The sequence below is a fragment of the Sinohyriopsis cumingii genome, unplaced genomic scaffold (assembly GCF_028554795.1).
Source record: "Sinohyriopsis cumingii isolate HCF-2022 unplaced genomic scaffold, ASM2855479v2 utg002080l, whole genome shotgun sequence".
Lineage (NCBI taxonomy): Eukaryota > Metazoa > Mollusca > Bivalvia > Unionida > Unionidae > Sinohyriopsis > Sinohyriopsis cumingii.
The window spans coordinates 174317-246405 of record NW_028316126.1 but is presented as its reverse complement, the minus strand read 5'-3'; the positions used below and the strand labels follow the sequence as shown (position 1 = coordinate 246405).

Below are 72089 nucleotides of genomic sequence, written 5' to 3'. Positions count from 1 at the left end.
CATCGTTGGCCACCTGAAAAAGAATCTGATAGTTTGTGACATGTCTCGTAAACGCGGTTACATGACCATCATGCTCAGGCTGCAATGTAGTTAATCTATCACTCGTTGTAGTTAACGAATTCCTTACAGAACCATTACCTTCGTCCACGTACTTCTTCGTTGTAGCGTCATCGGTTAATTTAGGTTCTCCCAGACCAGCAATTATATTTCCCGCTAACCGGTCATTGAGCCACCCGATTTCGGTACATATTTACGAAACTCTACAAATGATATATTCGAGTTTTTTTCATCACCGGTAAATACCACTATAACATCGTTGGTTGCACCCAAAGCTCGCAGGATGATATCGCACCATTTAATATTGCTCGTCTTTAGCCGAGTCAACCCCTATATATAGATAGATAGATTCATAGATACATACATACATACATACGTGTATGTATGTATATATATATATATATATATATATATATATATATATATATATATATATATATATATATATATATATACACATACACAGGGACAGACAGACAGACAGAGGAAAATGCATGCATATTTATCATTTTCGTCTGTAGTTACGAGCGCAGGTACAAAAAATGCATCCATCCATCGATTCATCCCCACGCACGCACTCATGAACACACACATACATAGATGCTTACATACATACATACATACATACGTACGTATTTGCCTAATTTATACTTACACACAGGTGAAACAGTGGTAAGGATTGTATTAAGAAGATTTTTATCGTTCATATTTATAAACTAGTCTGTAGCATTAATACATGTGTCTACAAAATATAAATGGACTAGAGACAAAATACGTGTGATGCACGCAAAATGACATATAAAATGCTCTTTACGTACACACACTAATATTTTATTGAGCTCTTGTCGGTTACTTATATTTCGAACAATCTTGCTGGTACTAAATTATTTCCTTTTGTATCGTCCTGTAATATCAACGGTTTTATAACCGTCTCTCTCTCTCTCTCTCAGTTGAAAAGTATTTTCATCTAACGTAATCACGAGTCTAATCTTCCATAAATTACTACAAATTAGGTATAACATGTTTGAAGAGAAAAATTAATTGTGTGTAGATTATAGGTATGTGACAAAAGAGAAATAACTCAAAGAAAACAAATTCTCGAGTGGATTAGAATGTCAAGATTCCTTTTGTATTTTCTTCTTTAAACTCGTATAAATTAGTGCGTAAAACAGCGTAGAGCAGGGGAGAATCGCAGCATTTACTATTCCTCGTAGGCCACGATGCCGGATTCGGTCCACAACCTGGTTTAATCTGCGTAATTTTATCATACGGTCTGGCTTTAATATCACTTATTCGGCCCGTGCCCTTGGGAAGTTGCGCATGCCTGATGTAGACACCCGTATCCTTGTATGCAGGACTGAAGGCAGTATAATTCAATTATATATAATAGCAGGAATGAATAGTCAATTTACCTTTCTTCTCATATACTGCCTGTTTTATCGTCAACTCGATTCAGTTTAAAAACTCAAAAGTATAATGGTTGGTGAAAATAATATGACGCATTTTAAATCAACTTATCTTAATATACATGACAAAGTTTAATTTTCCCATGCATTTCTTTCTTCCTTTAACCTAATTTTATTTTAAAATGACGTGACCAATATGTATTCATCACGATTGTTTTTATTTCTGGTTAAGGGTTTTTGATCCATTTATTGATAAAAACATAAGATCTGCTTCGATAGTCTGAATGGACAGGTTTGCTGGATTTGTCTCCCTTTCCCATAATATCGGCCGTAGAGATGCGTGGATGTTTGTGTGACATAGAGACTGGAATGGAATGAATAAAGATTTTGTATTAAAAATGCAACCTTTGTAAAGGGTTCGTAATGACACAGAATTCAAACAGATCTGAGGGAAATATAATGTTGGTGATGATGGTAACAAGAGATTGTGTAGCGTTAATAATAGTTGTTACAGCAGCAGCAGCAGTAATAGTAGTGGATACACTTTACAAAATCTCACTTTTTCAAGAAGCAATGATTATATGCTCGCATCATACCAGCAGCATAGCAGTTTATCGTTGTGACTTACTATATACAAGAAAGCATAAGTAATATCTAAGAAAAATTAGAGATTCTTCAACACTATATTGCGCCAACTGATATCTTATCACAATGGGCACGTATATGCAATTTTTCTCATCAAATTGTCATCCAAGTGAATACACTGTTTAAAGCAACAAACGAAGTTAATGACATATTAGGGATCGTACCATTTCTGCTATCTTCAAACTTTTCCGGTACATGGAGACTTTTTTCCGGTAGTTAAGCATGGAATTTCCGTGGGTCTCACCCGAATAACCACATACATATCTAGCAGAATCATTTCCATTCGTCTGAAAGCATCTCCCTTTAACATCAGAATTATCCAAGTCTATGCTCCAACTACCGATCATGATGATGAAGAAATAGAGGAGTTTTACAACAAACTACAGGGTATTCTAAACATGGTTAGTAAGAAAGATATCCTCATTGTCCAAGGAGAGTGGAATGCCAAAGCTGGCAAAAATGCTCTTAAAGACTGGGAAGTACATTGTGGACCTTCTTGCAATGAGCTTACCAATGAAAGAGGGAGACGGCTGCTCGAGTTCTTCTCGCATGTCCCAATTTATTAGGTCTATCATTGTTATATAAGCTGATTGCTTTGAATTTGATATCATAAAGCACAGCAAATGTCTGAAAACAAAGAGTTAAAATCAATCATTTCAAAATGCAAAGGTTTATTTTCCAAATGTTTTGCTTCTTGGACCGGGCTTGTTCCCACCTTCGTGTTAATTAATGCACCCTTAGCATAGTTGTGGCTTTATATAATTAGCTTACACACATTTGATAGCCGCTGCGTTCCATGAATACAAAGGATATTATGCTATGCTGACTGACTTCCAATATCGGCTGAGGTCAGTTCTCTTTACACATTTACAACTGTAAATGTTGTTGTTGTTATTGTTGTAGGGTGTAACCCCATTTTTCAGAACAAGATAGACTATACATGGCGGCCAGTATAAATGGTGTTAGAAGAACCCATGAAACCACGGAAAGAACCACCGACCCACAAGAAGCTACTTAAGTATCTACACTTGGGCGAGCATGAGACTCGAATCCACGCAGACAGAAGTACGATGGCAGTTATTCATACCGATGAACGCTTTAGACCACTCGACCACTCGACCACTCTGGGCCCCCAAATGTAACTGTCTTTTTTTGTGCCCAGACAAATGGAACGTGTTGCATCAGCTGATTGAGAGCGACCGCAATTCCCGAAATGTAATACTAAATTAAATGCACAGAATACGCACCCTCATTCAAGAAACATTTGATTTCATCTTTACATCTTCACAATTTCGAAATCTTTTGCCTTATCTTTAATTTAAGATCAACGATCGGGCCATATTTACTGAACACCCTCTGGAATCAGTGAACTTATATTATGAAAAAAAACAGTGATGCTTAATTTCATTGATTATGCAATAGTATGACACTGTAGTTTGATGCTATTGCAGTTATATTTTTTTGGTGGGAGCTTAGATATTGAAGATTTGCAAAATTATCATGGTATCGCATATTTTATTTGATGCTAACAGACATATATATCATACTTTGGAGCCAAATCAAAATCTACATATCAAATAATTTGCATTCTTATGAGACCTTTGGTGAAGAATATTAAAAGGAATTGATACTCTATTACCATCACATAAATTTGATTGTTACCCCTTATTATTATTATTATTATTATTATTATTATTATTATTATTATTATTTTTGTTGTCATTTATGTAACTGTGTGATTTGATGTAAATAATAGGGTTAGTGAAAAATAATTTGTAAAATAATTGGTTTGGTAGAATAACACGAATACAAATTATATTCACTTCAGTAATTTTAAACACATGTGTACATAGTAGATTATTTTCTCGTAAAGTTATATTTACTGTTTATATTAAGTAAAGGGTTTCTCTTGCCGATCGATCTTATAACCAATTAAACGATCTTTATCAAAATGTGCTTATTGAAATCAGCCGATTCTAGAACTTCATCGTAAGATATGCAACAACTATAACGTGTATTATGTTAATGGCTTTACTAAAGACATTTATATGTATTCAGATTGTGTTACGAATTAATAGATCTAGGCCTATTGCAAATTAGTGTCGATATTCTGAAGACTTATTTAACCTGGAATGATCAACTGTATTGTTACAATTATGCTGTACCAAGGACGAAACACGATGTTTTTGAAACACGTTTTCTAATCGTGCAGTACAACACACTCATCATTTAAGTCATGTATTATTTCACACTCTAGCGCTACTTTATTAGGTATTTTACGGACTGGACTGAATCAACTAATTATTGTCCACGATTTGTATATTGGATCTTTTCCGATCAATCCAGGAAGTGAGATCATTACATATTCTAGATGACTTTCTTAACTGTCACTCACGCATCATTGATCTCCTCATTTAATACCAATTTTCAAGGATCACGAGGTTTGCGGGCTTGATTATGTTTACAAAGCGGGAAAAAATCTAGCAGATATTACAGGATATGGATAGATTCAGTAGTAATTGAAGCTATCTTGGCAAATGAAGCCGACATTGTCAGTGTTTGTTTAAGAGGGATATAATCAACTTGTCTGAATGTATCACTATGTCAGATACACATATAGAGATGTACACCGTGCCTTGCTAAGGAAAGAGAGCTACACAGGGTCTCAAATATTCTTCTCTAAAGGCAAAGAAAAACAATAAGTGGCAAACTAGCAAGAAACTGCATGCTGTTAAATCTTATGTACATTGAGAAACATCCTTGTTTTTTCTATTGAACAAAAACATATGCACACATATTATTATTCTATTTTTACATGTTACCATGCATTATCAAAACTTTGTCTCTCTCTCTTGTATCAGAAATCAATAATTGATATAGATAAAATGAGTTTGTAACAATAATCGTGAAACACAACCGATATACGAAGATAGCAACGAGCTTACATTTTAATACATATTAATCCACATGTTATGGCTTTAAAAAACCTGTCATAATAATGTTATATGAAATATGCAACGATAAAATATGTACAGTGTGATCTATCGCCCCTTTATTTTATGTTACAGCGCAATTACACAACAGTTTCTCAACATCTTACTCAAATGAAGCTCCTTAAAACAATGCATTTCAAAGAAATACCACAAACCAAAACGTGTAAAGATAAATGAGACTGTTCCATGTTTAAAAGACAGAATAATCTAAAAATATATGTTCTAACAATTGGTGTGCAAAAGGTCTTAAAGCGAGGACATTTAACGGAAATATTGTTGTCGCTGTCAGACTGTTTTAGTTTTATAACACCAGTAGGATGTGATGTAGAGAGCGATCTGGGTCTAATCTACTTCCAATCTAAGATAGAGACAGTGATGTCGGGCATTTCTGCGCACCTAAGGTTTCCGTCATAATACTGAAGCAACATATATATTAGGACAGAAGTTTTTAAATAAAAGTATTAGGATTGAAATTGTTTCAGAATCGTACTAAAAGTAATTGTTCATTGAATTTTATTGAACTTGTCTCTCCGCATAGATTCTTCTTTCCCATACGCTCGTATCGGTGATCAGGATAATTTTCTATTATGATCTGACATAGATGGTAAGTCAATACGGAACATCATAGACGATACGAGAGTAGTTGATTCTAAGTTTGTTCACATCCTATGACGAAAAGAGGTAAAGGGAATGAACTGAACGGGCTTATGTAAAGTGGAAGAGCGGATCGAAACGGATTGAGTTTAATCGCCAATCCAAACACGCGTTACAAAATTCAGTAACAACACTGAATCTGTTTTGCAATCCGAAGAGAGCGGTCTTTGAAGTCACGTTTCTTATATAGATGCGCTGGCGTCTGTGCGCAGTGAAGCCATGCGACATAGTTTTCAAACATGACGCAACCTAAGAAGACGATGAATTGGGGTGCACCGGCCGTGGAGACAAGGAGCGATGGTATACCAGTAGCAACCAAAGTCAACACAGTCTTACCTCCAGAAGAGGTCGATTTTAATTGGGAATTAGTTGATTTTCTTTCTTCTTCGCATAAAATTGTTCCGGTACCGGTACCTTCGCCACCTTCTCCTTCTTCACCAAACTTCGATGACTTTAAACAGAGACAGAACGAAGAATTGGAGAAAGTTTTACAACAGCAGAATGAAGCAAAACAAGCTCTTCTCTTTCAACGGCAACAGCGAGAATAAGATGAGTGAAGAAGGTGTAAGAGAGAAAGAATAATAGTTAAGTCAAAAGGTGTTGGTACACTTAGACATTTTAGCAGAGTCAAGGAGTCTGAAACAAATGTATCAGACTCCGTTATTACGACCCAAGTGAAAACGACCTTCCTGAGCCAAACGGCCCATTCCTGTGTACTACGCATTAGATACCAACCAGAGTAATTTCTACCAAATCATTGACAGAAGTAAGTCCAGAAGTAGACCATAGTCGTGGCAAATACTAAGGCAATTAAAGCGGATTACTTACCGTTCCTGAGTTTTTTTCTTCTTCAAAAAGCAAATACCCAAAGGTCCGTCTCAGGGCCATCCACTTCTTTCAAAAAGAGATAGCATTCATTTTTCCAAGATCAATTAAACTCAAAATCCCATTTTTTCTCCATGATGTACTTGTGTGAATTGTTGAGTGTAGGTTCTTATTCTAAAACATTAAAACCACGAGACACTTACGTTTTCTATCTGGTATATTCTTTTATAACTTTTGCAATCAAATTCACAACACAACAGTCTAACGTGTTCATAGATTTATCCTGTGTCTTTGTTCACTCACTCTGTTGTTTTAAACAGTTTTCACTTTCTCAGGTTTATCCTCCTCTTCTTCCCCACTTTGTTCTCGTCTTCTTTATTTCTCTTTTTTCTCTTTCTGGACGTGTCTCTGTTCTTACTTTGGGGAGGATACCTCGTCTTCTTCCTGCTCTAATATCAACTCTTCCTCTTGATCCTGTTGCTTTTAGGACATTCTGACAATGATATTAGGTATCTTGGACTTTGTCTCTTCTGACTCATGTCTTGATTGTTTCACGGTCTGGACACTCTGAAGACTCATGTCCTTTCTTCTTACATATATAGCAAGTACCTTGTATTTTATCTTTAAAAGAGTGGGAGTAGTCTATCGGCTTGTCTGAAGAAAAAAAATTTCGTATGACTCATTACAACTATCTGATAAAACATTCGATCTGTGTGGGCTCTTCCATCGTTCTGGTCAGCTTGAGAGTAACATTAATAATGGAAGGGAAGACACTAACCTTTTACATATACATTGGTCTGACATGGATATGAAGGGACCCATGGGACTTACAATGTAGTCATTTCACTTCTTTCAGCCAAGATTAAACGATTTCATTACGTGACGGTGAAAGGACAAGAAAGAAAGAGGCAGAAATGTGATTTATCGTCTCGCACAGCAGCTGCAATCTTGGCACAAATTCATGCCAGCGATTTTGAAGATGACATGAGTGAGCCAGATTCCAGACCCAGAGATTCTACACCAACAAAAGTTTACCACATTAGTAAACCCTGAAAAGTACTACCACATTCGAGAGACGGATAAGTGCTACTCTTAAAATTTAGAACTATGGCTTGACGGTAATGTCAAAAGATTTCAAGTCCGAAGTAGAGTTGGAGAAAGCAGAGGGCTTCATCACCGAAGTGTGGGGTTCTTTGTTAAGCACACTGAAACGGCAGTGTCAAGCCAAAGAAGAGTTCAGCAGAGGGGCAAAATTAACACCAGCCAAAGTCATCGATAAGATTCAATACGTGGAACAATCCAACGACAAGTTTCACATCACCGACGGAAAATCGACACAGTTTATGACCGACGTGTCTATTCCCCAAGGGACAGGACGCAAAAAATGTGCAATTGGTATATCACTTTCGTAGCACCAAAACCAGCCTCGTCCGAATTAACAATCCTCAAGACCAGATGTGCTTAGTCCGTGCCATCGTGGTGGGACGAACGTAAGCCGACAAGAATGACACTGTCGAAAGGAAAAGGGTCAGGAACACTATTCAAGGTTCGAGCACAACAACGAAGAGAAGCAGAACTCCTGTTACAACACTCATGGCTATCCAAAGACGCAACTTGTGGCATGCATGAAATGAGAAACCGTCGAAGATGTCTTGGCTCCACGCTACACCTTGAAGGTACACCCTTAAGAAGTGAGCGGTCTCTGTTGTTTCTAGGCAAATATTTCAAAATCGGAAAATACATTCACGTCTATCATCACGATGAACATTTTGATGTCATTACCAGTATCGCCACATTCTTATGATATGGGAATTACTGTGCTAACTGTATATATGGCTATACACATCGAGAGTAATACAAGCATTGTGGATCGAAATGTGAGGAATGTTTCGCCTTTATGCCCTGTCTGAACGAAGGACAACAACGAGTGCCTTGTCCTGCTTTTGAGCGCACTTTCATCAGCCCTGCCTGTTACCGAAAACATATAAAGACGCAAGCTTCACAGTAGAAAGGTGCTTGTCAACTGCTTAGATTGTGACAAGGCATACGTATCAACAGTGCAAAGTTACACGTATATTGAGGGAAGAACCGATGCCAAATCGTGGACATGTAACACGAATATTACATTCAAAAATAACATTTCAAACAAGAGGAGGAGGACGATGACCAGACGAATGGAAATTTCATCTGTTTCGATTTCGAATTCATGCAAGAGACCAGCATTCACAGTCTTAATCTCAGCGAGGCACGTCGTGCTTGCGAGACATGCATCAAAGAGCCTATCTTTAGTCATTGCCCTAACTGCAGCAAGATTCCTGGAGGAAGTGAAAACATATTTCGGGGACCGAACACGCTAGCTGATTTCGCCAAATGGATCTTAAACCCAATCGACGATACGTGGAGCCAAGATGACATCGAAGGTTACGGAGATTGTCACCGCCATGCTACAGTGATGGCTCAAAATGTTTCGGGATACGATGGGCAATATCTTTTGAGATAATATACGAAACAAAGTACTAAACATTGTAAGTGAATTTTAACGGAGCAGATATCATTACCATGCAAGTGGGACAAGTACAGTTTAAAGATTCGATGAGCTACTTGGCCATTCATTCGGGTCAGGTGCCTAAAACGTTTTGAATGACATAAATGACCAAAGGTTATTTGCCGCACCTGTTCAATACCGAAGCCAATCGACGATCCGTTATACTCCTTTTGCCTAAGGCTTAAGACTACGAACCCGACAACATACGTACCGAACAATGAGAATATTCATACACTTGGTGGAAAATTTCGACAACTGTTCATGGAACACAGAGGTATTTATCCTTTGATAGAAGCCTGCTCCATTTCCAAACTGTGTTCCTTAGTGTACCGCAAACGATTCATGCCCCAAAACACCCTGGCTGTCAACAGCCTTCAAACAACCAAGGAAGACAAATGCATTAAACATGCCCGAAACGGAGGAGGTGGAAAGACCATAGGAATATATTCAGTGGATGGATGGGACTTAGAAAACCCTAAGATCTTGTAACAGGTTAACGGATGTTTATTTTACTGATGTCCCCTCTGCTACCCAAAGCTAAACTACTGTAATGCTTACCATTCAAAAAGAGGCAATTGCCACCAGAATATTCTGTTCAAAATAATATTAATGTTGGACACACTGATACCACCTCTGTGTTTTCATGACTCGCGATATGTCGGCCTATTATGCGCATAGCTTTGAGAATATGTCATATTTATCAGTCGGGCTATAAAAATGAAATACATCATTTTGGACTGTTTCTGTCAGCAGTAATTTGGTCATGTTTATAACTACATTTACAAAATTCAAAGTAACAATGCAAATAAATGGCAAGCGATATTATTCCAGCTAAACTGAATTTGTAAAATAATTATTAACATTTAACGTTTTATAAAAAATAAGCTCTAATGTGGAAGAGAAACACACAATGAATATGGTGTAATGTGTTTACAACGTCTTGTTTATCGGGGGAAATTATAAAAGAATTTAGAAACAGACTATAAGCCAAGGAATGTTTTGAATCCTGTTCTAGCGGCAAGATGACACTTGAGATAGCAGACGATTTTGTACGTGTGGGACAAGTGCTTGAGAAATAGGAAACTTGGATAAAAATGCATAATCGTTTTAAGGTATACATTTCTATATTTTAAAAAATGTATTAATTAGTACGATTCTAAAATATACATATCAAAACATATTTCTTGGTTACAGTTTCTTGGCTACAGGTTCAAGGCAGTCATGGAGTGGGCCTTTGTGGGTCTCCGTGTTGACATTTAGAAATCACATTTTCATATGCATTACGAGTCGAAATTTGGGATATGTTTGTATGGTGTATGAATATCACTGTTCTTTGTTAAAGTACTACCGTTTTTTCTTGATGCAAAATGGGTTTTGACCCAAAATAACACATGATCCAATGTTTACAGAAATGACGTATCGTTGCGCAGAATTACCCAACGCGCAGAACTGGCCGACATGGTGAGTATATAACGATTGAAGTACTATTATCGGAGACCAAACAACCTCAAAGACATCGTGGTCAGGGCGAAGCTAACGCCAATCACTAACCAAGACCACACTAGTCAATCTGGCCCCTGTGGCGATAAAAGGTGCAAAACCTACCAACATATGATAAAATCCAAGACATGTTCTAGCACATTGACTAGAGAAAAACTTAACATACATGGATCAACAAATCGTGCAAAACAGAGGAAGTAGTTTATCTCATCACATGTAAGGTTTGTAGCATCGAGTATGTCGGAGAAACTGAAAAACTACACAAAAGGACCAACCTTCATATATCTGATTAGATGACAAAGAAGCTGTACAGAAGCCCAGTCGCAGAACACTTCTCTTCCCATGGCCACACTTTCAGTGATATAACACTTATAGCAATTGCTCACAACCCCAAATGAAGTTCCGAAACTAGGGAAGAAAAGGAACCTTACTGGATACGCCGTCTTAGAATATTGAATCCAAGCGGTTTAAACCATGAAGACAAGAAAAAGACAGCCATTCACAAATAAAATTACCTCTTTGCAGCCAACATGTTCTCTTTTCAATAATTCTCTAAATTTTCTTATTAGTCATCCAATAACCTATAATGACAAATGCAACAATGAATTATCCGGGATATTATTTGCGCGTCATTACATTTAAATAAAATAACAGATGACGCTATGGCTCATCAATTTATATGTCAATATAAAATATCTTTCAGCATCCGCAACAAGAATTGGTCATGCATAGTTTTACAAAGACAATGATTCGTCTGTTTTATTTGCTTGTCTTGAATATGTAATGTATTTGCCTTTCAATAAAGACTCTTTAAGAGTCGAAAACACTTAAGCTTGCTAGATACCAGTTTTGCACTGTTCGTAGTCAGATTATTATATATATATATATATATATATATATATATATATATATATATATATATATATATATATATATATATATATATATATATATATGGACTGAGCACATAGTAGTTAAGAGCTAATGTTTTAATCCTATAAAATATAAAATCATCTGAATTCAATGAAACCAGAATAAAAAATAAATTCATAGCGTTTCTGCGATTGCAAAAGAGGCGCATTATTTAACTCCTATTTCTTTCTAGGTATTAGAGGGAAAGATTATTAAATTTGGAGAATAAAACTGGAATTTATAATAGATATATATTTAGGAGTTTTGTGACTAAATGATTATATTTTGATCCATGAGATAATTTTCTTTACACGTTAATTTTCTGTCGTTGCAAAATCGGCACAAGGGTAATACATCTAATATAACTGCCTAATATAACACATTTACCTTCTTCTTCAGTATCATCAAAATGTTATAATCGCATGTAGCATAAATATCTACTTTATGGTTTAGTCATAAAAAGTATTAACCCGTTTACATTTATTCATAATACTTTTTAAGTGCCTATGCAAATTGGATTGGTTGCTATGAGCCATATTCTTTAACCGAATCAGTACGAGATATTATATGAAATTATGTTGAAATATTCTTATGCATTACACTATAATTCCATTTTTTATAAATTTTATCAATGTTATGGGATGTAAAAGGTCAACTGATCTGATCTGGAATAGTTCAACATGAGATAATAAGTCAAACAATTCCAATTGTAAACTAGCTTTTGTGAACTTTATTCGACATACAATAATAATAATAATAATAATAATAACTCTGGAATGACGTTGGTAAGTATATTTTCGCATAGAAAGTGGGTTAATGTCTTATTTTGTTTTAACAATGTTGTTAATAATGTATTTTTAAACATGTTGCCTCGAAAAGAATACCTTTCTTCCAATGCATCACGACATATATCATGACTGCTAAAGAAAGCTTAGACGAAAAGGTTTCAAACGCTTCTCGACTGCATGTGACGTTTTGGTCTTCACATTGCATCAGACATTTGCATGATAACGTTATGGTGGACTGGTGCAGACATCCTCCACTATTTATTATTGTGTTCTGTTTTAAATATTTGTAACCTTTTTATCTTATATATTACCCTAAGAGCCAAGGAATCGAAATAAACAGTAAACTAAATTTACAATCATCTCTGGAAAAATATAACACTTTAAGCACGAATGTCACGTGGTACGAATATGACCACTTCCTTTAAAACTGAGATCTATTCTGATGAAAGGATCAATAATCACGTGATCGTACTGGTCGACAAGAGCGCCTGTATTATGCCACAGGGACAGATCTTGTCCACACTATTTGACGTTTCTTAGAAAGGCCTATTCGTCCATTATAAACCGTTGTAAAGCAAAGCACCTGCAATGAATAATTCGATGCTCGCTGTTACGTCAAATCATAGGTCAATAACGGGTTTGCTGCGCTATCGCTGTATCTAACAAATAACGTTTTAGTTGAGGCACCTTATGTTATCACACTTGAATCAGTCATTCAGACAAACTAGCATTTAATGCACATTTTGTCACATATATTGCAATCCAGATATAATGTTATATTGACTGCATTTCAAAAGCACGTATGTGGTTGAATGAAATCATTATCAATAAGAATATCTTGGGATTTGTTAATTTTGCTTTTTGCATTTGATCGTGTGATTTATAATATTGTCATCCTTAGATTAATTTTAGTGATGATACTTTTCATGTATAAATTAATGTAAATTAAACCAAACGACTAAATAGATATTAAAATAAAATCACATACGTGGACACTGAATTTATTGTATTCTTAAAGAATGAAGAATTGATGTGCTCGCCAGGTTGTGGTTGCACATTCAAATTTAGAATTGACTGTTTTCATTTGAGCATGTAAATCAGATGATGATATCGTCCCATGAAATCCACACATGTCTGCATTGATTGCATTCAATGTTGTGATTTTAACTCATATATGAATATGACATTATTTACAACTATTTTATCTCATTGCAATCGACTGTAAACGAATCGCCTATTATTACTAAACTATAATATTAAAAGTATTACGCTGCCGGCGTGATTACTGCGCATGCATATAATTTCTGAACGCGGAATCGTTATGTGAACAACGCTAGTTATCACTTTCAATGTGTTGGCATCACTCTTCAGGTTGGACGGCATATTTTATCACATGAGTTGCTACATTTGACAAAATCCCAGTAAGACAACATACAATTGTATATATTTCATCGTGTCTTCATAATCGTGTCATGCTAGAGACATATTTCATAATAAAAACCCCTGAATGTATTAATGCAGAATATGTTCTGCGTAATTCAGTCTTAGTCATAATAAGGCTATATGTATCAGCAAATATAAAACATATTTAATCAGGTGATGATTCTTTTACGGAATAGATTTAGCAGTTTCTTTGGTATCAATTTTTATTTTGAAAGAAAGGTGTAATTTTCCTCACTGGGTCGCATTAAAAATTATAATTATTGTGGTACCCTAATTGTTCCTAACTTTAAGGATGTTAATTTAAAAATACATTTGACATAAATCACAAAGCAAATCGGGTGGTGCGTTAATACGTACAGTCTTGGATGTGAGTTTTAGCTTTCATAATTTTGGGGGAAGTAGGTCAGATGAGGTGATGTTACCTAAAACTTCTTTTGCAATATCTAAGCTTAAAGGCAGGCTATAATATTGCTACTTTTGCATTCAGTTTATAGCTAGCAAAGCATTGAAATGAAGATGATGAATTAGACCATGAAGATATTTATATGCCAAAGAGGCAGTACATGGAGTGTAGATTTGTATTAAAAGTAGATAATAAAGTACCCTAACATATTTGACATAGCAATAACGAAGAAATATGTAAACAATATTATCTCGTCAATGAAGAGTCATCAAGAACAATTTACAAACTTTGAGTTGTCATTTTCCTGTTCAACGACGATGACAGCCAGTAACCTGTTCTTAAATGTGGTAATCCCCACCCTTGACATGTTTTTAATTTGAAACCTATATATTTCATCTTGCTAGGCTTTGTTTGCAGGAGACGTCACGACTATGAGTGCATGAGTACAGTTATCAGAGGTGTGCTTTATATATGTAGGTGGAGTGTGTGATAATAATTACATCACAAGGTGTTGCTAATATTAATTTTGATGTATGGTTTGACACCCTTGGAGGTAATCACTTTTTGGCGTCGCAGATCAAAGTGCAACGTCCCAATTGTTGGAAAGATATCATATATAAGGTAGATTTGGAAATTGCTTAACTATAGCTTAAAACTAGTACCAAATCTATAACAAAACAAATGAGCGAACATTGGTAGTTCAGTTTCTTCCAAGGTCATTTGGAACAGTTATTATAATTGAATTTTAAGGCCTTTTACATTTGTGTATTCATTATTGTTGGAAGATTAGGTACATTCCTCTTTGACGTTCTGTCAAGGTTGTCTCCCTGCTTCGTTATTTTATTATTAAGAATTGTTTGAGTGCATGTTCTTTATATGTTTCTATCCTGAAGAAGAACTCGATTAGTTCCAGATTTGGGTTTTCTCTCTCTGAATTATATATACGACAATCCTGTCCGTATTCAGCCAACATATATAGAGAGAAGAAGTTATATAATTATGCATATTTATTATTCTCCTACGTTAGATGTGTTATGTTATGAATATAATCCCTTTTCTCCAACTTCGGACTCAACTTCTCAGCTTCCAAGATCTTCTTGACTTTAAAGGATCATCAGACCAAGTTTTATTTTGCAATTATGACTCGTGTTATTTTCATACTTAAATGGCCCATCTTATGAAAAACGGATACGGCTCTCATAATATTTATAAAGACTGTATTACTTTTTTTACAATTTTGCAAAAAAAATCGTTGATGCCTGGTGCTTGATATGTATCAGTTGCCCATGACTTGTAGACAAGTTTGTAACAGAACGTACAGAGAGAGAGAGAGAGTTAGAGAGTGAGAGAGAGAGAGGGAGAGAGAGAGAGAGAGAGAGAGATGATCCAATTTTGATGCATTCTAACAAATGTGAGAAACAACTTTGAAAATGAGATTTTATATAGGGCAAGGCTAATGATTATTGTAAATGCGATTATCGTTTTATTTCGCCATTTCTCCTTGACAACGAACATGCTGAGTAGTAATGATATGGTTTAACTGCGTTGGACCTCCTGACTATCTCACTTGTTGAGGAGTAATATCATGGTTTACATCCGTTGGAACTCTTGATCTCACATGCGGAGTAGTAAAATCACGGTTTACATGCGTTGGAGCTTATGTTGATCTCATGTGTTGAGTATTAATGTCGTGGTGTGCATGTGGTTGATCTCTTGATGAACTCACTTGCTGAGTATTAATGTCGTGGCGTACATGCATTTGAGCTTAAGATGAACTCGCGTACTGAGTATTAATTTCGTGGTATACATGAGTTGGTCCTCTTCATGATCTCACTTGCTGAGTACTTCTGTCCTGGCGTACATGCGCTGGACAGCCTGATGATCACATTTACTGAGTATTACTTTCATGCTGATCATGCGTTGGACCGCTCCATGATCTCACTTGATGAGTGTTATTTTCGTGGTGTATCTGCGTTGGAACTACTGATGATTTCACTTGTGTATTATTAATATCGCCGGGTACATGCTTTGGATCTCTGTTACTAGAGTAATAATATAATTGCGTGGTTGCTTTGGAGAAAACAGATCTTTAGTAGTAAATGTGCCTGTTCTCGAGATGCGACCTTTGCTCATATCTAATCACACAAAATTCTTGTTTCAATAATTAATACCGATGAACCGGAAAGGTGATATAAACGCAATATATCACTTGTTCGAATCGATGCAGTAATATTCTATCTAGTTATGTGATCTGATAAACATTACTTGTGAATGCGATTCTAGGTATAGTTAAACTATTTTGCTGAAAATATGTCACAACGGAATGTCAGATACTTACATACATACATATATACATATATACATACATACATACATACACACATACATATATATATTGTAACATTGCTAGATAGATATTTATGTAACATAGATAATAAATAAATAAATATATATATATATACACATTCGCTCTAGTATTACATATATAACATTTTCAAATGATGAGGCGTGATGTCATGTTGCACATGATTCTTATTTGTAATATGGTTTATTCCTATCCTAAAGTAAAACTTTAAAATATAAGAAATGTTTTATCTGATCTCTGCAAAAAACTTATGATCTCATCCATCGATCTTTCCAAATGAGATCATGAGCTCCTAAATTAAGGTGATATGCCGAAACGTTAATATAATACAATTTATAACAGTAAAATGGGTTCTTTTCTTTGTTAGAAGTATATATGTATGCTTTACGTTGCATAGGAATGTAATCTCTATTTCTCCCGCCTACCTAGGAAACCACAAATGTTTGCTTCGGATACTGATTTGATGATCTTGAGCAGCATCGTAACGTAACTCTTTAGTAATTAAAATGTATGTTCTGCAGACTGACAATTTATATAAAGTCTCCTTTCTTTCTTATTTTTCAAATAATAATTAATTTAAGATCGGTGCTTTTCTAATGCACGGTTTCTCTATCATGTCAATATTTTCTGGCAATGATGTTTTATGGCACATGTAATCAAATTAGGCGAACTTAAGATTGGAACGACATTCAACATAATAAATAGCTTTTAAAAATCCTTTAAATTTGACAGATTGCATACTCATGTACAACCTTTCTGCTCTTGTATCAAGTAAGAAAATATATCTCCATAAAACAATATATTTTTGTCCTGCTGCCGTGTGTTTTAACGTTTTGGATTATTTACAAATTTGAGCAAGTCAACAAAATTCGACAGTAATAATTCTTGATATGTGGTGCTGTTGTCAAGGAATTATGGATCTCTTAACATCAAATAATCAACAATCTACCCTTATAACAAATACAAAGAAGCAAATGCGAAAATCAAAGACACAACATTAATATGAACATAAATAAAAGGATAAGTCATAAATACGGTGTAGTGTAATTGTTATAATAAAATTAAACACAAGAATCCTGGTATCTGTATTTTTTACTTTATCTTGTGTTCCGCAATATACAACTAATTGTCACACAGTATATTTAAACTCCTTTGACATAATTCATAAGTTTGTAAAAGAAACATTTAAAAAAAGCAATCTTCTGGAATCCATGTTTGCCCGTATAATGGAAAACCACGGTCTACAATTCGCTACGCTCCTAGATCTCATGTGACCGACTGCAACAAAAAAGTACGTGAGTAAACATCAAACAAAAAGATAACTTATCAGATTCACTATATATCAGTCAAATGTAGACCAAAAGAAATTGCTTGTTTATCCATAGAGAAGTTACGATGTTTGCAAACGAAACTTATTGCCTCAAAGGAACATCGTGGAAGGGCATGCAGTATCATGACTGCGAGACGAATGTAGTGGCGCTTGCAGTAATTGTAGCATGTGGCATGCGACAATACAGCGTTCCTTAGTATTATAAGTGTCTTTCTATTACAGGATCTTCAAAGGCTGTGCCAGAGTGCATCAAAAACACATATGATTGGAAGAAAAATATTGGAATTATTTGTCTGCCTTGATTAACAATCATTTGTAGAAGCAGTATCATTTGACATCATATGATATTGAATAAATTTGTTTGTAAACGTTACTTCTGTTTCTCTAAAAGATTCAGTTTGAAGTAAGAGTTCATTGACAGGTATTAGGTAAAATATAGTCGATTATAGCAGCTATCATGAAAACAAAATACAAATATCATATAATTACTTCCATTTTGTTTCTTTTATCAGTATTATTGACCTTTAAGTCTGCCATTGTTTTATTTCATTTAAGTATATTGTATCCATTAAACGCTTTTTCAAATGAGGCATTTCTTTCAATGAACTTATTATGTTTGTTTACTATGGAAGGTTAAGTTCAAATTTAACGATCAGGCACCCCCACCACACTAAACACCTTGCAATTTGGTGCCGCACATGTAATACGCGTTTGCTCAACAACTGGGAATGAGGCCAAAGTCATGACTGATTACAGAGAGAGAGAGAGAACAAATTCGAGAAATATCAAGGATTCATTATAAAAAAACCAATGTCATATGCAAATTTAGCAAACCCAGTTAGGTTTAGAAAGCACTAGATTTTATACCGAATTCGTGCAACGATTCCTACCAAGCTTGCCATTGATTACATTAGTCATCCAGTGGAATATGTATTATACATAGTTTGATTAATATTTCAGTATTTTACCGCTTAAACAAGTCCAAAGTTATATCAGTCACACTACATTCGAGAGTAAAGACTATTCCCAATAAAACGGACAACATGAAAAGGATGACATACGCAAGTTTCATAGGTTGCCATGATCATCATATAGTGCAGATAACACTGGTCAACAGTGAAATCATTACTGACTTGAAAAGGCCCTAATCTGTAGTATTTTGGTGTGCCGAACACGAATATAACCGTGAAAAATTTGTATTGGCTCTCGTTTTGAAGATATTCATATACCTCATTTTCTATGTTTCACTGTGTAAATTTCTCCAGTAGGACTGCAGCAACATCCGGAATAATGATGTAACATTGCATAATACCATCATGCTCACATCATCCACAGTTGATTGCATCATTTTCGGATGCAATGCAATACTAATGCCATGCGGCTGCTGAAGTAAGTTGACGTCAGCAGTGTACTATACATGTGTAGGCCTATTATACTAATGCCAGGCGGCTGCTGAAGCTGACGTAAGCAGTGTACTATATAAAGCCCAATCAGATAGGTTCAGCATTTAAAATATTTTAGACGTTGTGCGAGACAGTTCAAGCTACTGTTACATAAAACTTATTATTTTATCCATTTACGTACAATAAAGAACAGTAATGCCTCGAAAGTGTGTTAATACCGCGGACAATTTTTGCTATATTTGTGGGGAAGTGGCATTTGCCAACCAGAAGAAAAGTATCAATTCTCAAGTGAAGAAGGCATATCATCTTTACTTCGGATGCAAGGTTGGTGACCAAGACAAGCCTTGGGCTCCGCATATATGCTGTGCTACATGTACAACACAGCTTTCACAGTGGTTGAATTGCAAAAGGTCATCAATGCCGTTTGCAGTCCCAATGGTGTGGAGAGAGCCAAGCAACCACCTAAATGACTGTTACTTCTGCTTGGTTCCTCCTCTTTCCGGCGGAATAACGAAGCGAAAGAAGTCGAGAATAGTCTACCCAAACATTCCGTCTGCATTGAGACCAGTTCCACATGGTGAGGGACTTCCTATTCCAGAACCTCCAGCAGAATATTCTCTTGATTCATCTGACGAAGACAAAGGTGAGTCGACCTGTTCTTCTCCTGGTCCATCAGCATGCAGTGATCCAGATTTTCACTGTGGTGCATCATCAACCCCACACAGAATAACACAGGAAGAACTAAATGACCTGATTCGTGATTTGGACTTATCAAAGAACAAGGCAGAATTGCTAGGATCAAGACTCCAACAATGGAATCTTCTAGAAGAAGATGTCACAATTACTGCATATCGAAAGCGCCACCAGCAATTGGAGCCTTTCTTCAGAAAGGAAAGTAATCTGATATTCTGTTCCGATATTGAGGGCCTCATGAATGCTTTAAAAATCACTCATGACCCACAAGAATGGAGACTATTTGTGGACTCTTCGAAACTGAGTCTCAAGGCTGTGCTTTTGCACAATGGAAACATTCTTCCATCTATTCCAGTAGCGTATGCTGTCCACATGAAAGAGACATACGATAACTTAAGGCAGCTACTGAATTCCATTGAGTATAACAAGTACAGCTGGCACCTCTGTGGTGATTTGAAGGTAGTTGCCCTTTTAATGGGACTGCAGCAAGGATATACAAAATACATGTGTTTCTTATGCGAGTGGGATAGCCGAGCAAGGGAAATGCACTACATGAGGAAGGAATGGACTCACAGGCAGAATGTAGCCATTGGAGAGAAGAATATCCAACACCCAGCTCTGGTTGAGGCTCAGAAAATCTTGCTACCACCCCTTCACATCAAACTAGGTTTGATGAAGAACTTCGTGAAAGCCATTGACCGGACTTTGCCAGCATTCCGATACCTGCATGAAAAATTCCCTCGACTCAGCGAAGCAAAGATTAAAGAGGGAGTTTTTGTGGGTCCTCAGATTCGAGAGCTTTTCAAAGATGACCGGTTCAACAACTTGCTGGAAGGTGACGCGAAACAAGCATGGAATGCTTTTCGCCTAGTTTCTACAAACTTCCTCGGAAATGTTAGGGCAGAAAACTATAAGGAACTAGTAGAAGACATGTTGATGAAGTATAAGAAACTTGGCTGCAATATGTCTCTAAAGATTCACTTCCTTCATTCCCATTTGGATTTCTTTCCTAGCAACTGTGGTATTGTTAGTGATGAACACGGCGAACGTTTTCATCAAGATATCGCAACAATGGAACAAAGATACCAGGGAAAATGGTCCACTACAATGCTGGCTGACTATTGCTGGACACTCCTCAGAGATGCTCCCGAACAGCTGTACAAGAGACAGGCGAAGAAATCTAAGATGTAGTCAATGACTTGATTTTTTATAGGTAGGCTATTACAGTTGACCTTTTACTATTGGAATGCATTTCGTTATGTAAACATTAATTTCTTGCAGATTACAAAAAAACTAGAGCCAATTTTGCAATTTGCCTGCCATATTCGTGTTCAGCACATAAAAATTGATAAGAATTGACTAATTTTATTTCAGTAACATGACTTTTGTAAAAATTTGTTGTCCAGTGTATAATAGAATCGTAATTAAATCAATCGCACAAAATAGCATGCCTGACGTGTTATGCAATAATGCCCTGAGCTCCAGTAAAAAGATGCTCATTTAATATGTATGATGGTTTTCAATCTTTAGCGACAAAGTTATCCTAAGTAACAATATTTCCCATTAGTGGCAAAGGTTAATTTACACCTAGCGAAAATAGCTGTAATTGCCGCTTAAAACGATCTAATTTCTGGGACGGTAGACTGCTTTATATTCTCCCACCTTCTGACTGCATTGAAGTAATTGATGTATTCGAAACATCAGTGTCATCAATTGTTGCAAACATTAAAGCCATATTTTTTTTCATTAACCTTTTCATCGCCTACAATAATATTTTCATAAACTGCTCTTTTTCAGATTACAGGAAACTATTTTTTTTATGAACTACGGAATAAGTTGGAGTGTGTTGGCATATTAAATAACGTATTTAAAATAATCAAGGTCACTGATTGGTTGAAAGATGTACTGCGAATGGGCGAATTTTACTCCATAATTAGATTTGACCTGATGCCATTTGTATAATATTGATTTAGCCGCACAGGTACTACTGGATATAAATGATGATATTTCACAGTTATGGTAGTATGTGGGCAAATGCTACGCAGGGCTGGGTGTTTATAGTGGGCACATGCAATTGACTTATTGTTAAAAACTAAGCGCGCAGCGTATAATTTTCATTTCTTTAAAGTTTAATCTCAGATGTAGTATTATCGAGATATAAGCGTAATTCGCTGTTCTACCAACACATTTTGTACTTTTGCCAAATATAAATTTTATGGTCTATGGGAGTGAATTACCTGTATGTGGGTTAATGTTAATTTGTGTGGTTTCCAAAGCATATAAACAAAACAAAACAAAAAAAATTGTTCTCTGTGCTACATTTCACTGTCGGACTCTAGTCCAAGATACCTATCTGACCTCACCTATGTGTACACACCAGCATGATATTTACGCTCCTCTTCTGACAATATTATACTCATTATTCCCACTATAAAAACAAAGTCATATGGACTGCGTTCTTTTGCATACCAGGGCCCATCAACGTGGAATGAATTGCCCAGTGAACTTAGACACAAATACACAGTGATCACATACAAGAGGGCAATAAAAACTCACTTATTTCGACTGAAAGAACAAACTTAAAGACCTAATAATGTTTCCTACCTGAAATATTATCAGCATGTTTTTTTTAATATTTTTTTCTAATTTCATGTTGTTTGTTTTTGTAATAATATTATTATGTTTTTATCTAATAGGTGTTGTCTAATGTTGTAAAGCGCTTAGAGCTTCTAAAGATTAGGCGCTATACAAAGTCCTCATTATTATTGTTATTATTATTATTATTAATTTCAAAATTTGTTAAAATCCGTCGCAGGACATTACTAGTGTAGTTGATGATTCAGGGGTTAAGCGGTATGAAAAGCTTAATCAATGTCTTCGACACAGGAGTGCATTTGGAGATGAAGCCTATATCATCCTCTATCATTCAATCCATACAAATCGTACAAGCAGTAAATAGTGATGCTTTGGACAGCTGAATTAATATAAATAATTACCAAAGGCGGTTATCTTATATGCACTTGATATTATTTAGATTTCAAATATAATTTACAGTGTGATAACTATTCTACAAGAAAATTTTGTTTCCCTCGGCCACGAAGTATAACTGTTGTCACATGTAAATATCCACACTCATATAGTTCTTCCTCATTTATTATTGCAAACATTAAGTCACAGTGTCTTTAACCTTAGCACATTATTCTCAAAAATAAAGATTGGGACCATTTATGTGCTTAATACGATATTAAACGTTGTTTTGTACATCTGCATCTGTTCTGTTTACGATTTCCAAATGTCTGGTTACAAACTGAAAGACGAACGGCAAAATGGACCACATCAAAATGAGATATAATACATTTATGGAATTGGTTGCAAATGATTAGTAAAAATGGGTTTTCTGGTGATTTGGCGCATGAAACATTAAACCTCGGAATGATTTCACTAAGAATAAGATATCTACGTCGAAACAATTCGTAAAAAATCTATATAAAACAGCGGCTACTGTTGAATGTCGTAGGTAGTTTCAGTGTCAATGCCAAAGCTAGAACGTTGTCCAATTTAATTTAATTTAAGTAAGTACTTGCATAGATACATGGGCGCTTTCATATTGATTGTTTATAATTCACGTATACAATGCATTTACGGAATTATATTTTCCGTAATGTCAAGCATTCCTCAGTGTACGTTATCAATAAATCAAAACACATAACAAATTTTTAAAAAAAGAGTTTACAAACGATGGAAGCCCTTAATTATTTATTACGTTGTATGACTTGTTTTAGTCCTATTTGACAATTATAATTGTAAAATATCATAACAGTTAAGTCTCTTTACATTATGAATTATGACTATAGTTAAATCTACATTACAATAGACGTGTATAAACAAGCAAACGGTACAAAATTTCTTTATGTAAACCATTAACATTATGGCAGAAGGCCAAAATGTGTTCTGTAAAAAAGCATCTTGATAAATATTAGCTTTCATAACATCAAATGAGCATAGGATAAATATCATAAATTCTGCATTTATATAATTAACACACACACGCGTGCATCTTTTTAAAATGTAAAATTTCGTACATGAAATGGCGTTCACAATGGTCTCATATGAACAAATCACTTACTTCTTTCAAAGCCATAACAATGAATATAGTCTTCCGTTGGAAACATTTCAATTTTGACTCAGAAATGGGTGAAACCAAGAATAAATTGCTGTCAATTAAGCCTTAAGGAAAGCCAATAATTGCAGAAATGTACTTGTGCCGCTGAAGTCCATACATGTGATGAGCTTTGTTTTCTATATTCACTTTTAAACTTCTTATAACAAGCTGAATAATACGAAAGCTACACTAAATAATGTGCTGCATTGTATATGTTATACTATGTGTGTCTTTAGAATGCAATCGAACCAAATGATTTGATTGAACTGTTACCAAATGATGATACTTGAAAATTGTCAATGTTTTAAATTAAATGCATTACATTTACGCAATCAGTTTATCAAAAAATGACAAATGTAAACCTATTATCTGGCGTTAGGGGATCACAAGCCGGTATACATTATATTCAACCTGCAAGTTATAGGACTTTCTTAGAATACTTATATGATTTATAAGTTTATGGTAGATTACTTTCATAGGCACCGTTTGATATTCCAGTATGTAATAGTCTTGAGCATCCAACAGCAATACCTAGCATATATTTCTTTTGGCACTTTAGTCAATGGTAACGCAATGCATTTTTATTCACAATTTTCCAGACAGTTTGATATATTTTCAAGATGAGGACAAATGTTTTATTCGAGAGTTTTATGCATTATTGTCTTTCATTGCCTTTCCATATGCAACAAGTCAGTCAGATCATACAAAATAATCCGATATAGTAATTTGCCATGTGCTAATGTATGCATAGAAGAACAGCATAGAAATTATAAGCAGTTCAAAAATATCCCTACTACCTGTCGGGTCCAATGGCTTACACTTAGGTTCTAAATATACGTTTACACTTGTATAATAACTGCAGGTACGAGTACCTTTGCAATCTAGTCTACTTTGACCGACACGCATAACTCTAAACATAAATCAGTGAGGAAGTAAACTGACATATGTCTTTTCTCTGGTGCGATTAATGTGTTTGCAAAGGTGAACAAATTAAATACTATATATTAGCAATTGCTCTAAGTGATAGAAATAAAGGAAATTATGTGCATTGAAAAAGCAAGTGTGCATACGTAACTGAACACGTGTATACAGATCTAGCATAGCCAGAGGGAGTACAAATTCAGTATTCAAATTCTAACCCATCATCCCAAAATTGATTTGTATTTTACAGTAACCGTTCTTGATTTTCACTTAATAGACTCTTTGTTATAGTCAATGTCATATGAGTGTATCAGCATGTTTTAAACTTAGCTTGTATAATTCACTGGCGGATAGCAAGGCAAGATTTCATCATCAGAAATAACATGCAACATCGACTGTGAAAACATTGCGTTGCAATTACCTAATGGTACAATCTATACACGTTTCCTGTTTGATGTTAAGTGACGCTAAAATGCTATATTGACATTATGCAATATTCTCCCCTATCAGGCAGAGAAAACCATTTTGCGGAAGTACATTTTGTGATATGAAGCAAAAGAAGATATTTCACTTAACGTCACACATTATTCGATCAAATGAAGCTGATATTTATATTATGTAAATATGGTAAACCATCTGAAATCAGTAGGAGGGGCAACACGGATGAATTTATATATTTGTTCTAACGGGACATATAAACCAAGAGCCTGACTGCACATTGCGGGGAATGTTTATCAGAACCTGTGGCGGAAACATGACCTCAAATTCAACCCTACAATTATAGTGTCAGCTTTAATAACGCATTGGCGTTCAATGTTTAACAATTAAAATATTAAATCTTTCAACTGGTCCGTCACTGTGGACATGTAGTCGAAATGTTCTGGAAATAATATTTTGCAAAATATCTTAAGAACTGAACTCAGTCTTATATATGATTCACGAAGACATATTTGTAGAAAATCCATTACATACCATACACCGGAAGCCATATCATTGATACGGCCGTTCATGTACTTTGTATTCGATTTCAAGAATGATACGTTCATGCATGCTGTATAATATGACGCACAATTCTTATGTTTCAACACAGTTATAAATATAATATAATAACGAAACTCAAGTTCTAAACACACCACATCGATACTTAACATTTGCATACAAAAAGTCTCTAAAATAAGTGATTTGCGTGCAAATACATAAGTATATTATTTTTGTATAATGTACTAATACATAACTTGCTCGTGAATCACGTGGTACATGTATAGCTAATCAATGCGGTTGTTAAGAAGGTTCGGTAATCATTTTCATATGCATTAAACACGCTAAGATTTGAAACAATAAATAAAAGCTACAAAATCACAATATAAGATTCTACGATGGCTTCTTTTCTTCAATTAAATACAAGTTTAGAAAGTGTATTTATGCACACATTATTATGACAAAATTTCGTACAGACTATTCCAGTGTAAATTTCTCTTCAAGAAAGTTATATGGATTATATATTTTAGAATCCGCAAGTAGGCTATATGATTGGATTAACTAGCCAAGCAACACTTATATATGATGTAGACTAACACAACATGATTTCATTAAGTCATGAACATATTACAATAGACAAAAACAACATAAGCACATTGTCGTATAGTAGATGTTTTCATTTATCGGTGCCAACGATCGTTTGGTAAATATGAGTCATTAGCGTGGGTTATAATGTTTGGGAAAGACAAAATATTTGTTTTAAATAGAGTAAATCTTTCTCAAACCCGTGCGGCATTATGTGATTATCTAAGACTGCAAAGAGAAAGTATTTAAACAATAAATCTGTGCCATTAAAACGTGAAATTAAATGAAACAGCCGTTTTAATATAAATTAGTACAGCAATGTTATGGTCCACCTTCATTCCTTGGAAAATACAACTGATGGAGAGACTGAGGAAGAGAGGGATCCTGCCTTTTAGACGATCTAATATCATGTGCATTATTTCACTTCCACAACGAAACATATCGGCAACGCTTGGAATACAGCTCTGCTTTATATGATTGAAAACAAATGCTTGCAATAGACTAATACTTTGGAGGCTTGAAGGTTGACAATGTGGACACGAAATCCAGTACATTACCTACACCACAGTTGTCTGGACTATCAATATTTATGCTCTACTGCAACAAGTCTATGATCTGTACAAAAACAATGCAATGCCTTCCTGATATATTTTGTTTACATAATTAATCACAAGTTTTGTGACTGAGAAAAGTGAATAAAATCTTCCATAGCTAAATTTAAATTAAGAAAGAACCAAACATCGGCCAAATAAAGATAAAAAAGAAAAAAATAACACAAATGTATTTGCATACATTGATTAAAGTGAAACAACGATATGAATAATCAGGTTTAAGCTACCTTGTATAATTACGCATTTTTCAATTTCATTGTTTTTTGCATGATTGTTTTAATATCTATAATAACCTAGTATGTTTTATTTTAGGGCATTTTATTTAGGCCAGAACATTATTACAGGTCCTACTGTATAACATTAATGTATTTTTTCTGTATTTGTTTCAGGCATTTTGCATGACATTATAATACGGTCTGTAATGAATATCTGTCCAAAAGTTATAAATGGGTAAATATATATGTAGAAGGTTGATCAATTAATTATGTATATATTCTTTACTCAACTGACGCATATTACTAAAAGTTGCGGACTCTCTTTTCCTCATTTTAGATTGGAACGACACGAACCTCATGCCAGTTATGATATTCATACATGGAGAGTCCTATGAAATAGGAACAGGAAATGCATATGACGGGAGTTGTCCTTGCCAGCTATGGCAAAGTTATTGTAGTCACAGTGAATTACAGGCTTGGCGTTCTCGGTAAATTGGTTCCCTAACTTATGTTTCAGCGTCTATTTTTCCAACCATGTATGCCTACATCGAGAGTGCAAACATAATAAAGCCAGTTCGGTCAATATTTTAAACGCAATACATAATCTTAAAGCTTTAACCCCTTTCACAGAATGGAGATGGAGATGAAACCAATAGGATGATATATTATTAGTTTATTACGTCGCGGGATCGTTTTCTGTTATAGCTGTTTTGATTACACTTATTTGTAACATAATATTGTATTCTTTAACATTATCAAATAAATGAAAGTTAACTTGCATATAAATAAGATATCATAACAGGCGAATTAAAGACATATTCAAAACGATTCGGGCATAATTGAAAACCTGTATATAACTCCAATATTAGAGATGTTCCATCAAACCGCATAACACATGAATTAATAAGTTCTTTGAAAATCATGACGTTCCTTAAAGCTCTTTTCAGTCTTCATTTGTTACATTTCTAGGATTCCTAAGTACAGTGGATGCTTTTGCGCATGGAAACTATGATCTTTTTGACTTATTGGCTATTCTGTCTTGGATACAAGAAAACATCGTCGCTTTCGGGGGGAGACAAGGACAGTGTCACACTGTTCGGCCACGGACATGGAGCAGCACTGATCAATGCATTTCTGTTTTTAAACATGGCTAGAGATGGTGAGTATGTGCAAGCAAGCTACTAGTTGTGTCGATATGTCTGCCATGTAGCAGATTATGCAAGTGTTGCCATGAAACGCATTTAGAAATTGTCAAAATATCTACAACACTATAATTAGTGAATATCATTTGAACATGCTGGTAGACAGATAATACAGCAGGAGACTGTGAAACAACTTAACTCAAACAATACAAAAGACAAGAATCAGAGCAAACAAGAAAAAGGGTCATAGCAAAACGAGGTAACTAACAAGAACAATAAATGCGAATATATTAAGTTAATAGTTCAAAAATATTTTGAGTAGACGACGTTTTGTTTGAATCAGTATGATTAAGTCTTGAAAAAGTAACATTCTCAAAATAATTCACATTTCTTTTTATCTACGTTTTGATATACAATATTTGTGAATCATAAATGTCACGTTAAACATGTTTCTTGTTATGAACAGTGATCATACACCGTGTGTGGGTATGACAAATATTTTTTTTATTTTTATGCATAAAGGTAACTTCTCGGTAAAAAGGCCATGTCGAGTCATACATCACAGACACATAAGCGTTTAATTAGGCATGCGTCTTAGTGATTCCTTACGTTGTCTCGTGAGAATTCGTATGTCTCGTGTTTAGTGGTTGATGTTGTTGTTGTAGGGTTTAACGCCATTTTCCAGCACACGAGAGGATATGCATGGCGGCCAGTATTAATGGTGGAGGAAGAACCCTGGAAAACCCCGAAAAGAACCACCGACCCACGAGAAGCTACTGGCAAGCTTTCTCACATATCCACTTTAGCCGAATCCAGACTCGAACCCACGCAGACAGAGGTGAGATGGCAGTTATCCGTAACGGAGAGCGTTTTAAACCACTCAGCCACTCGTGGCCCCGCTTGCATTTAGTAGATTCCATATATGTTTGTCTAATTTTCTTGCAACTCGCATACAATATCAAACCTGTTTTCATTACAGAATCAAACAATCAAATACAACCATACAACCATTTTCGTAATGTATGCACTAAAAGGGTTTCTTTCCGCGTTTGTAAAATCAGCTGATATATATATATATATATATATATATATATATATATATATATATATATATATATATATATATATATATATATATATATATATAAATGTTAGTTGTTACTTTTTGATTTTTTTAGCAGGGTCAGTGACCATGAATATATTTTTGTTCAACCATAAACCATCTTTTCCGTCCTAAAGCTACTACATCGAAAGTATAATTATTTTTATTTGGCTGAATAGTATCTAAGAGTACGATTTGCTGTTCAGCGGAAAACTACAAAGAGTCTCCATAATCCACTTCAATCAACGAAGTACATCTAATTCAGATCAGTACAATGTTACGATTTGTACTGAAAACAAAACAGGCGACAAAACGTCATGGGAAATTGAGCTGCTATTTTAAGAGATTTCGCATTTACTAACATCTCCGAAAAGTAAGCACGTTTCTGAGTTTCGCATGTTGTAAATAAATACATGCCATGTTCGTATAAATTATAAATTTTCGAAATGTATGTCTTACCTAATAAAGCAACTGAAAAATGTAATGACACACAAAACATTATTTAAATTAGTAACTTTGTGGAGCAGGCCCTTTGTTTACTTTTGTATTTCAACAGTTTTGAACCTGATAAACGATTTATGCCGAACATCATTTATTTTGTCATATTGAATAAAGAAAACACGTGTTTACGAGTTTACTCCACGAAATTGTAATGTATAAAGGTAAAAAACTGTATTGTTCAGTCTAGACAGTATTTTAATAATCGCGTTGATTTGAGTGGAAACAGCATAAAGGTGCCTAACCTTTTCACTTAAGAAACGCATCCAGAATCTGGATAAGGTAAATTCTAAATTATTAACATTTCTTACGTAAAGTACCGTAATGCTGAAATATTAAGAAAACTTAATATGCATAGGAATGCCATTTTATTTGGGCCTGTACATATTTAAATTTAACATGTATACTATAACATGCAGAACGAAATCGAGGATGGTAATTGAATCATATTGCTAAGCATAACAAGCTGTCTTTCCACCAGTTCTGAACTAGATTTTATATTTTGTTATACAGTAAATTAAGCATCCAAATTTATAGATATAAAGTAAATATTTATATTGACATTGCATCTTTCGAAATATCACATGAATAATATATAGAATTTACTTAATTGATACATAGCAAACGCATACAAATCTTAGAATAATCGAAACAGAAAAAAGCTTATAAATGGTCATGAAAAGAACGCCAATGGTGATACTCGTATTTCGAGATCTGTCTGGTTCGTTCTTGACACGTTCAATACATGTGGTCACAACCATCATGTTTCATCGTTTTGACCATCCATGGATTTGGTGTTGTTTAGTACTAAGTGAATAATTGCATTTCATGCATAACACACATACCTCTATTTATCATAAGGTAGGTACACTTTGCCTATAGCGTGTACAGTTTTAGATAGTTCATATTATACAAGGGAACATATCACTTTATGTGATTTTGATTGGTCCGAATAAACACGTGAAATAATTGTGCCATATTCTCTGGATTGATTGGCTGCGATCGTGGGAGACCTTTATAAACCCCGTCTTCTTGAATGTTTTGTTTTCATTGTCTCTTTTTGGCCTCCATTGTTTGAAATGACTCACGAAAGGGGATTGGGGAAAACGATATTGTCTGTTTCAATACTGCCAATTTACTAGCACAGGGGTTTGTAATGTCATGTATATCATATACTTACATGTAAAATGACAAAACACCAAGACGAGAACACTATTAGCAAGTAAAACTACTGGTATTGCTTATATGATAGCAAAGGTTGGGTGGGGACGGTTGAGCGTTATATCTGTAGCATGGAATCCCATCCTATGTAAAAGCTTGGTTTAAATGTGAACTTACTAATGTAAGTAAACTCACCTTTGTTCACGAAAAACTGTAGAGTTACACCGGTCTCCTGAACTGACAGAACTTTATCCAACCACACCATTATTTATGCGGTAAATGTGTGATGCAAGTCCGACTCAAACATAGCTTTATTTATGTCTTCATTGCAAATTAAAGTTCCAGGTCGAATACTGCATATGTCTTGTCACAAATACAATGCTGTAAATATGTGTATTTCTGCATCCAGTAATCTTTTTTCACAAATGTATCCCAACTATGTAATGTTTAGTTGTGTATTTTCAACGTAAACAGCGTCACTGTGTTGTGTAAGAATTATACATTCTGTGCTGACAAATGTTTTGTCTTTTGTAAAATGTTCTGCTTATTTGGATGGACGTTTATTCTTTGATTTAAAGTTATCAAAAATGTATAATATTCTTTAACTATTTCAACATTGTTTGGTACTAATTGTATCGCACAACAAATGAAAGGTACAGCTTATGTCCGAATGAATGAAATTATTCGCTGTTATTTCTATCTATATAATTTCTACTAACATAAAACTATATGATAACAAATCTCAATTGGGTAATGCTTTAAATTTAAATTTAGGAAGCTCGTTAAATAATGTACAGCTTTTGCTCGCCAAGGCTCGCAAAAGGTGGACATGTTTCTAACTTGTTTTATAAATTCAATAGCAAATCGTTACCCATTTGAGATCCTCTCTAAGTGTTCTTTTACTTGCTCTGATTTGTTTCAAACATTTATGATTAAATGCCCTTTCGTCACAATACAGATATTTGATAATCGCACATTAACCAAATTATTCCTTTTACAAATACCATACTAATAATGATTTTACTAAATGGATCTGAAACATACGTCTTTTAGTATTTTCTTCCTAGAAGTGGCGCAAGGAAGACAGGGTTAGTTAAATATCCTTACGTCCTAAACCACGCCAACGAAACTCGAAGAGGAGCTAAATACATTATTGACACAAGAATCAACACGATTCCAGACATGTCTCATCTTTTTTTATACTGTGGGTATTTGTCGCTAATTAGAAGATAATTTTCTAATAACAAATATTCTAGTTATCTAGCCATCCATGTACGTGGACAATCAATGGCTTGTTCGATATATAGTTCAGTTGATGAATAGCGAGTGATTGGTGTGTGCAGATTGTTCCATTCGTAGTAAATATATAACGAATAAGGATGCTTTTGTTTAGCTCCTAAGTCAATATATTGCCACTTTCAAGTGTTAATTATTTAGGCCTATATTCTGTACCCGATAAACGTGACTTCATTTGTAATGTATGATATTTTCGTTTAATTTTGTCTTTTAGAGAGACTTATTTTCACAGGGTGGTTCTGCAGAGTGGTTCTGCTCTTTGTACATGGGCCTTGTCAGTGAATCCATCTTGGTGTACTCGCAGGTTTGTAATAAACGCTAACTGTACAGGACATGGTTCGGAGCAAATTATTGCCTGTTTGAGAGGCAAACCTATAGAAGAACTTGTTGCAAATATCCCATTGGCGCCAAAGTATTAAACTTTAATCATAACACAAATTTGGTAGAAGTACCATATGTGACAGTATGTGTACATAGTTCCGATCCTACAAAAACAATGCAGACCCTGACATGCGATTGTAATTTGCTGATAGATCAAGGTCAATATTAATTGTTCTACTGATCACCCTTAACAAACTGCATAGACATTGTTAGTTTGATGCATTATGCAATGGTAGATGCATGTTTCTATATTCTGCAGTTGGATCCAACTTCAATGGAATATATATCATATCAGTCTTAAAATGTTATTATTCTTATTATAAAAAAACTAGACTGAAAAAAACAGTTGACAGATGATGCTCACCAAGTGATGGTCGATTTATTTTCTAGTGTGCAGGTACAATATTTAAGCATCTTATCAACTTTGTCTTGATATCTAAACTATATTTGGTTGAATTTAAATTCTTTTTTTGAATGATCTAAGTAATATACGAAACAGTAACAAGGAAGTTCAGAAGTTTACTAAACTATTCACACATCTACAATATAAAAGAGAAATCATCCCATTTGCATCTTTTGTTATAATCTTTGGATCGAAAGTCTGGTTAGTACATTCAGTAGAGGCCCAACACTCCTGAAAAAATTTAATATGAAAATCATAGTAAAAATTCATTAGTGTTAACAACTAATCAAGGGATTATTATGGTACAACAACTGAAAAGGATGTTTTAAGAATGTTGTAGTATCACTAAAGTATGGAAAATGTAGATGACTACAACGAAAGCTCCTTGTTATCATTTAACAAAGACCACTACAAAGGTGATTCATGCTATCATTTGAATGAAGTAGATGACTGCATGTAATCATCTGAATTGCTTGTAAACAAGAGGCTGAAATGGTTATGAAATTCCTCATCTGGCTGACATAAGCCAATTAACCAAATGCAACTGCAATTAGCCAAGAAATCTGGGACAGTATGATGCTTTTCTAGAATTTTTTTTTCATTAGTGTTTATTGCATATTTTATGAACTCTACTACATTAACATATTTATTATTTTTTCTGCTGGGTAGTTTCTACTGTCAAAGTTCATAAAATGCTTATTTCCACTAATGTGTGTGTATATTATGGCAGATCAGTATTGTTTGTACAAACACTTAAACTTATCAAGCTATATAGCACTTTCTTACAAATATAGTCTTACTTTGTTCAGTACTTTGCTAACATGTGAATGTGATTTATGCCTGGACACTTTCTGTCAAATATGGACAAATTCTGTGAGGATTTTTTGCGACAAAATCTTAATAGTTTTTCATTTTTAAAACAACTGTCTCTTTCATAACTGTGACCAAAATTAACAGGGCAGTCAAGCAAAATGAATATTTCATGAAAAAGAGAGCTCGATTTCACAGATACAGACCATTGTGGGCAAGCGGGTTTCAAAGTATTCTTGAACTGGCACTTAGAGATATCCTCAAGGATGATAAGAAGTTTCATTATTACTTCCAATGAAATCACAACATCAATACTGTTACAGTACAAATGAACAATACAAAAATTGAGTTTTGACTCAGATGATTGTCACACAAAATAAATGTCGCATGTTTTTGAAAAAAGGAATCTTATTTGGTGGTGTATCAACCGTTAGTCTAGTTCCCTGCCCTGGGGACTCCCTATTTGGCAGGATAATATTAAAAACCACTACGGGAACCAGACTCATCAAAAAAAAACAAAAAGTAGTAACATAATACACATACTTTTTTTGCGTACACGTGATGATTGTTAAAATCAGTTATAACGATCTTTCAGATGTTGGACATCTTGAAAATAAATGTTATTTAAACAGAATAACGAAAAGATTCATTAGAAAAAGAACATTATTAAACATTATTGTCAGCGTGATTGTAGAATGAGTATTCAGTCAATAAACAGCTTATTTCCATAATATCGCTTCTCCCTCCCTCCAGTTTTCTCGATGTCAAATTGATTTTTTACAATTTGTGGACGTTTCTAGGTAACTTGTGCCTCGCTTATAGTGTAGTCTATGTTTATGGACCCTGTTGTGCACGCGTTATCGGGGGAGAGGTGTATATTATATGATGCTTAGAACACTGTCAGGAGAAGAGCTCAGGATTACATATTAAATAGCTCTATCATGTTGCTATTAACTAGAAACCAGGTTTTCTGCGTCAAATATTGCAATTTTAACTACTCAAAACATTCTTGCACTAGGACTGGTAAAAGATTAATTATAAATGTATAAACAATAATTGTGTTATATATTTAATTTACATGTAAAGGCCGTCCATATGGCTTGTAAATGGATGAATTTGTGTAACAGACAAGAAAGTAGATAGGATGAAATCAATGTCCCTATAATTAAAAATAACATACGAAAGAAAAGAAATATTTTTTAACTGACACGGAGGGAACTCAAAGAATATTTGCCAAGCAGGGCCTGAAAAGATGATTTGCAGCAAATAACTATCGATACAAGCCTCAAGTGAAACCTTTGAAAGATAAGTAAATATGATAATGATTAAATAAAACTAGGATAGATGTGAATATATCTGTACCTTATCCACAGTGAGAGTCCATACATGGAAGGTCTTCCTGCTGTACTCATCAAGGGCCATACAGAGTTGCTGATACTCATTCAGTACTTCCTTACCAGATCCAATCTCTGGCAGGAAATGAGCACGGTCTAAAGCCTGAAGAATCACAGTAGAAAAATATATGAATCAGTTTTTTTATTATTTTTATTATAGTAGTAGTAGTAGTATTAAAGTAGCAACATTTGTCTTTACATATGCTAGTTCTATGATTCACAACTATAGAGCTGTAAAGAAAGTGCATTAATAATATCAGTTTTAATATTTTATTTGAACATACCTCGAACCACAGTAGGACCAATGAAAATAAAAATTTGGATGCAAGCATAAAGATACTAGATGCAAAAGTACTGTGCAGATGAAAAGTATAGTACATTACCACAATTTTCTTCCTCACAGTGCAGACCACCCCGCCAACCAAAGAAAAATGAAGACATGGATAAAATGATAATGCATCCTCAATAATGACTTCCTATCTCTGTCTCTCTCTCAACATAAATGGTAAAAACATGATACAAGTGGGTATGATTTAGGTGTAAATTACACCTGTTAGAGGACTGCAGTAAATAATACAAATTGTTATCACAATACCATCATGCTTTTCTCGATCCGCCTCTTGAGGTGTCGTGCCCACAGAACCTGACCAGCAAACTTGGGATGGATGGATGAGTGAGGAATGGCCTTCTGAGTCAGTTCTTTTTTCACAGCAATTAATTCCTCATTAAAAATGTCGTAAACCTCCACCGTTGTTTTTGTCAATTGTTCTCTTAATTGACTACAGTAAGCAAACAAAGAATATTATGTAATTTAAACGTCTATGCATTAACAGAAGTAGTTAGCTATAACTAAACACATCAATCATTATAATATGTAGCTAAAAAGACAAACTAGAATCGCTTGATACAGAAACCAAATGAAAAATATAAGCAAGGCATGATATATTAATGGATAAAAGTAACACTACAGCCATATTGCTTTCAGGAGATCTTGAAATGTTACCAAAAATATTTGAATTGATTGTTAATATAACTTTGATAGAGGAGTCAAGGATCACAGCTGTAATTCAGACATTAAATGTCCTATTTACAAAACTACACATTAATTTGAACGTTGCATATACTAACATTTTCTCTCCCATGAATTGTCTGAAAGAACAACTTACCTCCCTTGAAGACAAATGCATAAAGATGTCCATAAGTTTCACACCACCTTCAACAGTAGTGAATGTCTCAAAGGCAGAGGTAATTGCATTCTGTATCATTACCTCTAGGTCCTTAACACTTGCACGGAACCTTACATAATGGACAAAGATCATATCGTAAGCAAATGTCTCATGACATGCATCAAGTGCAATGAGTAAAACACATAATAGACGACAGTGATACTTCTTGTACTAACTTGGTAAGAAATGAAAAGAAGTACAAAATATATAAACCTGATAAGAAATCAGCTTAGAGTAAAATATCTCATTCTTTTATAATAACTACCTCAGTTTCAAAATAATTTCTGCAGGCAGAAATATTTATCACATTCTTTAATTTGTTTCATATTCCTGCATTTATTACCTGTGTCATGAGGCGGAATAATGTTTATTTTTTCAGATTGTGTTTAATTCAGAAATAAGGTGTTAATTTGTATGACTGAGATGTGAATCAATTTATTTTCTTAGGTATCAACTATTCTGGATTATCATAGAACCATTTAAGCTACTACTTAAATGTGTAGAAAGAGGAAGAAATCCTAATGTATTCTCAGATGATCATCCTTTATTTGGTCTTTAAATCTGTGGATTCAGAAAGACTCTTATTGTTTACTAATCCAATCATCATTTGTCTAGTGTTTAACTTTGTGGATTCGGGAAGGAGTTCTAATGAATTTGTAGATGATCATCATCTGTCTTGTCTTTAAATTTGTGGATTTGGAAAGAGGACTACTGTTTCCTCAGATGATCACCATTTGTCACATGGCAGTATGTTCCAATAACTGTACATTGACAAGGTAGATACTCTGGTTGATGTATACCCTTCAATGTATATGCATAATACAGGTATATGTGTCCTATAAATAAACAACATAATATCTTCAAGATTTATTCTGTATGTAGGATGCAACTATCATGCAATGGGTTTGACGATCAAAAGCTTGTTTGTGTAGTTTTCGTTCCACATATTTTGCCATGTATAGATACAGAGTATACTGGTTAATGTAATAACTCTGTACGTGGAATCTTTGCAACCTGCAACAACAATGAAATCCACAAAACACCAGCACCAAGAGAAATATCGTCAGTGACTTCATACAATTTTACTGATTTCAGTAGAATGCATTACAACATACCTATTGCAATGATCATGCAAGGATGTTGCCTTGACATTCAGTATGGTTTTCTTTACTGCTCTTAACATGTTCAGATTCTTTTCAAAGGTTGCCTCATTCTCTAGAAGCCCTCTAGCAATCTCTGGTCCCTTCTGGCCAGCAAAGTGGGGCATTTATTTCTTATTTCCTTCTTCACGCCTAGCATAATGGATCTGGTCTTCACACACCTATGGTGCAAGAACAAAATTAAACTTCTTTCTTTTGTGACGGAGGCTTAAGGTTACAAGTTTATGTCATTTGAGAAAACAATTCTCCTTATCTGAAAATGGAACCTATTGGAAATTGTGTTTTTAAAAAAGCTATAAAGTCCATGGGGAAGTAAATAAAATCATAGTTTTCGTGTGATCATTATGACATTGCAGGTCTGTAAAATGAAAATTACAATCATAGCTCTATATGATATATTAAGCAACACCAGAAAACTGTAAATGTTTCTAGTCCCAGATATATATCAACAGGTAGATGCAAAAAACTGTTTCATACTGCATTCATTTAATGTTATGTCAAAAGGAAAATCAGGAGAGTTTAACCAAGTACACATATAGGATTATTTATTAAAGCAAAGTAATAAATTAAAGAGACAAACTGTGCCTTACCTCTAACAAATCCTTGCATATCTGTACAAAAGCTTCCACTTGGACAAATATGCTACTCTTGTCCAATACCCAGCCAACACTGGAGAACTTGTGATGCAGTTTGGCAGTCTGTAATATAAGAATATAGTCAACCAGATATATATATATATATATATATATATATATATATATATATATATATATATATATATATATATATATATATATATATATATATAGTATCTTTAACCACTCTTATATTGACTAACTCATTCTTTCGTACATTCATAATAAAGCAATTAGTTACGACAAAAACCATATTTCTTGAGATATTCTTGGTACTGGAATACATCTTTTTTCATAAACAATTTAAATAAAACTTTTCAACTACACATACTGTTTTGTTTATGTTCATTACTTGTAAGAAAACAGTGAGTCAAACATTTACATTCTTTACTCATGAGACAACATGTACCGAACAAGAAACAATTCTGAGGAGGACAAGTCAACTGGTACTGGATTTGTGAGACAATAAGGACTGAACAAAGGAACAATTCTACGACAAGTTAACCTGATACTATATTTGTGAGAAAACAGAGACTGAAAAAGGAATGCTTCTAAGAAAGTCAATCATTTCCATTCTTCACTTAGGAGATAATAGATTCTGAACAAGGAACAATTTTGAGATTGTCAAGTCGACCTCATATTCGATTTGTGAGAAAATCAACTGAAAAAGGAACAATTCTGAAGAGCAATGTCAGCTTCATGCAAGATCTTGAGACAAAAAGACTGAAAAAGGAACATTATGAGGGGATCAAGTCAACTTGATACTTGATTTGTGACACAACAGAGATTTAAATAAGGAACAATTCTGAGGAAGTCAAATCAATTTGAAACTATATTTGTAACACAACAGAGCTGTAAAAAGAAACAAGTTGTGGAAGTCAAATCAACTTGGTACTATATTTGTGTCTGTAAAACATATAGGACCCCAATGCACACAAAACAGTCCAAGTCCAGAAAATTCAAAAACCCTATAAAGCTGTAAAAAAAATCCTTTAAGAGGTACAAAACTGAAAATAGATAATATATCTTTGCACATATATATTATATATTCATCTTTTTCAACATTAATTATCATTGTTGTCATTGTGCGGTATTTCACCATATTGCATAACATGTGTACAACATGCAACCGAATTCATAGTATTTTGGACATGTGACTAATTAATTGTATTTTTGTTTGTAATTTTTATGCATATAGTTATGCATTCCTTCTAAATTAACTGAAATAAACCTATTCACTTGTTTCCTTTTCATTATTTGATAAATACTTGTTTCCCATGTTGCAATTTTAAATAATCCACATGCATATTAGTTATGATATGGGAATGTTCCTTTCATATTGCTCTTGAAGACACAAACACAGGCATTTGTTGTAACAGATAATACTATTTTTTCTTCATGTGTTATACAGGGAGATAAATGTATTTATTGTATAATCACTCTTACTTAAAAAAAGGATGAATATTTGATAAATATGTTCTTACAAATGAATAGGCAAATACAAATTTTTTTCTCAGTGATACTAAATTCATGCAGAAATAAACTCGTTTTTATTTTCCTATACAAATATAGTAACCTATAAATGTGAAACCTGAGTCAGCCAGATTCATTGTATTCATTACATCAACACTGAAACAGGTAAAATGGAATACAAACAAAAATCAGCTTGAATGCAGATCAAATGCAAAAGGAATGCAAATTGAATGAGGACTGCAATGTGAAGAAAAGAGAGAGTGCAAATTAATAATGCACAATGATAAATAAAAACAAAACATAAATCCATGCCATGAATGGAATTGAAAATATATCTGACAGTTGCCTGGGCTGCTGATAAATCTCTATTGAAGAAAGCCATTTGGCATAATAATCAGAGACCGGATTCTTCATATTGGCAGACAGTTTCCCATTAATTGCAAGCCATGCTATTGTTCTAAAAACTGCCATTGACGTAATGACTCAGTGAATTTGCATATATATAGTTTTTATATTGATGAAACTAAAGGACAGACATTACTAATTATATGGAAAAATGGGAACCAGCCTGGAAATGGGTGAACATAAAAGAGTATATATGGGTTAGGCTGGCCAGGATAAGTTAATAATGTAAGTTAATGTAATATATGAAAAAGAATCTTTTGAGAGCTTATTCTAGTTGTAAGTGAAGAAAATAACAGAGACATTGTTTTATTGATGGAATTTCAGTCCTTTAACAGTCTTGAGTTTGGAGAACTCAGTACTAAATTCAGAACCTGACTCTTTGGTGTGGAATTGAAAAGCACATGTTTTAAACTTTAAACACATGCAGATCCAGAAAATGCTGCAGCTCATATCATTTCCTCTACACTGAATTTGACATCCAGGTTTCATCTATGCTGATAAATATAGGTTTGGTCATGAGCACTCAAAACGTTTAAGCTATTTAATTTTGAATATCATGGTGTTTGCATGGGTTCACTATGGTAACTAAATTAGTACCGTGAGTCATAAAATATGAATAAAACTTGCTCACAAATACTCTACTTGATTTTTACATTTACTGCAGTTGTGGTTAGAATTTTAATGTAAACTCAATGTTGTCTTTTTAAATGTATGCACCTTCTACTTTATTAAAGAACACGTTTAATACATTTAAATATAATAAGAAAGTAATAATTATCTGTATTTAATTTAATTGTAGATGAAAATCATGTCCCTGGGTAAATGCATTCCAAATTGACACAACTGAAAGGAAATAATGAATGGAGGCAATAAACACAAACTCAAGAATCTTTTGGAGACCATGAAGCGACAAACAAGATGCAAATGTGAACAGAATGCAAATGAAATGCTGAATAAAAACAAATGAAATGCAGATTCTGTAACATTACCATATTTAGTGTCGGTAACAAGGTTTCATAAAATAGGTATATATATATATATATACATATATATATATATATATATATATATATATATAGAGAGAGAGAGAGAGAGAGAGAGAGAGAGAGAGAGCGAGAGAGACGGAGAGAGGTTTTGCTAAGATATTAAATTCACCAGCTTCATGCAGTTTTTGTGTAATTATGCTTTAAAACCAATTCATCAACAACAAAAAAAGTCAGAAAGAAAATCTAATACAACTTCCAATATCACTTGAAATGCACACAAGCTAACCAAATCATTTACATGTACTTATGGATACAAACATGCCAATACAATTCATGAGACTTTTGCATAACCATATCCTAACAAGATTTATAGCATGGCTGTATGCTTGGACAGGACAAAATCAACATGTTTCCACTCTATGCTGTTGGGCATTACAAATCTAACCTTGTCATAGATCATGTTTCTACTGTATGCTTTTGGGCATTAATAAATCTAACCTTGTCATAGATCATGTTTCTATTGTATGCTGTTGGGCATTAATAAATCTAACCTTGTCATAGATCATGTTTCTACTGTATACTGTTGGGCATTAAAAATATAACCTTGTCATAGATCATGTTTCTACTGTATGCTGTTGGGCATTCATAAATCTAACCTTGCCATAGATTCCCTTCCAAGCTTCACAGCATTCAATACAGTCATTCAGTGACTTTATGCAAGACTCACAATGTCCATCAAATATCTTGTTCAGGTTGATCTCTTTACACAAGCGTCGGATAATTTGATTACTAAGCTGAAACATATACATATTAAGTGGTATTGATTTCATAGTGCTGAAGTGTTTCAAGGTAAATGACTTGCTAATAGATAGGAATAAAAAGAAGTAACTACCCTTTGAATCACAGAAAGATCTAAAAAATATTATCCTGACAATCCAAAAGTCACTGGAATATACCTCAAAAGATAAGTCATAAGCTGTACTCTGATAAACTGATAGAATAAACCAAGACTAGACCTAGTAGTAATTAATGCAATGTAATGGACCTGTTTATATTTGCTTGACAGTTTATTAAACTTAATAACTTCTGTTAGAAACCACAGTCCAAAGATGGGCAATTACTGTTCTAACTCAAGTGACATTTACTTGATCACGAGTGCAAGGTTTTTGTGAGCAAAACTTTAACTCTAAACTCTAATTATGCCAGCTACAAATTATTCCAAATAAGCTTATCAGATTCCATTTTTCAGTGTCAAGTATCTTTTTCTAAATGTGCTTACAAAGCATTTTTGTCCAAAGTCCAAGTCCCAAATGTTCAAAAATGTGTACAAAATGGAAAGATAAGCTCACAGTAAACACAACCTAATCATGTCTTGGAAACCATTTTATGTAACTACCGTATTTTATGTTATTTTTCATGCACGAAAAAATTATTAATTTCAGGGAATGAAAAATTATATGCAAAATAAATAATTATCATTTGGTGGTAGTGACCATGTATGAAAAATAAAGGGATCGTATTTGAACAAGTTCTATGGAACACATGCTATTGGACAATCTAACGGTACAACTGTACAAAGTAAACTTATATTTTCTGTCTCTTTCTGCTCTCAACTTAAGAGTCTAATTACAACAAAAATAAAAGTACTCCACGATTTTTGCTGTTACAAGTGAGCGAAAGAGAGAGAAAGAGAAGTATGTCTCAGTGTACAAGCTCGTCTGCATTTAGAGCATGTGTAGTTGCAACTTGTCATTTAACATTAACAATAAACTCACTATCAAATGCAATAGAAAACCAAACGTGAAATCACATTTTAGTTAATGCTTGTGACCGAACGTGCGTAGTTGTATGAGAGAGAGAGAGAGAGAGAGAGAGAGAGATGTAGAAAACTTTGTCAAAGTAGAAGGCTGTATTTATTCAGGGTGTTTTTTTATTGATACCATTTGCAAAGAGGAAAATAAGAGTGTTACCTGACGATTGTGATGATCCTCATGTATTACGACCCTACAATATTCCATTATCAATAAACACAGCTAAATCAACAATTCATTCTTGTTTTAATTACGATGTACATTGTCACAACAACCACATGGATATGCAGTGTTATTTACATGGTAATTAAAAATGCTTAGCATTTGGGTTATTCCAGCTAAAACCAGATAGAATGCAAGAATCGACAGATGAGGTCAAATCAGCGAGACTGCCTAGTAGGAAATGAGGTTCTCTTTAGGGAAATGAAAATCTGTCACTGTGTTATTGAAGCTGTTGTCCATACAGCAGATGTTATAAGGACAAGCGATCATACGCATTACTTGTTATTCGAACTCGCCAATAAAAATAATAGTGGGATATATCATAGAATAGATTTGCAATAAAATGTTAATTATATCCAAGTCAACACAGAACAAGTACTTAAAAGATAGTTTATGTATATATCCGAATGAATTTAATGGAACCCGTGACTTTCATATTTATGACAGAAAATGACTAGGTTTTTATATTTCATGTTTATATGACTATAATGAAACAATAAGACTAGTTGGCTAATGGTCAGTAGTCTTCACTTTAGTGTGTACTGAGATGTAATTTGTGTTGTAGAAGAAAACATAAAATGTCTTCCGAACTAATTTTCGTATGCACCTGGTGTTTTGTTATGGTGACAGACTTAATATGGAAAACTAATTAACGATAATATTTAAAGGTATGGTCTGTGAAGTCCTTTGTCCATTTGTTTATAAACACCAGTATATATTGTAATGACAAAAAAAGAGCTTATACACATGGGTTCCTGGAGGATTTTTTTTTGCGGGGGGGGGGGTCAGTCACGGCCAGGAGAGTTAGTATAGAAAGCAGTCTGAAACTAAAGCTAATATTTACTAAACATTTTGAACAGAATCTTGTAACATATTTTCAGCTTCATTTGCATGATTAAACTTGTCGGGGGGGGGGGGGGGGGCACGTGACCCCATTGACTTATGCTGCAGATGCCCATGCTTATGCATCATTGTAGATTCTCACCAGAAATTAATTATTAAAATTGATAAAAACAAAATGGAAATATGATATTTTCGATCTTTTTCCAAACGTAAACCTTTCTTAGTAGAAATTATTTGTCCGATAATTTAATGTATTTTTGTCAAAAGATACAAAGTGATATGTACGAGAAATTATGATACATTTAAGTAATTATTTTGATAATTGGATTCTGTACAAAAAAATTAAAGGGTACGAAAAAATACATGAAATAGAGTATATATCAACAGTAGTCTTGTTTGACTTGATAAAACTTAGCAAACATGTCCTGGAACCCACTTCATGTACGTAAATATCAATTGCTGCCTTATCTAACTCAATACAATTAGCTATGTTGCTTACAAATAAGTGTGATGGGCATCCAGATGTTAAAGGTATAGTACAAAACCAGGAGTAATCTACTTTGCTTTTATATGTCATTTTCACTTAATCTTTAAAAACTTGATAAGATATATTAAATGGGTTGATAAGTACCTTCTTGAGGATTCCAGTAAGCCTCTCCCTAGATCTGTAGAATTCCGAGTTGACCCAGATCATTCGGATAAGGAGCAAGATTTTGGGGATCATATTTTGAATGTCCTTTGGTTTGGCATCTGCCAGCTCATAGCAGGGATCCTTAAGGACCATTAGAAACTTTAGGTTGCTCTCAGCTTGGCGAGAGCCTTCCTCTAATGGAACAGTAATGTAAGCAATTAGCTTTGTTGATACGCTTCTCTTTTAAGTAAACATCTGCATGACCCTGTACATTCTCTAACTTTGCTGATTTGACCATGCATGTGAAACAGAGTGAAAAATATGGTTGTCTTAAAGGGAGAAAAAAAGCATCATATTGATTATAAAAGCACCATCAGTTTCAAATGATATGTTTATATATTAAAAATTGAAAATGTTTAGGTACATTAAATTGTAACTTTTCTTTTGCTGATTTCATCAATTTGCAGTTCAGAAATTGTCTGAACATACAACCTAAACTCATTTTCAGACCACCAAAATTAGAGACCATACATAAAGCTGTTTATTATTGCAGTAATCTGGCACATACACAGAGATACAAATTAAAAATAATAAACCACTTCATTTGTGTGTGTCCAGTTTTCATTTCAAATGAAGTAAATATAAGTTCAAAATTCATAAAATTGGAGCATAATTGCAATTTTTGTGCTCTGAACGTTTTGCAGCTACTGGGCCTCAGTCACAAAAGTTACAACGATAAAACCGAGATATATATATATATATATATATATATATATATATATATATATATATATATATATATATATATATATATATATATATATATATATACATGGGTCTGGTTCTATGCAGTTTGTTAGAAGTAATTAGTAAAAAAAACACAGAACCTTATTTGCCAGTGTATAATGCAGCTGCAGATAATCGTCTATGTTGTTTGCCACTGGACCTGACCTACATGTAAGAATATGTGGTAATCCAAGCCTTAATCTGGTGTTAGCTGTTGTCGCCAGTAACAATTCGAAATAAACTAGGACAAAACAAAACACACCACAACTTTTGCTCAAGAAATCTACTTCTCTTTCTGTCTTGTTTTGACTGCAGTTTGTACCAGTACATAGTTCGTACAGCCCTGGAGAGTAATTTTGTCTAGGTATTTTCAAAGACTTTTGAAAGTGCTGAAGGAATATTCTGTCTTTCAGAAAGGAACCCTCCATAATTATGCTACTTTGTGAGCTGACCATTCTGAGCCATTTAATCTGCCTACTTTAAGTTATTAAATTCAGAAAGTTACACATATTTTGTTAGTTTTACAATTTTGTATTCTCTTAAATCAATCCAAAGAGTTTGAATTTTTCAACAAATTCAAGTACTTTTTAATAATGAAACGTAAAACATTATTTAAGGTGTTTTTACACAACCCATCAAATTCAAAGTTGTCTCATGGTTTTATGAACCATTCAAAGCTGGAAACTTTACCTTAATTTGGCTGGCCAACTTTTTGAAGGGAGCAACATAAGATGACTTGGCCAAGTCCAGAATTTGTTCTATCTACTTAACCCCAGATTTGTCAAGCTGAGTGCTAATTCCAGACAAATCTGCACAGCGATTCTTCCAAATTTCGATCTCGTCAAGAGGACTAGAGTTCTCTGGCATCTCAAATGCATCTTGCGTACTGAGAACCGCTTTGATTTGTCTAGCCCAGTAAATCATGGCAGCTGAAAAGACAAGTTTTCTCGGAACATGAGATTACAATTTGGAATTTGTAAATTTCTTGTATGAATTTACTTAAAAAGTACATGATAATTCACAACATCAGCTTTTCCGCTAAATTCAATAACTCAGCCATTGTCACAAAGAATAAATGATTATGACTCATTGCTGTAGATATATGACTGATTTGGTGAAAAATTATCACAAACAATAAATTGAACACTTAAATACAATATTTCTTCTTCACCAGAACAGACAACTTTATCAGACTGACAAAGCTGATGAATTCATTGAGGATCAGTCTGAACAAGGTCATACATGTCACTTATTACCCTCGTTCCCAATTCTTTACTGTTTACTCGATGTCATCATCCTTCTAATCCATGGTGCTATTTTGATTTTAGGGAGAACACCGGGCCTGGAATTAAAACACATTATTCCATATACACAGCTTTTTTCCCCTTGACATTTTTTGGTCAAAAATCACAGTTCTAATAAAACAAAAGCTTTAAAACTCCACATGTTGACTTTATGGGAACAAAGTGTTCTGATGTAAACAGTTTCATGTAAATTAAATGAACTTCCATAATTTTAAAGATATTTGTATCAAATATTAGTGTCATTTCTTAGTCTTGAAATATTTTCTAATTCAAGGCCTGGACTGATGTCCCACTCCTTATCAATTACTCTTGTATGAATTCAAGGTCTGATGTCCTCTTCTCATCGATTACTCTACAATAAATTCAAGGCTTGCTGTCCCTATCCTTATTGATTACTCTATTATGACTTCAAGGCTTGCTGTCCCTCTACTTTTGATTACTCTTTTATGAATCCAAAGTCTGGAGTGATGTCCCTGTCATCATTGATTACTGTACTATCAATCCTAGGGCTGGATGTCCCCCTCCCTAATTATTACTCTATTATGAATTGAAGGTCTGTTGTCCATCCCCTCAATGATTACTCTATTATGAATTCATGGCCTGATGTCCCTTTCCTTATTGATTACTCTATTATGAATTAAAAGCCTGGATTGATGTCCCTCTTCTCATTGATTACTCCATTATGAATCAAAGGCCTGGAGTGATGTCCCTATCATTATTGATTACTTTATAATGACTCCAAGGCCTGGATGTCCCTCTCTATAACAGTTACTCTTTTATGAATTCAAGGACTGATGTCCATCTACCGACCTATTATGATATTATGATTTCAAGGCCTGGACTGATGTCCCTCTCCCTATGTATTATACTATTATGAATTCATGGCCTGGACTGATGTCCCTTTCCCTATCGAGAATACTAATATGAATTCAAAGCCTGGACTGATGCCATTCTCCCTATCTATTATACTATTATGAATTCATGGCCTGGATTGATGTCTCTCTCCCTATCTCAGAGGTATTCGAAACGCTTAATTACACGCATTTGGATGCCAATTTTAGATCTGGGATGCAGAAAATCACTGAGGTGGGAGTCCTCCGTACGCATGTAATAGGTGTGCGGCAAAATTCACAGTCTTGCCAGTCCTGCTACAGCCACCTGCTTTGTGGGAAAATGCGTTGATCAATTAGTTGACATGTGCAATGTCATTTACAACTACATAAAAAAGAACATGAAGCAATATCTTGGCAAGTTCAAAGCCTCTGACTGATGGCCGGGTGGGAAAATGTATGTATATTTACAGTGATTGAATTCATAGACAGAAAGACCCAGAGATGTACATGTGGTAATTTATAAAAGTACATCCAATAAACAACTTTAGCTTTTGTTGTTGTGTTCATTTCTGAATTTAGCAGAATAAGCCGTGCACGTGACCTCAGAATCAAGACATGTTGAGACTTAGACAAAATGCCATTTGTAAATTTAGATATTAAGAGTATTTTGGGGTTAAATGGCAAACTTACGAAGATTACAATGAGATTCAGAAGAATGCTAAAGCTGCTAGAATTGATAGTTCGGATGGGACAGTAGCTAAGTGAAAGAAAGTGTGTGATGCCTAGCTTAGTGCTTGCAATAAGTCCTTACTTGGAGTGACAAAATTCAGTCTCACTCTGATGGACAAACAAGAGCTATGTCTGTGTTATAAAGAAAGTAGAAATTAAACTCAATGGCAACCAATAGTTCTTCTAATTTCAACAGTTTTTATGGGAGGGCCAGGGGTCACGCTACAAGATGAAGTGGATGACTAAGTCGCCTAAAAATGTACACTTTGCCATCTTATGTAAGAAAAGCAAAAATGACTTCGCCCTGTGATTATTTAAGAGGTACATTAACTGACCATACTTTTTTAAAATGACCCTCTCCTTAGCCCAATTAGTGTTAGTGTTGTAGCAAAATGTATTCATCAAGACATCACTAGCTAGGCCTAGTTTTGATAACAATTACGTTGACAAACAAACTCTTGCCCATTCACAAGCATATGTTTTGATAGCTGATTGACCATTTACCCTTTCGAGGAAGGTAGCAACTATACATTTCCTGCATGATATCCTTTGATGATAAAACATTCAAACGTGTGTCTTAAGATCAGAATTGGTAATCTGGATATATACTAACTGCCTTTTGTGCACAATTTTGTCATAAAATTAGTTTGAAACTGTACGTGAACCAGTAGGCCTAACGGGAAATTATGGCAGACTTCGCTAATTTTGCGATGTACTAGTTTATTAGATTGTCTGTTTTCGTAAATCATTGGGCAAATATATTCAGAAAAATATACAAATCATTGAAAACAAAGCCTAGATATTATTTCATTAAAGATTTAACTTTAAAATGCAGATTATGTAGGTTAGAAATGCATGGGGCAATGCTATGTTGTGGAATTCGCAAGATACACTTTAAGTTCTAAGTTGTTTTCTGACTTTACACGTATTTCTAAAAATGCATAAAAATGCAGCAAAGCAGATACTATTTAACCATTGCCTAAAATTACTGTAAGTACATAGAAAAATAAATAAACCATACATTTTCAATCGTGGACTGTTGTAATGAAGGTATATTAAAGTGAGTGATTATATTAGGAAAACCTCTATATCTAATAATAGATGCACTCACATCTGTGTTGATTCTGTAGGAAAGAAGGGACTGCAACTTTTGATGGTTTTACTCCTAAATTTACCAAAATGGAAGTCCTGGACTCCTAGTTTTAAAATCCTAGCAAGACCTCTGTATATATTATACGATAATGAATTCAAGGCCTGGACCGATCTCATTCTCTCTATTATTCTATTATGAATTCCAGGCCTGGACTGATGTCCCTTTCCCTATTTATTGTACTGTTTTGAATTCAAAGTCTCAACTGATTTCCCTCTCCCTATTTATTATTCTACTATAAAATTAAAAATCTGATGTCTCTCTACCTATCTATTGCATTATGATAAATGGAATGTTGTCCCGGGTCACCGAGTGGCCGAGTGGTCTAAAGTGCTCACCGTTCCGGATAACTGCCATCTCACCTCTGTCTGCGTTGGTTTGAGTCCAAGGCTCGGCTAGCATGGGTACGTGGGAAAGCTTGCCAGTAGCTTTTGGTGGGTCGGTGGTTCTTCCCTGGTATTTATACCAGGGTTCTTCCTCCGCCAGCTATATTGGCCGCCATGTATAGCCTATATTGTGCTGAAAAATGGCATTGAACCCAAGAACAACAACAACAACTGATGTCCCTCTCCCTATCTATTACGGTCACATAGTTATATAAATTCTTTTATTTTATTAAATATATGTACTCAGGTTTCATTTCTGTGTACAACGATACCAGAGGGTAATTTATGTACATGAATATTGTACAATATTTGGAAACAGTGCGTTCAGTTCATCCTATACTGCATGTGTCAAGTGCTTTCGATGCGAAGAACCGGATACTTCCAGTGCAAAGATGATGTACGAAAGCATCGTCTGTGTTTAAATGTCTTGCTGTAAGACTAAATCTACACATTATGGAATGTCTTGTCAGTGAGCAGTCTACTATAAGGACTTGCACATCTTCAGCTGTAGAGGTATGTTAATTATTTATTAATTTCTTGTGTATAAGTTACAACTATTGTACTACCACGTATATTTTTGTATAGTGTCTATGTATCTGCAGCTTATGTAGCATAATGCAAATATTTTCTGTTCTTGTTTGTGAATTAACAAGAGATTTATATTAGCAATATAAAGTTGCATTTTTAAGAAATGTTTAGTACCATAGGATTCTTATCGGGCATGGGTAGGTTGACTTCTGAAACCATGCATTGCTTTTTAATTATTGTGCTGATAATGTAATCTGTATAGCTTACCGTATATAACGTAATTACATTTTATCATATATGCCTGTGTCATTCATAGTACATGGTGTTAGATGTATTTTCAGCTGATTGGAGTCACAGCTCTAGAGGGATCGGAGTCAAAGGGGTACCAGTTGTAGAGCTGATTGAAGTTGACATGGTACCAGCTGTAGAGCTAACCAAAGAAGTTGACCAAAGCAACCATAAAGCTGAGTGAACAGTGTTGCTGATCAAGTAGCAGGCGATTGGGAGTTACTGACTGATTGGTGGCCGCTGATTCCTTGCTTTGCCAAGGAACGGAATGGTTGTTGGTGACTACCTGGCACCACATCATTTGAACATGCAGATGGCTGGCATTGCTTATTGAACTCCATGTAAAATCTGTGAGGAAGGATATAGACAGTATGCAGTTTGCATTACTATAAAAAAAAAAAATTGCTTGATTAACAAGTGTGACTGGTAGCCATGTGCGCTGGTGATGGAGTGTGTAAGTCCATACATGTAATATTTTAGCCATGTGCTAATTTGGGGGTTTGCAATACCTAGTGTTTTGGGATTTTAAAGATATTTTGCTTATCTGTCTTTTGTTTTCATCATTTTACAATTTGAGTAAAGTACCTCATTTTCATTATTTGAATGAATGCATTTTACTATATGAGTAAAGCACCATATTTTTGATTATTTGAGGTAAACACATTATTCTTTTCATCGTGTGAAATTGCTGTGACTCATTCACCTTTGATGAATTATTATTTTCATGTGGATGATGTTAATTTGTCCAATATTAAGATCTTATACACGCACATATTAATCATAATTTTTTTCTCATTCAAGTCATTTTTCATTAAACATTGTATTTGTATCCCCATCAAAAGTGTTCTGTTGCAAATCCGAAATCCAATCCAGTTATCTTGTTACAATTACTCTATAATGATTTCAAGGCCAGGACAGATGTCCATCTCCCTATATATCATTATATTAAGAATTCAAGGTTTAAAGTCCTGAGTCTCTCTGTCTATTAAACTATTATGAATTAAAGGCCTGGAATGATATCCCTGTCTATTACTCTATAATGAATTAAATGCATGGACTGGTTTCCATCTCATTAACTATTACTCTAGAAGTACTTACGATTTTTGTAATCATTTAAAGTGTTTTTTTTTTCTCTCACTTTTTTACCATGATGTTCTGATGTTCTAGCTAGTTAAATAAAGATAACTTGTTACATGGTTTACATGTTTGTTCAATTTTTTTTTTATAGTAATGCAAACTGCATACTGTCTATATCCTTCCTCACAGATTTTACATGGAGTTCAATAAGCAATGCCAGCCATCTGCATGTTCAAATGATGTGGTGCACTTAGATCTTGCAGAATTCTCAAAGTGTGTATGTCTAATAAAATTTGTATATAATGGTTTTTTTCCATAAAAATATAAGTGTATAAATTATTTGTTGTCAGCAAAATTTTGAATTAACTATATTGACCTGGCTTATAAGAATCTTAAACTACTGAATGTTTCCCAAAAGCTTGAGGACTTAACTTGTTACATATACTTAATATATAGAAAAACAGAACTGACTGGAAAATAACCACCTGAATTGATTAAAGAATAAAACTTATTTTCCAACCTCTGAACCAAATCTTTATTCTTGGCAGATTCCTCAGCGGGAACTTTCATTCCCTCTGTTGGAATGTACAGGACTGTCTTTCCTTCTAGCTTCCACCGTGTGTCTGTCAAGTTGGCCAGAAATGTGTGCAATTGTGCAGAGAAATCATTCTTAATACCTGAAAATCTGTTCAAGGATAATTTTTTTTTTTTTAAGTGCATGATTTAACAAAATCGAGCCAAATGTTTATTAAAAGGACCCTCATACTGAGTGTTTATACAGCACAAAAATGAATTATGTTATAAATGTTGGAGTAGAAAAATAATTTCTCACGGCTAATGTAAAGACAATAAGAAAGAATAGTTTCGTACAAGGCATTTCTGTACAGAAATTAGGTTTAAGTATCCAGAAGGGAACCGATGGGGAGTCTCTCCTAAAATGTAGTTGGGCTGGTTACTCTCACTACTGTTGTAGTTCACCTTAACCTGGTTTACCAATTTAAAGTCATCAACAGTCTATGAGATTTCATAAAATTTGGAACTGAAGTCCTAATGTAAAAAATACCACTAATGGTTGTGAATTGCCGGTTTTAGAACTTCATGGTGGTTTTATATGTGAAAGCCTACTTCAGGAAAGGAAACAAAATAAAACAATTAGCTGGACCTGAAGTTAAATGCATCTCTTTACAACCCACAAATGCTATAATTGAGTTGAAGTTAGAATTGGATGATACAGTAACTAGGCAGGGATGGGTTTTGGGACGAATTTAAAATTTAACAAGAAAATTAAATATCATGGGGCACAAATTGAAACTGGAAGGACATTTAATCACACCATACATCCCACAAGTTCACATAATCATCCAAACCATAATCAGGTTGAAGTTCTCACCTGACAATAGATAGAGAAGATATATGAGATGTACAGTCCAATAATTCACATCATGACCCTACTGTCATCAAAGCTTAACAAATAACAGGTGATAAATAGTTTAATGAAATTGCCCTGTAGTTAGGAATAGATCTGACAAGCTCTTATCTCACTGAGGTAAGAAAAAAAGACGTTCCTATCATTTTTGGGTAATATTGTTTTTAACAAAGATTTCGGAGCTATACATGAATATGAGATAGAGACAGGTGATACATATAAAGCAAAGACCATAAAGGGTCTGCTGCAGTTTATCATATTTTAAACAGATATAATTTATGCTTTCACGCATTCCTGGATTAAGTGTATGATAGCTAGACTTAAACTGGAAATTTGCCATCGTATACATAGATGACATTTAACTTTTACTTCGTCATTTGATGATTGATGTATTTCAAAGATTATGTGATGCCAAACTTGATCTCAAACCTTCAAATGTCGTTTCACACTACCTGAAATGATATACATGTAATCAGATCACAAAGTTTGGAATGATCGGGTTAATGTAGATCAACAGTATGTTAAAGTTGTCTAACAATTCCCCACACCAAAACCTGCTGACCAAAACCTACTGAACATTTTAGATCATTTGTTTGACTATGTAGTTGCTATCACAGAGTTCATAATGGAACTGCAAAACAGCACAACCATTAGATCAACTATTTTAGTAAAATGAGTAAAATTTGAATGAGTAGAAGATACATTGGCACCAGTCCAAATTGATCCTGAATTTGTAAAGCATTAAATCTTTACATAGAGGCAAACGCCATAGCTCAGATGGTAGAGCATGAGACTCATTATTCACTGGTGAAATAATCCATATCTGCCCAGCCCAGACTGGTTTAGCTATTTCAGTTTGCGTTTGTAAAGTTACTTAGCTCCCATATCCCCAGCAGGATAAAACCAATGATGTATAATAATAATAATAATAATAATAATAATAATAATAATAATAATCATAATAATAATAATAATAATAATAATGAGGACTTTGTATAACGCCTAATCTTCAGAAGCTCTAAGCGCTTTACAACATTAGACAACACCTATAAGATAAAAAAGATATAATGAAATGATTCCAAAAACAAACACCAGGAAATTAGAAATATTTGCCAAAAAAACATGCTGAGAATATTTAAGGTAGGAAACATTATTAGGTCTTTATGTTTGTTCTTGCAGTCGAAATAAGTGAGTTTTGAGAGCCCTCTTGAATGTGATCACTGTGTCTTTGTGTCTAAGTTCAGTGGGCACTTCATTCTACATTGATGAGCCCTGGTATGCAAAAGAACGCTGTCCATATGACCTTGTATTCATAGCGGGAATAATGAGTATCAGAAGAGGAGCATAAGTATATTGCTGGTAGTTAAACATAGGTGACGTCAGAGAGGTATGTCGGACTAGAGTCCGACAGTGACACGTTGCACAGAGAACAAATTTTGTGTTTGATTCTGGATCAAATGGATAGTCAGTGTAAGGTACAGAGCAGCGGGGAGGTGTGCTCTGATCATGGTACTCTAAGTAGGATCCGAGCAGCTGTGTTTTTAACTTTTTGAAGTTTCTGGAGCAGATATTGAGATGAACCAGACAGAATTGAGTTACAATAGTCCAGTCTTGAGAATGCTAAAGAACATACAAGTGTTTTAGTGGCATCAACTGAAAGATATTTGCGAATTGAGCTGATGCGTCTCAGATCAAGATATGCAGCCTTGCATATGTTCATGATATGTTGGTGCAATGTGAGAGCAGTACTGTCCAGAGTAACACCTAGGTTTCATATTGATTGTATGAATTAAATGTTGGTTTTGCTGATATTTATTGTTTGAGGTAAAGGATGTGAATGAGAAAGTCTTTGTGTTGTGATCATAATGCCCTCAGTTTTAGCATCATTCACCTGCAACATGTTACATGACATCCATGAGTTCACATCAGAAATACACCTCTCTACACCTTGGATGGTAGCATCAACTTCAGTTGGGTGGCTAGATTTGTATTTTTGGGTGTCATCAGCATACAATTGGTGAGACACTGGATGATGATCTATGACACTTGCTAGCGACTGAGTGTACAGAATGAAGAGAATAGGTGCAAGAACAGACCCCTGTGGAACACCACAACATAGATCAACTGGGCTGGAATATATTCCATTTGCAGATACAATTTGTGTCCTGTTGACCAAGTAGGACTTGAACCACAGTAAGGCTGTATCACGAATGCCAAATACGTGCTGGAGACGGTGAAGTAATATATCATGGTCTATTGTGTCAAATGCTACAGACAAATCAAGGAGGGTGATGACTGTAATATGTTCGCTATCCAACGCTGAGAGAATGTCATTAACTACTTTTAGAAGAGTAGTTTCAGTACTGTGGCAAGGCGATATGCAGATTGTACATTGCTAAAAAGACTGTCTGAATTTAGATGAGATACACGCTGGGGTAAACAACCTTTTCTAAGATTTTTATATGAATGGGAGATTATGAACTGGGCCGTAGTTCTTTAAATCGTTATGGTCTAGTGTTGGTTTCTTCAGCAGAGGCTTTACAAGTTACATTCTGCTTAGAGAAATGTCTCAGGACAATATAATTTGTTATAGGGAAGTCAGAGAATGAAGGAAAAGAAAGGGTTGTAGCTCATGGATATAAGGGTAGAGCACTCTATAATACTGAAAACAATTGGTATACTACTGATTTAGAGGGTTTCGACAGTGAACAATTCTTAATTTCTATGAAACTGGTTGTACAAAAAAACAATTTGCATGATTTAAGGTGTTAGTAATGATGTAAAGAGTTGGATTCCAGTAACTAAATGCCAACTCTGAAATGTGTGCACCACTACAATGATTTATTTCTATGTCTTAGTTTGGGGTGTACGACATTCTTTATCACCCAAAACAAAAAATATTTGACGCTGACATCCATAAATATTGCCACAATTATATCTGAAACTGAACTCTGTTTTAAGTTGAATGCCATAAACATGGCCACATATGTCCGGAACTAAACTCAGTTTCAAATTGGTGCAGTACTCTCACGTCACAGCAAAAAAAGATATGAGTGGATACAAGATATAGCATATAACAGAGTGAAATACACTTTTTAAGCGCATTTCACTTCTTTATATACTGTTGTCAAATATAAATAATCAAATGGATTGTATTTGTAAGGATACTGTCTGGCCAAGAGGTGTTTTCAAAGAAAATGGGAGCAAAAATCCCTGACATAACTCTCAACAAACTCTCAATGTGCATCCCCTTCACTGTGCCATAATGGACAGCTTTCAAGAAGTTCTCAGTAGTAATTTCCTTCACTTGCTCATCACGGATGAAGAAAGTTAACTGGTCAACTATAAAGGGAGGAATGGAATGTTCAATTACAAATCCACGATATGGGTCACTGTAAGCCATTATCAATCTACTTCCTGAATCTCCAAGAAATCTTCTGATGGCATCATCATGCATGTCCTTCCATTGTTCTTCCTTGAAATTCTCCACCATCACTCTCATCCTGATCATCTCAAGCTGAAATATCAAAAACAGTTCCGTATGAACTGATGAATTCAGGTTGGGGAGGTGCGATGTCCTCAATTATTTTGCAAGTTTATGGATTTACAGGTTTTACATCAAAAATCAATCCAAAAATTAAGGTACTTTACCCAACGTTGACAAGAAAATTTCTAATTTTGAAGAATAGAAAGATAATACTAAGAAGGTTTACTATCTTATTAAACAATTAACAAAACAGACTAAAACATTTGGTCTTTATATATTTTTTAAGTTTACAAACCCCAAATTTAGTTCAGTATTATACAAAGTCCAAAATATTAAATCCTTCTTCAAAAGGCATCAAAACAAATCATTGTAACTAAGACTTTGATAAAAGTAGACAAAAAGCGAAAAGTGGCTGAATAGGGTTGGTAACTGCAGATTGGAATGCATTATCTACTTTAGCTAATGACATATTTCAAGTTTCGACATTGGGAAAATGATGATGAGAATGCATTAAGCTGTTTTACTGAATAAATAGGCCTACAGTACAAGTCATGAATCATATAGGAATTCACCAATGACTGTTTCAGTAATGGGTGTCAATATTTAGAATTTGATTCTACATTTAAGAGGCAAGTATTCATTTCATTTAGATTCGTATACATCCATATTCCTTTGGAAGGTCATTATTTAGATGCTCAGAGAGGTGCATAAGGCAAAATCAATGTTAAAGTACATAGACATTTTTGGATGAATTGAACCTAAGGGTGTGATCCAGTACAATCTGGATTGAATGTTGCATGCTGTGATGTCACCATAAAAGTTACGCAAATTAATAAACACAGTCAAGGATTGTGACGATTCCACTTGATGAGCTCCTATTTTGACCCAAGTTTAGTACATGGACACCATTGTAACAGTTCACAGCGATAGATAATTTTCATCTGAAAGTTTCTAGGTGACAGCTAAAGTGCAGAGCATTCAATAATCTGGATTGAATAGACTTTCGTTAAAGAAATGTTGTATTTAATTTAAAAAGAGCAAATGCACATACATGATCAGTGTGACCTGTCCTACAGCTGAGTAACTGTAATGCCATGCTAAACCCATTTGTATTAAATAAAGTGACAAAACAAGTTCAGCTGTCATTTGGTGAATACTGTATTGTCTCTTTGCTTTCAGATACTTATTGTTCCAAAATAATTATTCCCAATATTGTTTTAAAATAATCTGATTTATGTATTTATGTTTTATGGTGCAACAGTACTGAAGTTCAGAAATGATAGGACAAGACAGAAAGAAGGTTTTTCCATGAAGTGAAGGAATGGCTTGTTTGTCATTGCAAATCTCGTCAACAAGTTAAGAGTCAACTGCCGATAATTGGCAGAACCATGCCTCACTATTCATTTTGGTGCTGACATTGCTACAATGAATACTGTTTGTTTACTAAATTGTAAAGAACAAATTGTAAAAGAACACTAAAAAGATATGCCAGCAATTATGACAAGAAAAAACCCTGCTAAAATCAAAGTCTTCATTTTTATGATTTTGTTAAACATATCCATTATGAGTAATGCAAAAGCCTGTGATAGAACACAATCATCGGATTAGGCCAGATCAGGAGATTTTGCAAAATTTTGTCAGGAGTTTTGAGTTCAATATCCTGAATATGCCATCTTTTCTTTCAACAGCCACTGTTGAAAACAAAAAGGCCCATACATGATATTAGTCTAATATTTGTACCAAATTTCAAAGAGGTTTTGGAGTTTTGACAAGGAAATTAAAGTGTGGATAATGGGTTCATGAATGGTTGATGAATATACAGAAAAGTAGACATTAACATACAATTCTGAAAAATTAAGAACTGTGAATAACACCAGGCACATCTGACAACTTGTTTAATATGTCTACAAAAGATCATTGAGATATCTTGAATAGTTTTGGAGTAATATTCTGGAAATTAGAGCATGACTGATGGAAGAATGGATGTACAGACAAATGGATAAAAATTTTAAACATGATAATAAATACTGACTTTATGAATACCAAAAGGCACATCTTGACTACTAGACTAAAACGTCGAATTTGTTCACTGTGTCACTGAGATATTTTAAATTATTTCGAAGATTTGCCATGGAACGGAGAATGAAGATAAATGGATGGATGGATGAATAGAAAATGGACCAAAACATAAATATGATGACCCTAGAGAGCTGTTAATAGCAAAGAGGACTATCAATCCGAAATTTCATAGCTATACCTAAAATGGTTTGAGAGTTATGCTCATAAATATAGCTATAGGCAATGGATGCATCAATGGATAGAAAAACAAGCAAATAAAATAAGAAATAATGAAATTGATTTGTGAACAAGAAATGGCACATTTGGACCACTAGTCAAATAAGTATACCAAGTTTTACAGAGATACCTAGAATGGTCTGAGAACTATGCTTTTGAAAGTAACTGTTCATGGACAGACATTGTTGTTGTTGTTGTTGTATGGTTTAACGCCATTTTTCAGCACACGATAGGCTTTACATGGCGGCCAGTGTTAATGGTGGAGGAAGAACCCGGGAAAAGCCAGGAAAGAACCACCGACCCTCGAGAAGCTAATGACAATCTTTCTCACATACCTACATTGGCCAAATCCGAGACTCGAACCTACGCAGACTGGACAGACATACAAACAGGCTAAAAACAGAGCAATAAACAGACACAATGATACCTGTATCCTCCCATCATAACATATAAATAAAACAAGCCTGGTACAAAACTGATCTTTATTTGTAGTGCTTTGTATAAACGTAACAAATTTAAAAGTATATGAATATAATTATATTTGGATTTAGTGATATTCACGTTGTGACCCAAGGTTGTACAAGCTGGAATTGGTTCAATGGTTACGCTGGTAATATGACATTTTACTCTCCCACCTGCTACCAAAATTCACTGGCTGATTTCTTCAACTATCTTAAAGCTACATGCGCTATTTATCTTATCATATCTGTTTTCCTTTTTAATCAATGACAAACTCTGGGACCAATTCAAGTTATATTTATTCAAACTGTCATTGACAGCAGATGATGGTAGGAGATTAGAACATTGTAGATTCTTTACTTTTCATATGTTAAGTTGTGTTTTCTAATATGCCTGCATTTTCTTGTGGACTGCAAAATTAGACAAAAGTAGGCTAATATTGTCTGTTTTTCTTTCATCACAAACATGTAAAATGATGATTATTTCACTTTTTAGTCTGATATCATATGTGTGGATTTGTCTGGCTGAATGGGCTTAGATTTTGTTTTCATTTGTTTGTTTTCAGATAGCGAATGAAATATTTTTAAGTTTTTCAGACAGCAAACATTATACTTTACCATCTGAAAACAAACAGAAAATAGAGTAACACATATTTAACTAATATTTAACACAATAATCACAGTATGAAATAAATAATGTTTTCATAACATTTATGTAACATTTGTGCATGTCTCAAGTCACTTGGAGGCTAAAATCTATCATAAAGGATAGTGTACTGGGTGATTGAGGAATCAGAGCATGTCATGGAACAAACTTTTGACATGTAATCTTTTACTTTAATGTTTTTGCTGAATACAGCAATTAGTATAGAAAACAGGACTCTCAAAAACCTTTATACGGCTCTAAAATATTGCTGACACTCAATTAATCGTCATCATAAACGTGATAACTATGTCAGGCCATTCATCGGTGTGAGATGAAATCTCTTACCACAGTCATTTCAGGTTCCTTTGGTCCTTGTTCCTCTGGTTCTTCTTTTTCCCTTTCAGTTGTATCCCCTGTTCCATTGGCAGTTGGAGCAAGATCTGTAGCCCCATCCACTCCTGTACCATTGCCTGTGTATACATCACAAGCTAGAGCTATAAGCAATGGATGAATTAAAAGGGCCCTGTTTACAATAATTTGCTCTATCTGACCTTATGCAGAGGAAATTGTATTGATAAATCATAATTAGAAATAGCTGCAAATTTTAATAATTTAAAATTAGAATGTGAACTGACTGGTTCCAACTCATCAATATAATGGTGCATGATAAATTTGACTGAAATACAATATTCCATAAATGCCATGGACACTACTGCTTTCTGGAGAAGAAATCAGGGGTCATAGCTTGGTCAGTGTGGAATAATTCAATTTAAAAGTATTTGAAATCTCATCAGCATAAAGCTATATGACAACTTTTACTAATGCATCCAATAATCCTTGTTGAGACAATGCAATAGAAACATCAGAAGTACTGAGGCCTTAACTCCTTTAAGATATGTCATGTAATGTTAGAAAGAAAAACAAAATCAAGGTCTACTGATAACATTTTGTTAAAATCCATATCTCCTTTCTACAATTATCCTGCAAAAACCAAAGTTAGGAAGATGGTAAAGCAAAGACCAAAGTGCCACTAAATAATCTTGTGGAAAACTAAAATTAAATCACGTAAGGCCTCAACAGTACAGAATTGCATGCCAAATTTGATTGAAATCCAGGGATTTAACTCCTGTACATCATGTCATGGAATTCTGTAAACTAAAGTAAATCACAATCTCATCACTATACAGTTCTTTCGATATATAAATGCAGGCCAAATATTACTGAAATCCATCTGTTCTTGGTAAAAGTAACCTTCCTAAATGAGTGGATAGCAGATAACCAGTCACAACTCCATCAAATGAAGATACAGAAGGCTTGAAACTGAACTCTTTTATGAGGGTTATCAATATAAAACAGCAAACAAAACTTTGTTAAAATCCAGCAAAATTCTCTTGTGGGAAATAATTTGTTGACAGAAGGACAGACAGGCAGCTGTGATTATACCAGGGCCCTGCCCACTTTCTTGAGCAAAGTGTTGGTGTTATTTCGTTATTTCCACCAAAATTATTACAAGTCTTTTTCTTGCTGGCGTCTCAGATTTGAACTTATGATGGTCATAGAAATAGGGACTTATGTAATCAAATCCCTATTGACAATCATAAAGAAATGATTACTGATTTTATTTCCAGTTTTTAAGATAACTAAAGGACAATTTGTTTGGCACTACAATGAGATAAAGAACTAGTCTGAAAATTACCTGCATATTGACAACTTACCTTTGTGCAGTACAATTCATATTTTGTTAAGTACTATACTTGCATATAACAAATCCATGAATTTTAATATAAATCGCATGTTATAAACTTCATGTATGACTTAACCCCACTAGAAAACACAAATGACGTGTATTTTTATTAAAAAAATGGTAGTCTTTTTTTAAATCAATATGTGATTGTCAATTAACAATTCACTACAATTGTCGCAAGTAACAAATGACAAAAGCGTTTTACATAATGTAGGTACATGTACTTAAACTGGTCTAGATTTTGGTCAGCTGAAGACAGTATTATTTTGCCTGGCTTCACATGGGGATGATAAGGAATGAAAACTCGAAATTAAAAAAGTTTAACAAATGTCTTAGCAAGATATTTCTTTTTTCATGAAGCTGACAGCCATATATCAATGATTTGAAAAGACTGTAAACTTAATTTTGCATTTTATGCCACCGTTGGTAGCGACCGTAAGCATAATTTTTTCTCTATGAAATTTTTATGGCACAATAAATGTGTTCCAATCACTTCGCTTTTATTTAAGTTTGGTGCTGACTTCCTCTGATGAAAGGGTATTTGTTTTTATTGAAGATTGTAGGCTTTCTTTGATAAAGGTGCATGTGTGATTGCAATTACCACTAAAGGACAGTTTTAGAGGACCAAACAGAAGTCTGTTTCTTTTTGCAGCGGCAACATCAAATAATTGTAGACCATTGAATGAGACTGATTATGTTTTCGTTTGCTTAGTATTTATACAGAACTACTAGCGCTTCAAAGATGATCAGTTTTCTTTGAAATTTCAGCAACACTATTTATTTCTTGGCACATTTTAAAAACAAAAGAAATTAGCCATTGTTCTGTCAATTGTAGCCATTATTTTTACTGCCTTAAAAAAATTGTGGACCATTGAATGAGACTGATTATGTTTTCATTTGCCTAGTATTTATAAAGAACTACTAGCGCTTCAAAGGTGATCAGTTTTCTTTGAAATTTCAGCAACACTATTTATTTCTTGGCACATTGTAAAAACAAAAGAAATTACCCGTTGTTCGGTCAATTGTAGCAGTTACTTTTCCTGCCTTCAAAAGTTGGTTGGTTGTAGCTAGTCCCAGTAACACCGATATACCAACAAGTAGAGATTCATTTTTTGTGGATTTGTCTCTAGTGGCAGAATTATGCTGCCTTCCACACATTCATCAGAAATTTTAAAAAAAGGCTAACTGACAACGAATACACGTGTTCTGTTCTGACAGGAATTACAAAGAAAATGCCAGTACTCTGAAGGATGTTATTCAATGAATGAAGAGATGAGGAATTTTATTTACCATCCACGTACAGAGTTCAGTCAAAATAAATAAATTAGTTACTGGTGAGCAGCAGATATCCCATAAATATTTCATCCTAAAAATATATTATGAGAGAATGCCTTGTCCAATTGATCTCTGCTACCAGAAATGTTAAAAATAAAAATAAAAATGCTGAGATCCCACAGCATGCAGTACTCTGGCCAGATGTCAGAGTAAGCAGATTATGTTACAACAATGCAGCGTTAAAATGGTTTGTCAATATTAACAAAAAGTTTGTTTTATCTAACAATATATAAATTCCAGTGCATTTCATATCAGGTGTGTGGCTTCCTTTCATGATGGCTCTGAATTTCTTCAATCCAAACCGAAAGTTGTATATACAGGTTAAAGAGTCAATACTGTTGGGGAAAGGTTGCCAGATGGTATATTTTGTCACCAATAAGGAATATAAATTGCAATCTGCGACAATGGCGGAGCCCAGCGTGATCCCTGAATAAACAATAAGGTATTTTTTGTACTTTTAAGAAAAAATTTTTTTATCAAGTACAAGAAAAATACGTATGAAATTGCAGGAGCCACACCATGATCATGTTATATTAGAATTCATATATGATCTATGCCCCAAAAATAATAAGAAACTTTTTACATGTTACATTTCATACTTTTAAAAAAGATTTTGTTTTCGTGCCTAAGAAAAGTACATGTATCTGCAATTTAGGAAGCCATGCCACAACCGAGATATATATACATTTTTGTTTTAACGGAGCATGCTATAGTGGGGACACACTGTACACACACACACACACACACACACACACACACAATAAATCCATCCATCCATCCACTGAATCATCCATACTCATCCATCCATCCATCTGTACAGCTAAAGCATAGGAAAGCAGGTCACTAATATTCCATTAATTTGTAATCGGGATAGGTGTGCACATTTATTTTGATAGGAAACAAACCTGTTCCTAAGACCTGCTGATCTGAAATTCCATTTGCTGCACCATCATCAACCTCAACAGGAAGTGGCGTATTACTTTTTGATGCCTTTGGTGTTCCAGTTTTGGAACTTAGTGGCGTTCCTGTTTTTGATCCATTGGTTGATTCTCCTTTCGGGGTTCCTGACCTTGAACCCTTCTGTGACATATTTTAGGTCATCAAAACTTCTTAATCCTAGTTCTGTAAAATGTCAGGAAATGTATCTACATCAAATTATAAATTTAATTAAACATATAAACCGTCATTTATCAGGACTGACAAAACAAAACTTTTCTGTAATTTCATAAATATCTGATCACCCGTGTTTAAGGAAACTAAATTAGATTTGTAATTTGTATTGAACATACATTTCCATTGCATCCCCAAATAAAATCAAACATGTAAATTATAAAGGAAACAATGAAAAGGCGACCTGTGAAATTATTTAAAATTGGTGCAAAATTCTATTTACATGTAAACATATTAGAGGTCTCTCAAACTTTCTTTCCACTTATACAATGTAATTGTGCCAAAAAAGATTATGACTATAAACTCAATACTTTCAAATAGTGCAACAAAATGTTGATTAAGGTCTAAAATTATTCAAATTAGTTACATCCAGAAATTGTTAATATTTAACTAAATTGAAGACCATATTGTAGTAAGTTAAAGGAAAAACAATGTACAACTTTCATTGTCATAATGTACCTTCATTATAAAGATATACCATATATAATGCAGTCACACCATGAACACTTACACATTTTAAAAAATATGCCAATTTAATATAATCTCAACCTTTTACTGGTTTAAAGAATTATTCACCACACACAATATACTCACAGGTTGAGTTCAACTGCAAAGAACATGGACCATGATGTGTTGTCACATAAAGCGCTCTCTGTTACGGATCACTGCCATCTCACCTCTGTCTGCGTGGGCTCGAGTCTCATATCTGGTTAATGTAGGTATGTGAGAAAGCTTGCCAGTAGCTTCTCGAGGGTCGGTGGTTCTTTCAGGGGTTTTCCCGGTTTCTTCCTCCACCACTAATACTGGCCGCCATGTACAGCCTATCGTGCGCTGAAAAATGACATTAAACCCTACACCAGCAACAACAGCATCAGATGTCATGCAGCATTAGGAACTCATAAAACATTAACATTAACAGTGACAACAAATATGCTATCACTGAAAGTCCATGTTCACATAATCAAATGTGGATAAAGTCAGGTAAGTGGAGATATATTTGTCCAACTTTACAGCCAAACAAATATATTGTAGGTGACTATCTGGAGAATGTGACCAGCGATCACAAGTTTTACCCAAAATGTGCATTTGACACTAATATGAATGACCTCATCACAAAAGATGATATACACTCCACTGAACATGATGAAATTGACCCATTGTAAACATGAATATAAATCAAAGTAAAGAACATGTCACTAACTGCACTTTTATTTTGGAATGCCTACGATGAATGGAGTCTTTGTCTTTGTTTATAGCAAGTGATAATCATTTTCCAGATTTCATTGTCATTATTAAAGAACAGCGATTGCGATGACAATTATAACAACAATGGTATCTGCAAATCAGGCTTAAAGAGTGTGATGGTATATGTTCGTATCTCAGATTAAGAATGTTACGGACATTAAAACAATATTGCAATTAAACCCAGATAGTTCCAAACTTGAACAGTTCTAGCAGGTAGTCAGCAAACTGAATGTATCCACTGGCTCGTAATGATTTAAACGTCTTGGTGAAAACAGTAGAGATGTAATTACATTGCTACATTTCAATGCATAAACATTATTTAAGTGCTTCATAATAGTACAACAAACATGGACATTTCTATTCCGAGGAACATTCAGTATGTCTCCAGAGGAAACCTGGATCCAGTAACAGTACATCATCTCCTAAGTGTTACAATCCACATTGATGAGGACTTCAATCTATATAATTCAGTAATCATCAAAGAAATGCTTGTGGTATATATAAGAAGAGCATGAATGTCAACAGTTTAACACATTAACCCCTGGTGATGAGTTTACTTGGCTGGAGGTAGTAGCCTACTGCTGAGCTCTGTAGCATCCGTGTCACGTATGATACACTCAAGTGGGTGGTATTATAGAAAGGTAGACAGATGTAGCTCTACAATGAACACAAATAATAAAGAACTCCAACTTTTACCCTTCTGCTCATCTGCGAGCCAAACGATGTTTCTAACACAACTAGGCATTATGTTATTGGAAGATCACCTGAAAGTTGATGTATTAAGATGTATTCAGAAATAGCTTTCAAAATGTGTTTCCTACTCGAAATTCAGGCGAAAACGACAAAAACCTCCATGGGATAATGGGTTGAAGGACTTACTCGATCAGATTAAGTGGTTATTGTAACATAAAAAAATGTAAATTCTGGAAATCTCCCGTTCTGTCCTGATAGAACCTGTTTTTTTTTTTCTTCTGCATTATGCTTTAAACTGTTAAGAATGTGTTGTAATCACACATCGCATCTGCATGTCCAATGTCCAAAGTAAATATCATTTTGTAGTATCTTGGTAATGTCCTGCCAGGTCTGGATTGATGTATACCATGCGTTCATTTACAACTGATGTGAGCTTCTGAAGCAATTTCAATCATGATATCATTGATGTGCAAAGGAAAAAAGCACAAATCCAAGTACTGTTCCTTTATGTACTCAGGACCCACAATTTACCACCATTCATTATACTCAAAATGTTCAACAAAGATGTAATACAGCTTGTAATACTGCCTACAGTTTTATAATAAAATAATTTACTCTTAAACATTTCATGTGATACAGTGTCAAAAGCTTTTTCAAAGTTGAGTATAAAATATTTATTTGGTTACCTGTATCTAAGTGTTGATCCCTATCATCAAGAACACAACAAAGTTGTGTTTTGCAACTGTGCAATTTCTGGAAGGCATAATGTTTAGCAGATATGATATAAACATTATTTAAGTGCTTCATAATGGCTCAACAAACATTTTTACAAGAGACCCAAATGAATGACAAATGGAGAGTCATTTATGGTCACTGCCTGATTACATTTGTTGGAACAGTATTTGCTAGTGACCAATCCTGTGGGATGTTCTTGTTGTAGGGTTTAACGCCATCTTTCAGAACAAGATAGGCTGTACATGGTGGCCAGTATAAATGGTAAAAGAAAAACCTGGAAAAACCCGGAAAGAACCACCGACCCACTAGAAATTACTGGCAAGCTTTCTCATATGCCCATGCTGGCCTAACCCAAGACTCAGATTTATGCAGACATAGGTGAGATATCAATGATCCGTAACGGTGAGTGCTATAGGCCAATAGGCCACTCAAGGCCACATGGGAGTTTGTAAATAGTAAAATACTGTTGAAGAAAAGCATATAAGTTTTCAAGGGATGTTAGTACAATGTCACTGAAAATAGAGGAGAGAGAATGTTAAGTTGGTGGGACGCTCCTCTATTTATTTATATAGTATTCACATACATTCCAGCTTGTTTGTACCTCCCAACCAATTTTAAAAATGAAAAGCATCAACAATATAAAAAAATGAACAAAACGTAGTCATTTTCATTCACTTTGTATTAATCATTTCTAACATGATTGCTGCCACAGGGTCCCTAATTCTATCAAATTATTGGCATTTCAATGCAAATGAAAGCTAGTCCAGATGTAACCAACCAATCAGACTGCTGCTGTCCATTTCTGGTTAATAGAATAGTCTCTTTTAGTAAACAAATGTGTCGTCTGCTTCCAACATTAACAATGTCTAGTTTTAATATTTCTAAAACAAATTGAAAAAAACAAATATGAGGAAATCTTGTATAAATGTCTTCAAAGAGATGTAAATCCAAAATTTATGGAATTATTGAGATTTTCCAATACAGTGAACTATATCATATGTATTGTTTGAAAACATAGACTGGTCTAAGCAAAGATGGCGATCGTGTTGCTAAAGAAATTACGTTTTGACACTGTTTGGGACCAACTGGCGACAATTAAGTTAGAACTTACAAATCAATGAATGAAATGAATGTTGTTTTTTTATTTTATATCCTCGATGCTCTCTGTTTATAAAATCGGTAGGGACTGCAAACAAATGGGATGGTGTAAGAATACCATAGCTAGCACAACTGGCTATCGAGTAAAGTTGGGGTGGGGGTGTGGCTGTGTAATAAATTATTATGCAATGTAAAATGTCTGAACTTGATACACAAGTCAGTCTCGTTATGGCATAAATCGATTTCTCCAATCCTAAATTTCACCACAAATACCCCATCGTTATATTCCAAGTCCTTGTGCGATGGAAGCCATTAAGCGCGCACTGACCTGCAAGTTTAATCCTAGCGTCGAGTTAACTTTTGTAAAAAAAAATGTGAGTAACATACATCTACCCTACCTTAATCGTCCAAAGTGTTTCATGACATTGTGCTTTATGCTATTTTCTGATACATTTAGCTGCAAAAAGAACTTTTCCACATATAGTTTTGCACCGCTTCAGGCATTTGAAACACAGGCACTTGATTCTGTGGAAACTGATGTGTACACTCACTATATAGTGAGTATACGCATTAATTTCCACATAATATACTAATATAATCTTTACAACTGTTAAAGAAGTTATCAGAACTTTACACAATAAAAATATGGTGTGCATAACGCTTACTATCAAGTATTTTATAAATAATTAATCATATTATATCAAAAATTTATTTACAAATTCATTTTTCACTTTTAAAGAATTAGTAAACTTATTTTTATGTTATTAGATTATACTTTTACCAATTAAGATTTTCTGCAAAGTAAAATAATATGAAATATTCATCTCTAATTGTAAACAGGTGACATAATTCAAAAAGAAAAATAATTTTGAAAAAAGTTACTAAATGTCATATAGTATTTTTGAATTTAGACCTTTTGGATATACCGTATTAAGACGGTGAATCCAATAGGTTTCCTTTAGTAGACGTTCCATTTCAGAATCAGCTTTAACAATAGGTTGGAAGGAGAAATCTTGCAATGTATGGGAATTTTTGTTAAAATGTGCGGCAACATGAGATGAAAATGATTGATCGATATCATTTTTATATCTGATCTTTGTTGGTTCATAGATATTTGTTGACTGGTTTGTCCAACATATTGGATGCCACATTTTTTGCATGTTATCAAATAAATAACATTTGATGTTGCACAATTAATATCACAACGCATATTAAAAGTTTCTTTCGTATTATTGCTATTGAAAGAAGTATTTCCATTAATAAATGAACAGTGTGAACATCTAGGTCTATTACATTTAGTTGATGATCCTATTTTATATGATGATTTTTCTAATTTGGAATTAGTTAGGAAATCTTTAAGATTTTTAGTTCTTTTATAAGCAAGTGTGGGTTTGCTTTCGTGTAGCGATTTAACACTTGCTTTACATGATAAGTTTAATAAATCCCAATACTTATTGATAATCTTACCTATATTAGGCAAACTTGGATTATATTCAATAACAAAAGGAATGATATCTTCATATTTACTTTTGATTGTATATTGTAAAGATTCAAGTTGTTTTAAAAAATGCTGACCTAGCTCTGTCAAAGATGATTTAAAAACAGCCTCATCCGAAATAATTCTTCTGTATCTTTTGGTTTGACTATATGGTATCCCATTTTTAGATGATTTAGGATGGCATGAAGAATATTCAAGATATTGATAAATATTCGTGTTTTGAACATGAACCAGGGTATTAATGACATTATTTTCATTTTTCACGACATCATCGTCCAAAATGGAACTTTAGTGTTAGAGACATTGAATGTAAATTTTATTGTTGGATGTAATTTGTTTAAATTGTCTATAAAGTAATAAAGGTCTTCTAATGAATAACTCCAAATCATAAAGATATCATCTAAAAACCTTAACCATACATTCGGTGTTAAGAGGCATTTATTTAGAAAATCATTTTCTAATTTTCCCATAAATAAAGATGCATAAGCAGGTGCCATAGGACTACCCATTGCTGTTCCCATTTTTTGGAGATAGTTTGTATTACCAAATTGAAAAAAGTTATTTTCAAGCACAAGTTTTATCAAATCACAAATATGTTCTTTTGATAGTTTATATGCATATTCGTTATCTTCAAGATAATATTTACACCCTTCGATACCATCATTGTGTGGTATATTCGTGTAGAGTGAAACCACATCAAGTGTAACAAGGAATGAATTTTCAGTTAGTTTCGGTAAAGATTTCAATTTGGTAATGAAATCAAAAGTACCTTTGACGTATGAAGGTAGTGATTTCATTAGTGGTTGTAAAATGTGATCAATATATTGCGATATATTATTTGTAACTGAGTTGTATGTAGAAATAATGGGTCTACCTGGATATCCTAAAGGTAGTGACTTATCAACCTTTTTATGTATTTTTGGTAAAATATAAAACTGAGGTGTGCGTATTTTATGATGAAGCATTAAAGCGAAACCGGTCACACATTCTATGTGTTGGTGTTGTTTATTTTATAATCTATCAAGAAAACCTTGACAACACCATGGCATCAACATATGATCCACGAATTAGCAATAGAACGATTTATTTAAAAACGACAATGGAGAAATTAGCGGAGAAACAGATGAAAAATGGATTACACGCACGCTTTCTTGAAAATTGTCTGGAAGACAATCTTGTGGCAAAGGGATTGCGTTTGAAATTAGAAGTTCAAATTGGGAATGATACAGCATCAAAGAAGTTCCAAGAATCAATTGACTCCCTTTTGGAAAAGGTCTCTTTGGAAATATGTGAGAGACTAAAAGAAGAACATCAGAGCAGAGTGATCAAGATAGGCAAGGAACTAGAAGAACATAGGGATGAACTAAAATCATTGATAAAAGGAAATACGGGCATTTTTGATGAAGAACTTTTTAAAAAAAACTGAATCCAAAAAAGACGAACTTTTATCAAGTCAACTGAAAAAGTTACAGAATTTACAGAAAGAGAAAAACAATTTTCATGGACAAAGAGAAACATCGGCATCGAAAATAACGAGAGGAAAATCAAAAAGAGATAATCAACAACCTAATCAACAACCAAATAAATCAGCAGATGAAATTGACTTCATCAATGTAAAAAAGAAACATGTAGTGACTAATAATCACACACGGAATAACCAACAACAAAGACATGAAAAGGAAATGAAACAAGCATCACCGAGAGCAAGAATTACCTATCAACCAAATCACATTGAAAAAATAATAGATCCATTCGAAACAATTGCAAAAATGATCAAGCAAAAAACTTAACAGCCCCAGGCACACAAAAGGCGACCTATGCAGATGCAGTAAAAAATGGAGCGAAGAAAACTACACAAGAATCCAACAGAACCATTATAGCAACAATACAAAGTCTAATGGAAACACTCAAGGATCTGTTGAAAACTACACAAACAGAAGAAAGAATAGGAGATTCATTAGAATACAAAACAAGAACAGATAGAAGAAAGAAAAGAAAAGGGAAAAGCAAGTCTAAATTGAAAAATACTATATGACATTTAGTAATATTTTTTTGAAATAAGTTTACTAATTCTTTAAAAGTGAAAAATGAATTTCTAAATACATTTTCGATATAATATGATTAATTATTTACAAAATACTTGATAGTAAGCGTTATGCACACCA

General features: G+C 34.2%; 1 pseudogene across 1 annotated transcript; it reads right to left on the bottom strand.

Moving 5' to 3' along the window:
• Positions 1 to 33525: 33525 nt before the first annotated feature.
• On the bottom strand, positions 33526 to 64623 carry LOC149771164 (dynein axonemal heavy chain 2-like; annotated as a pseudogene). Its single transcript, XR_016418401.1, has 13 exons — positions 64391 to 64623; positions 60752 to 60876; positions 56689 to 57037; positions 52607 to 52771; positions 46490 to 46728; positions 45014 to 45205; positions 42163 to 42300; positions 38598 to 38705; positions 37963 to 38168; positions 36788 to 36917; positions 36217 to 36400; positions 35590 to 35724; positions 33526 to 33648 (listed from the first exon to the last, which is right to left on the bottom strand). The product of XR_016418401.1 is annotated as a dynein axonemal heavy chain 2-like (transcript).
• Positions 64624 to 72089: the final 7466 nt, after the last annotated feature.